The sequence below is a fragment of the Nerophis lumbriciformis genome, linkage group LG35 (assembly GCF_033978685.3).
Source record: "Nerophis lumbriciformis linkage group LG35, RoL_Nlum_v2.1, whole genome shotgun sequence".
Classification (NCBI taxonomy): Eukaryota; Metazoa; Chordata; class Actinopteri; order Syngnathiformes; family Syngnathidae; genus Nerophis; species Nerophis lumbriciformis.
In genome coordinates, this window is record NC_084582.2 from 18,458,422 (window position 1) to 18,519,369 (window position 60,948).

The window sequence follows — 60,948 nt, forward strand, 5'->3', positions numbered from 1 at the left end:
ATCATTAATGCATTTTCTGCTGCCTATCTTGTCCTGGAGCCTATCCCAGCTGACTTGGAGTGATACAGTACAGCCCAAACTGGTCGTCAGCCAATCACGGGGCAGATATCATAAACATAATCATTCACACATGGTTAGTATCCATGCATGTGTGGGAGGGAACCAAAGTACTTCCAAATAATACACACACCTATCATACTTTGCACTTTACTCCTCTCTGACATTTATACACTGTGTGCGTGTGTGTGTGCGTGCGTGCGTGCGTGTTCTTGTATTTCTACCCTTCTTGAGACATCAACAAGAAAAAGTACCTTCCATATGAGGGCCAGTGAACAAGTTAGGACCGAAATAATTGCATTTTATAGAGAGCCAAATACTAGAGTCTGTGAACATTGCTCCAAAGTTAGGATTTTTTTGTTGATTTAATGTGCATACAAAAGTAAACACTGACAGGTGCAAATGCAGCAATATATGATAAAACAAGACGGCAGCTAAAGAAGGACTTTCCTATTCATCCCCGAAAAAACCCGGCAGGTGAGAAGCTGATTTTACGACTTCCGGTGCTGACGTAAGACAACCCGCGTCTCATATGGGACCGTAGGATGAACAAATACACTACGGTACGAAGACTATAGTGGCCATTAACAGTTAGCTTCTACAGCTGGGTTGTCCAAAGTGCGGCACAGGGGTCATTTGTGGTCCGTGAGTCGTTTGTCATCGGCCTTAAGCACATTACAAAAAGAAAAAATAGAGATCTCATTAGCACCCCTGGTGGTGAAATTTATCAAAATTAGGGTGGTCCCAAAAAGGAGGGTGTGGAGGGAGGTGTGGCCAGCGCGCTTGCAGGAGCAAAGGTCACCGCCGCTGTCTATGGTGCTGAGGACGAGCCCCATAGGATAGGGGCGGGGCATGTGCTGACGGCGAGACACAGCTGGCAGGTGATTAGATTTCACAGGTGGTACGTGTTAATCTAATCATCTGTTGTCTTTAACAGTGAGCGGCCAAGTGCAGGAGGAGGAGGAGAATTTGGGAGAGACTGAAAAGTCGAGAACGAACGTTTGTCTGATGAGCTGTGGAAAAAAATTGTTAAACCTTTGTCAACTCTGCACATCTGGCGTATGTATCAGTGGGACCGCGAGCACGCGACTTCTACAGAGGGATTTTTCAGATTGGTCAACATATGAAATAACAAGTGTACAAAAAAAATGTGAAGTGCTCCCCCTCTGGCCAACATATGTAACAACAAGTGTGTGTAAGACATTGAAATGCGCCCCCCTTTGGCTAAAATTAATTTTTTTTAAATAAAATAAATATGTATTTAGAGACATACTCTCATAACTTGAAGTGGATAATGAAGATTAAAAACCAATTACAAACAAAAAATTAAAAATGAACTAAAAGCTTACCTTTTTTAGATGTACATAGTATGTACATATTATTAATGTTGTAAATACAAATCTTTATATATCTAGAAAGGGTGGTCCTAAAGATGTAGGCATTTTTCGGAGGTCTCAAGAAGGGAAGAAATACAAGAGTGTGTGTGTGTGTGTGTGTGTGTGTGTGTGTGTGTGTGTGTGTGTGTGTGTGTGTGTGTGTGTGTGTGTGTGTTGTAGTGAATGATTTCCCAGAATCAGCTGCTGAGTTGCCGTACAAGCCTAGAAGATTACAACCGGCGCCTTCATTAATGATTTATCAGCTGAATGCAACATTTTGTGCCTTTTTTTTTTCTTTTTTTATCTCCAATGTGAACTCCTGCAAGTTTGCAGCAGCTCCGAGACTCTGAGACTCGTCTTCCGCTCCGTGAAAGAAACATAATTTACTGCCGCATGAAGGACTACTTGAATACCATGTATTTCTCCTACGTATGATCGGGTTCTCAGTCCTCCTTGACCCCGACATGTTCCTAACGACGCCTGCGCTGATAGGCCAGTGGGGGTCAAAAGGTTATCACGGGTAAATAAAACGCAGATAAGACTTTATTCAACTGAACGCCACACTTCAAATATTCATCAACTAACAAAATGTTGGTTTGTGTGTAAAACGTACATTGCACTCTTTCCACCTGGATTGCTTGTTGTAATTCTCTCAAAATAAACATTTTTCTACTCTCAATCTGATGAATCACATATTGAAGGACAGAAAATGTGTATTGGCTCTTCTCATGCAATATGTCATGAATGCAATATGTTACCATGAATTGATTAACGGGGATTTGACTTAAACAAGTTGAAAAACTTATTCGGGTGTTACCATTGAGTGGTCAATTGTACGGAATATGTACTGTACCGTGCAATCTACTAATAAAAGTTTCAATCAATCAATGTCTTTTTTGTACACGTTTCATAAGCCCTAAAATAAGTAACAGGAATAAGTTTTTAACATAGAATTAGCAAATACATTACCTTTTTTTTGTTTGTTTTTGCTGCAGCTGTTACATATACTGTAATATTGTACATGGTAATTGGAATTTGTTATATATTGTATATATACATTTTTAAGACCCTTCTTAAAACCCATTTTTATTCACTGGCTTTTAACCCAGTATGAGACTTTGAACTGTTTTAGCTTTTAACTTTTTGAACTGTTTTTAACTTTTAAACAGTTTTTTGTCTAACAAACTGTTCTTAGGGTAATTTATATTTGCTTTTTAAATGTGTATTTTATTTTATTTTTTCTGTTTTAAATGTTATTTTTTCGTCTGTCCTTTGCCTCTATTTCTTTGTGGTGAACAGCCCTTTGTTTTTCAACTGTGCTTGTTTTTAAAGGGCTTTATAAATAAAGTTGGTATGGTATGGTATGGTATATTATATACAAATATAATATAATAATATATCAGTATATATGATATACTGTATATATAATATGTAAATATTACATATATGTTATATTTTATATTGCTACTATGGTACATTTTTAGTCTACTTTATACCTGCATTATCCTTTCCATCCTTTGTAACTGAGCTACTGTGTGGAACAATTTCCCTTGTGGATCAATAAAGTTTGTCTAAGTCTAAAATAAGCACAGGATATTTATGTTAATAGCATGTTGATATGAAGCACACTACGGTGAATCAACAAAAAATATTTCATAAATGCACGATTTTGGTATTTTAACCTTAGAAATACACATAAATATTGTGTAGTGCGGTGGTTCTTAACCTTGTTGGAGGTACCGAACCCCACCAGTTTCATATGCGCATTCACCGAACCCTTCTTTAGTGAAAAATAAAATGTGTTTTTTTTTCAAATTCAAGACAAAGTTATATGTTTTTGGTAACACTTTAGTATGGGGAACATATTCTAAGTAACAAAGACTTAATTTAGAGTTTTTTGGACACTAGGGGAACATATTCTAAGTAACAAAGACTTAATTTAGAGTTATTTGGGTAGGGTTAGGGTTAGAGGGTTCGGGTTATAATAAGGCCATGCCGAATAAGGCATTAATAAGTACTTAATAATGACTAGTTAAGAGCCAATATGTTACTAATTTGCATGTTAATAAGCAACTAATTGATGTTGAATATGTTCCCCATACTAAAGTGTTACCATGTTTTTTTACTGGTGCACAAATGAACCGTGCATGAACATCACCTTGTTCAAAGAACAAAACCAACACAGTGCATAAACTCACAACAAATTACACACCTGCAAATCAGTCTGACTTCTGCTGTTGCCGTATCCGTAATACGCCGATTGTCAAGACTAGGACTTTGGCATGGTTTGTTTTCCTATGGTGCAAAGGATTTGGACCAGACATGGCGTGAAGTTAAATACATGGTTTAATAATAGATTATAAAAAGTATAAACAAAAGGCGCGCACAAGGCGGGGAACACACTTGGCTAATAAAACAAAACTAGCACAAAGGCAGAACTATGGAAAAAAAGGAACAAACAAAAGGCGCTCACAGCGGAGGTACAAAACAGTGGCTTGAATAAACAAAAAACTTACGTGGCAAGAAAAGAGCAGCATGAACTATGACCTGGACAGAGTAAGCAGCGTGTCAAGAGTGCAGAGCATGAATGTGATGTTTGCAGGACGACCAACAGAAAATGACAGGCTTAAATAGTCATGTGGTGATTGAAAACAGGTGCGTGAATTCAAATGAATCAGGTGCGTGAGTCCAAGATGTGAAACAGGTGACACTAATGGTTGTCAAGGTAACAAACAAACAAGGAAGTGCAAGCAGGAACTAAAAAGAGTCCAAAAAACAAACAGCACATGGCCAAACAAAAACATGATCAACAGACATGACACCGATAGGGAGAAGTTTTTATTTACACGATGAGTCGGGTGTGTCTTGACCTCCGCCGAACCCCTGAGCCCGACTCACCGAACCCCTAAGGTTCGATCGAACCCAGGTTAAGAACCACTGGTGTAGTATAAGGACCTGAATGATGCCACTTCCTGTAGACCAGGGGTGTCAAACTCATTTTAGATCGGGGGACCACATGGAGAAAAATCTACTCCCAAGTGGGCCGGACTGGTAAAATCACGGCACGATAACTTTAAAAATAAAGACAACTTCAGATTGGTGTCTTTGTTTTAAAAATAGAACAAGCACATTCTGAAATTGTACAAATCATAATGTTGTTGGGGTTGTTTTTTTTACAATTACCTGCTGCAGTTGTATATACTTTAATTGTCGTTATTTATAATTTCTGAATAAATTATGTGATAATGTTGATCAGTCAAGTGATTGGTGTTCATTTCCAATCTATTAAGATAAAAAAATATATATCAAAATCAAATTACAGGATGTTATTTATGTAGTTTGATAGTTTTCCTCGACTGATGTACTAACATGTGGTTTATTTTGTACATATGGAGCATCATCTACAAAGATACAAAGAATTGCTATTGCGACATCTGGTGGACATATTTAGAACAGCTGTTTCTTTCACTCAAAAATTTCAGGTTAATTTTTATACTTGGCAAACTCGATAAAACCTGTTGGCGGGCCTGATCCGGCCCCTTGGGCCGCACGTTTGACACCCCTGCTGTAGACAATGTGACTTGGGGGGCATTCCTTACTATTGGTAACAGGACAAAAGGGAAGACAACTGGAGTGTGAAGTTTGACTAGTGGTGGGTTTATTTGAAAGCAAATGAACCTAAAGTATAGTTATGATGAGGACTAACTGATAATTGAAATGATTAGGTTTCATGTTTTGCAGTTAATATACGGTAGATGTCTTCAGAGGGGGTGTGTGGCCACTTTGTTGATTAAGTCTAATTGCAAGAACAAAACAAATACAATTTAAAATAATACATTTTTAAAATATATTTTTTTATATTCCCCCGCAATTTTTCCACCAATGTGTATATACATATTATATGTACCGGTATATATATTATGTGTATATCTTCTATCGAGGAGATCGCAAAAAGCCGCTGCCTGACCAGGGCTCAGAAAATCTGCAGAGACTCCTCCCACCCCCACCAAGGACTGTTTTCACTCCTGGACTCTAGAAAGAGGTTCCGCAGCCTCCGTAGCAGAACCTCCAGGTTCTGTAACAGCTTCTTCCCTCAGGCCGTAAGACTCTTGAACGCATTAAAATAATCCCCCCCAAAAATGTATTAACTCGCTAGAATATATCTGCACCTTATTACTCTTTTATCCTGCACTACCATGAGCTAATGCAACGAAATTTCGTTCTTATCTGTACAGTAAAGTTCAAATTTGAATGACAATAAAAGGAAGTCTAAGTCTCTACTATACACAATAATGATGCAACACACTGTGGTGTGGTTAAAAATGGCCGTGGTGTGGCCACCCTACTGACTGCTCCTTGCAGTTTTAAAATAAAAACATAAATAAATAATGATATTATTATTTTCAGGTTAGCATTTGAGATAGCAAGCAATTTGCCAACTACCGATTAGTGGCGTTAGGCTGTCAAATTTGAATATCTGTGCATATGAAGGTACTTTTTTCAAAACATGTATACAAGGTACTTAAATAGGAGGTCCACACGCCATCTCTCCACCAGATTTTGGGTCCTTGTTCTGGAAACTGTTAACAGCCCCTGTTTTCAGTGATATTTAATAAATATGCAATCAGGTCAGTGTGCAGGATGCTTGACTTATAAAGAACATAATTTTACAGTTAGTTTTATTACGCATTTAAAGATTTTATTGGCTGGGGATGTAAATAGCGCTGATGCCATCAAGCTGTCTTCTAGCCATCATAAAACTGCTTCGTCAGTTTCAAGTGCATGCAGGACTTGTTTGGCTGTGACCAAGAGGGCCTGACTATCACACTGAACGGATAAGATTGAAGAAGAAACCTAATAAGACGTGCCTCTGCACAAACGTGAGGGGAGATTGGAATAATTATGCACTGACAATACTGCAAATATGTCACACCCGTGGAATCTGCAGAATTACTCCTATTTATCTGTCTATCTATCTATACATAGTCGAGTTAACTGTGGTTTATCCGTTATATAGTGCTCAGTAGAGTGGAATATACAGTACGTGAGGTCAGGAAAAAACACAGAGGCTATTTCATCCCTACAAGTCAATTTCGCAGGTTTCCCTGTTCTTCAGGGGATTTTATTGAAGTGTCTGTGGTTGTTACATATATATATAGGGTACACTACAAAACAATGTTTATTAGATACCACCCCAACATGTCCACATTAAACAAATGCAACAAACTGGTCTCATAATGCCGGCACAAAAGCAAGGCACTACTGCGTAACAATGGCCACCCCCCCATGTAATGTATCCTATATATATGTAACAACCACAGACACTTCAATAAAGTTCCCTGAAGAGCAGGGAAACCTGCGACACAGGCTTGTAGGGATTAAATAGCCACTGTGTTTTTTCCTGACCTAACGTATATCTATCTATCTATATATATATATATGTATATATATATATATATATATATATATATATATATATGTATGCACACACACGTAATACATATTTTCACACACATACATAAATACATATATATACACACACATATATATATATATATATATATATATATATATATATATATATATATACGTGTATATATATATACATATGTATATATATGTATGTATGTGTATATATGTATATATGCATGTGTTTGTATATATATATATATATGTGCGTATATATATGTACATGTGTGGATATATATATATATATATATATATATATATATATATATATATATATATATATATATATATGTATACATATATATGTATACATATATATATATATGTATACATATATATGTATACATATATAAATATAGATATATACACACACATATATATATATATGTATATATATATATAAATATAGATATATACACACACAAATATATATATATATATATATACACATATACAAATATATACACACATACATTATATATATATATATATATATATATATATATATTATATATATATATACACATATGTATACAAATATGTATGTATGTGTATAGATGTATATGTGTATATATGTATGTGTGTATATATATGTATATATTTATATGTATGTGTATATATATATATATATATATATATATATATATATATATGTATATATATATATATATATATATATATATATATATATATATATATATATGTATACATATATATATATGTATATACATACATATATATGTATTTGTATTATTGTATAGCAAAAGCGTACACTATAATTATTTGTTTAAGAAATACAACACTGCTAAAAGTGAGCATTATTATTCAGTGTTTCCAACAATTCAGGCTAAAATCAAGCAGAGTCCTGCCATTGTAGTGACTCCCGTTTGGGCTACACTGCCCCCTTGTGTTTAGGAATTTAACTACAGTTCTGATAAGGCCTTTATAACAATAATAGATTTCATTTGTATTGCACATAACATTTTAATAACTATCCATCAATATAATGAATAAAAAATGATTAAAAATATATGAACAGTTTCCTGTCCGAGACGTTCTTTAAAGTTACGTTAAATTATAAATGATGTAGTTGCTTAATGGACAACACCAGGATCATTTAGAACAGGATTGTCCGAACTTTTTTCACTGAAGGTCACATTTTAAAAAAGACAACCAGAGGCAGCAAAGGTCACTTTTTTTTTTTCTTTTTGCCTTTTAACAAAATTTAAAAATAAGTTTATCAAATATTTGTCACCACACTGCACATCTTTTCTGGTTTCTCCTAAACACATGAGTCAAAGTTGCCACAGTGGGCACTAATGTGTCTTGCCATACACTTCCACCCACTGGGTAGCACAAAATGACAAGATGGCTGACACAGGTGCAACACCATCAGTCCATTCCTTCCATCTAGGAGTATAAAGTAAGGGGACATCAAGCAACAACTAATGAGTAATAGTTTTCTTCATATTTTTGGGTATTGGTTTTGTGGCGAATTACTTAGTTGGACATCAAGCTATATTTTGACTGCAATTATTGCTGTGACTTTGGTGTATTTTTCAAAATGACTTCATGCAAATCATTAAAATGCAGGTTTTTTTTTAAGAATGTAACAATAATTTGTGGCTATTTCATTGATTTACGTCACGCGGGCTTAATCTTTGTTAAAATGTGTGAACAAATGTGAATAAAAACCTTGTAGTGTTCCTAAAATCTTGTTTTAGTGATTTTTCCTATGAAGTATTTTTAATCAATACATAAATGTCCATCCTAGGACTCATTAAACCAATTCCTTAAAACATATTTGAAAAATGAAGTAGATTTTTTATGTTTAGAGTAACAAAAACACTGAATACAATCCTGAAGTTTATTATAATTATTGCATGAAAACGTTAAGACAACTATTAATTTTTAGGGTCAACATTTTTTCTCTGTCTTTTCGTTGTTAAATATTAGGTCAAATTAGCTGGGTTTTTTTAAAATGAAAATCATTTTAGAAATTTTTTTTTATAACAATTTCCAGGTTAAAGTAACCATTCAAGTCACAAATAAAACTGCATTTAGAATTTTTTTTTTTTTTTTTTATAAAGAACACCTTATGGCAGTGGTTCTCAACCTTTTTTCAGTTATGTACCCCCTGTGAATTTTTTTTAAATTCAAGTACCCCCTGATCAGAGCAAAGCATTTTTGGTTGAAAAAAAAGTGATAAAGAAGTAAAATACAGCACTATGTCATCAGTTTCTGATTTATTAAATTGTATAACAGTGCAAAATATTGCTCATTTGTAGTGGTCTTTCTTGAACTATTTGGAAAAAATATAGGTTTTTATTTATATTTGTAAAGGATTTTTGAATTGTTGCTATTTTTAGAATATTTTGAAAAAATCTCACGTACCCCTTGGCATACCTTCAAGTACCCCCAGGGGTACGCGTACCCCCATTTGAGAACCACTGCCTTATGGTGTACCAATTTCCAGCTTGAAGTAAACATTCAAGTCAAATAAAAACTGCATTTTTACTCCAAACTTGACCAGTATGAATATTCAATGATATTAAGTGTTGCTGCTACTAAATTATTGAGTAAATATTTCCCACAGTTGAAATGTGTTGATTTTTATTCAAAAGTTACTGTCTCCAGACAAGTACAAATCAAAAAACAGAGTGGGAGAAATAGACAACTCAGGGTGTAGGCAAGAGTGCAGAAACAAAAGCACAAAAAAAATGGAAATAAATGAAAATTTGAATATATATACACATGATCTGATAAGGATTGATACCATATGTAGTGGTATGTACGCAACAGACAATAAACAGTACTCTGTCCTTAAAAGAATTGAGTTTTACTTACATAAAAGAATTAGGTCAAGGACATATAGGCTGCTCATCTACATAATCACATGACATTTGACCACCTCATGTCAGGTGCGCTAAGAAGCCGACGATGCACCTTTAAACATGATCACCCTGCTGACATGGAAGATTTAGCGTGACAGGAGAAGAAGAAGCATGTTTAAGGCTCAAGCATGGAATGACTACAAAAGAAAAAGCTCAGTAGGCAAAACAGTTGATTAAAACGTGTGTGTGTGTGTGTGTGTGTGTGTGTGTGTGTGACAATTACATGTCAGATCTAAGCTTTGTCTAGCTGCCACAGCGCTGCTGAATAACTTGTTTATTAGTATGCTTCAGAGATTATATATATTTTTCGTGTACGACACCACTCAAAATCTTTAAAGCTGAATTTCATTCATTTTATCCAAACTAATTTACACATTAGGAAAGAAGGTAGAAACTCGAAGACATTATTTATCAAGACAAAAGAAAAGGGCGGGGAGAAAAAAAAACGCAAAAAGGGTAAAAATACAAATCTGAAAGTCTTCCTGGCCGCGTTCCTTTTCTTACATTTGTGGGACTGAAAATTGGAAAGAACATAAGCAAAGCACATATATAAAAATCAGCACCAATTCATATAGATTTTTTTTTTATTTAAAATGTAAGATTTTGACATGATGCTGCTAGATTGTATGACTTGAAAGTGAGATGGTGGCTAAGGAGTGGTCCAGATGTTGGGGTAAGCTCTAAGACGTACCCATCCTAGTCGGCATGGCAACCACCAGCGGTCATCAGAGGAGGGCACAAACAGAAAGACCTGCGTCCACTTGGCTAACACAGTACAGGCAAGGTACTACAGTCGCTTTATAAATTACTACATCACACTTGGTAACTTACTACCATTGGAGAACAAAAAAAAAGAATGTTTCTTAAGTTAAAAACACACCAATCCATCCCCCGCTGGGACAAAGGAAAAGAAAACTGGGGAAAATGCTATAGAAGTTGTGGTTTCTAAAAGGCTTGGAAGTTGGATGTGGCCTGTTACACCATTAAGAAGAGGAAGAGCTTACCCAAGATTAGAAAAGTATACATTTCAAGTCCTCTCTGAGCAAGCAACACTGAGTGTGGCTCATCATTGGTCCACGTAGAGTACAAGCCAAAACTTTGTAGTTTGTTTTTTTTTTGTTCATTTTTGTTTTTCTTACAGAAAACACACTTGTTTTCGCATCTAAAATTCTTTTTAAATACAAAGCTCCTCTTCTCGTATCCCAGCATGAAAATCGTCTGGATATTCCTTTAAAACATGGACACTCCAAGGACCTACGAGGAGAAAAAAAAAGTTGCTTTTCACAGAGACACGCACGGCTGATATCGTCACATATCAAAAGGAAGAAGAAGAAGGATGCCTTGTTGGGATTCAAATGAAAACGCAATACAATGTATTAATACTGTAGTAATACTACATTTCAAAAACACAAATTTAAACATTTCAAACATTGGAAATCTGGAAAAAAATACTTTGACTAACAACAGTTTTAGACCATTTAATTTTTATATGCACTAAATCAGAATCACAAATACTTTATAAAATCCCAGAGGACAAATTAAAATTTTAATTTAAAATAAAATTAAGTACATACAGTAATCCCTCAATTATCGCTGTAATAGGTTAGACATGACAGCGATAAAGACATTTCCACAAAGCAGAAATTATTCATTATAATTTCAATAGTTTAGTTCCATAAAAACCTAAATACTGTACGTTAAAAAAAAATTTAAAAAAAGATTTTCGAATTAATCGTGATTCTTATTTGTAACGATCCTAAATCGATTTGAAAAAATAAATGTTTTTATTTAATATCCATATATTTACATTACATATATACACACATATATATGTATATACACACACACACTGTTTTTTTCGGACTATAAGGCGCACTTAAAATCCACATTTTCTCAAAAATCGACAGTGCGCCTGCCTAATGTTCGCAATAATTCTGGTTGTGCTTACCGACTTCGAAGCTATATTATTTGGTACATGGTGCAATGATAAGTGTGAGATAAGATGGCAGTCACACATAAGAGATACTGTAGACTACAAGATGACGCTAGTAAACAACACCAAAACTTTAAATGTTTCAATGAGAATATAGAACATTACACACAGCACTCAAAAATCTGTCAAAATGTTTTAGTACGACTTTGGTAAGCTAAGAAGCCGCGTCGCTTGATGGATTGTCGGAGCATTACGGCTACTGTAGTCAGATGCCCTCTTCAACATACGAGTACTAGTATGGTGTGTGTGTGTGTGTGTGTGTGTGTGTGTGTGTGTGTGTGTGTGTGTGTGTGTGTGTGTGTGTGTGTGTGTGTGTGTGTGTGTGTGTGTGTGTGTGTGTGTGTGTGTGCATAAGGACCGCAAAATGGCAGACATAATATCTGGCGTTTTGTTCGCAATATTATGCAAAACCAACTTTTCTTACATTCTGGTACCTGCTGATGTGTATTTGGGATCTGCTTAAGTCCTGAAAATCTGCGTGCGTCCGCCACTGTAGTCCGTGTGGACTTCGTAGTCGATAAGCTTCTTCTTTTTCACTATCTTCTTGTTATGGGGCATTCATCCTCCGCTGTTGCCATTTCTGATATAAAGTAGCGTAAAGTTCTAACTTATATCTCGCTATGGAAGTGCTAAAAACTACCAGTGTACTGGGTTTACATAATTCACAGACGTAACTTTAGTTATTAGAGAGTTCAGGTTGGACGGTTTTTCACGGGACACATTTCCGGCGTTGTTGTTGCACTGTTTAGCCACGGATGAGGAGATGCTGCTCCGTTATTGATTTAAGTCAAGTCTGAATGTCATTAAAACAGTTAGCGCCATCTTTTGACACTTCTTCCACTCCCATCCTTGCACGCTACATCGGTACAACAAAGAAGATGGGAGAAGACGCTGTCGAAGTGGAGCCACGTAAATAAGACCACCTACAAAACGGCGCATCCTGAAGCGACTGGAAGATGGTCTGTAAAACAATCTAAGCAACATTTAGACCAAAGAACAAGAGAATGCCAAGAGTGTGCGAAAAAGAAATCTGAGCAAAGGGTGGCTATTTTAAAGAAACTAGAATATAAAACATGTTTTCAGTTATTTCACCTTTTTTTGTTAAGTACATAACTAGTACTATAATTATCTCCACATGTGTTCGTTCATAGTTTTGATGCCTTCAGTGACAATCTACAATGTAAATAGTCATGAAAATAAAGAAAATGCATAGAATGAGAAGGCCTGTACTGTATATACATATACATATATATTTAGGTACGGTACATTATATATATATATATATATATATATATATATATATATATATATATATATATATATATATATATATATATATATATATATATATATACACACACACACACACACTTTTTTTTTTACCTGTCCTGTCCTGTCCAGCAAGCCCCCCAGCCAAATAACATTGTTGAAGTAGATGCCCATATCTGCTGTACAGATTTACTTGAGAAAAAAGAAGTGTGGGATACTTCTCTTGTTGCCTTATTTGTATTAGACTTTATTAAATTAAAGTTAAAGTACCAATGATTGTCACACACACACTAGGTGTGGCGAGATTATTCTCTGCATTTGACCCATCACCCTTGATCACCCCCTGGGAGGTGAGGGGAGCAGTGGGCAGCAGCGGTGGCCGCGCCCGGGAATCATTTTGGTGATTTAACCCCCAATTCCAACCCTTGATGCTGAGTGCCAAGCAGGGAGGTAATGGGTCCCATTTTTATAGTCTTTGGTATGACTCGGCCGGGATTTGAACTCACAACCTACCGATCTCAGGGCGGACACTCTAACCACTAGGCCACTGAGTAGGTTATTGGATAGCATTTTATTCAACAAAACCAGTTTTCTTTTAAGTTATGAAAACAATTATCACAGTTTTCATTACAGCAATTATTTTCTTGTGTTTCAAGTACATGGGCCAGATGTGGCCGTTTAAGAGGCCGGTGGGTCCTGGTACGCAATGTTATTGAAAAGTATTGATTTTGAATCAAAAATCGTTTAGAATCGAAAATTGATTCTGAATCGAATCATTACCCCCAAAAATCGAATCGAATGGTGTGGTGCCTAAAGATTCACAGCCCTACTGATTACATTTTTCAACATTATGACGACTCTCTAGAGACGAAATAACACAATTTAGTCATCTTTACTCCCTTTGAATCCCATAAACGAATGCTGTCTGAGGTTGAGCTAATCAGTGGCTACGATACTGAACAGCACGCTCCAATTGGTTTGGTCTACTATCGTGGACAGTACTACTGTCGTATTGATAATTTTAGATCATTTAGGAATTTTTAGGTTTTAAAATGCTTACTTTCGGACCAAAAATAGTGTAGAATATGCAATAAAAATATATATATTTTATATATATGTGGTGAAGCTGTAATGTTTAGCACGCGATGTGGCGGGGGACGACTGTACATTCATTTATTTATTTATGGCGGCCCTCCATGAACACAGATACGAATGTATATACGACGGATATTGCCCTCCAAAATAGTCTCTCTTTTCGATGAAATAACATTAGAGGAACTCCTATGGCATGTAAATGGAATAAAACCAAGAACATGTTTACTTGACCCACTTCCTGGGAAACTTATCAAGGAACTGTTTGCAATATTAGGACCATAAATATGATAAACTTATCACTTTCCTCTGGCACTGTTCCCCTAGCATTCAAAAAAGCAGTTATTCATCCTCTGCTCAAAAGACCTAACCTCGATCCTGACCTCATGGTACGATTTATTTCGAAAATCCTCGCAAAAATTGTTGCACAGCAGCTAAATGAACACTTAGCGTCTAACAATCTCTGTGAACCCTTTCAATCCGGTTTCAGGGCAAATCACTCTACGGAGACAGCCCTTGCAAAAATTACTAATGATCTATTGTTTCCCATAACAATGTGACCTCGGAGTATGTTAAGGTAACGTGCGGAGTTCCCCAGGGTTTGGTTCTTGGCCCTGCACTCTTCAGCATCTAAATGCTGCCGCTAGGTGACATCATACGCAAATACAATGTTAGCTTTCACTGTTATGCTGATGACACCCAACTCTACATGCCCCTAAAGCTGACCAACACGCCGGATTGTGGTCAGCTGGAGGTGTCTTAATGAAATTAAACAATGGATGTCTGTTAACTTTTTGCAACTCAACGCTAAGAAAACAAAAATGCTGATTATCGGCCCTGCTAAACACCGACACCTATTTAATAATACCACCTTAACATTTGACAACCAAACAATTACACAAGGCGACTTGGTAAAGAATTTGGGTATTATCTTCGACCCAACTCTCTCGTTTGAGTCACACATTAAGAGTGTTACTAAAACGGCCTTCTTTCATCTCCGTAGTATCGCTAAAATGTGTTCCATTTTGTCGCTGAGATCATTATTCATGCGTTCGTTACGTCTCGTCTCGATTACTGTAACGTATTATTTTCGGGTCTCCCTATGTCTAGCATTAAAAGATTACAGTTGGTACAAAATGCGGCTGTTTTGACAACAACAAGAAAGTTTGATCATATTACGCCTATACTGGCTCACCTGCACTGGCTTCCTGTGCACTTAAGATGTGACTTTGAGGTTTTACTACTTACGTATAAAATACTACACGGTCTAGCTCCATCCTATCTTGCTGATTGTATTGTACCATATGTCCCGGCATAGTTTTCTATTCAGGCTCCAGTACTCTGGAATGCCCTCCCGGTAACAGTTAGAGATGCTACCTCAGTAGAAGCATTTAAGTGCCATCTTAAAACTCCTTTGTATACTCTAGCCTTTAAATAGCCCCCCTTTTAGACCAGTTGATCTGCAGTTTCTTTTCTGCTTTGCGGGGGGTGGCACAGATTCGGTGACCACAGATGAAGCGCACATTTGAAACACATGGACTTCTAAAAATTGATTCTCAGAGTTACCTGCATGCTCTTACTCACTAATACACACAACATATAACACCTGGCCTGCCAGAGGATTTAAAAAATGAGCGCCTCTCAAGATGCGACCGCTGTTATGTTTGCACATTAATCTTACATTAAAATGACGTTCACAAAAACGTAGGCATATGAGATGTGTTGTGGGTGTATGGATTGTTCTTGCTAGCTTTGGCTTCGTAGTTTAGTCGCCATTTCAAGTGACCGTCTCGACATTATATAGTTTAGGGCAGGGCGACCGAGTTTGTCGGGGATAAATGAGCGCTATGAGACGCATTATTTTACCAAACAACTGTTTCTTCTCACAATGACATTTCACTTACATTTATGTCAATTTCCCTAATATTCTGCATTTAACACTAGGTTCAGACTTATTGAATTTACGTAAATCATATGGCCTTACTTTTTTTGTAGAGTTTAGTGATTATTGATTATGCATACTAGCGCTGTGTCAAATAAAAGGGAGTAACCATGATGACATCTGAAGCTTCTAGTAGATGTGCTCTTTTTCCACTCATTGGGTCCTCATTTGTTTCACCGTCACAAGTTCAGGAATTTGCATGCACTTTGCACGGCCCAATAACCGTTTTTTTTTATTATTATATTTTCATAATCGTGGGAGGTCATAATCAAAATCGAAACCAAAATTTGATTAATTGTCCAGTCCAAGCGCGTATCCTGTTCATAGACACTTGCGAGCTGGAGCCTATCAAGCTGACTTTGTGCGAGAGGTGTTCACACACTCACACACACACACACACACACACACACACACACACACACACGCACACGCACACGCACACGCACACGCACACGCACACGCACACACGTACGTACACGTACGTACGTATGTATGTATGTATGTATGTATGTATGTATGTATAGACAAACAAGCATTCACACGCAAGTCTCCAATTAACACAAAACATTCATGTTTTTTGTAACATAAAGCACACATGCTAACCACATGCTCCACTGTGTTGCGCCATTCTTAGTTTGAATAAATAGCAAATGAAACAAGACACTCATCCATACGAAGAAGATAAATGTTTTTTGGTGTTATGTCCAGCAATGAATCATGTGAAACAAAACAATGTCCGACGTGTCGGACCTGAATTTCAAGGCCGAGTGTAAGAACAAACCCCACAAGGAATTTGGAGCGCTCAGATAGCTGAGCTCGTACAGAGACGTTTCATATGCTTGGTGTCAGCTCGTTAAATGAAGCGGAGTCGCCGCTGGGACAAGTGTTGGACGGGTGGCGTTACAGCCAGTGGGGCCGGTGTGCACACGTGTGACATTTGGCATGTAAGAAGTTGCTTACCGACTCATCCATGATCGAGGCGGGGTCGAAGTAGTCCGGCTTCAGCTCAGACCTCTCACGACGATTTTTAGACGGTGGCTGGAGGAGAAGATATTTGTTGAAGTGGCTTCAAAAATAATACATTTCATAGAATACATAGGTAGAAGAAATCATGTTGACATTTGGTATGCATGCTCCACATATGTTTGATATTACTGTACATTTAGTTCTGCTTTTACACATCATGCATGTTTTTGTGGACTGGGTGTAAATTGTCAAATAGATTGGTCATGACGTTGTAATGCACTGTCAACACAATGTTTCATTAAAGAAAACACAGACCCTTTTACACGCAGCCAAACAAAAGAAGCTTTTTGATGAAGAGGATAGTTTTTCTTTTCTCATTTTCAAATGACATTCAGCAATCAACACAAGATGCTCTTGATCATTGTTGCAATCCTAACAAATCTGTGTCATCAACCATCTCTGACAAACTCAATCCCTCAAAGCTCTTGTCTTTGTGGGTTTAAGTCAACCTCTAGTTTGGGTCATTAATAAAAAGATGAAAAGGATTCAAAAGAAAATGGGCAACTCCACGATTGAGATGCTTACTAAACCCCTCTATCCTCTCTTCTCGCTCTATTAACCCTCTCTGTCCCTCTACTCTCTCTCGCTCTCAGCCCACCTTGTCAGTACAGACTGACACCTAATGGAGCCCGGGTTCTCTTAAAGAGGTCTTCCAAAGATGTTTTTCCCTTGCCTTATTTGCCAGTAATTGCTCATGTGGGCTTCAGTTGATTCTCTTGAATGTTTTAGGAGTTTGCTCCTGGACCTTCCTTTGTGTGTGAAAGATAAAGAACATGTAATATATCACTTTATTGATGAACATAGGTATTACAATTCAGATGTGGTTCCTTTTTCAGCCTTATAATTGTATTTTTTTTTTCTACATTTTTTTTTAACTCGACACGTATGGATTTTTTTAGTAAAAAAAAAATGTATGTGGAAGTATGTGTTTGTGTAGACATGGCACAAAGAGTTCTGTAAATTACATTCAGTGAGGCCACAAATGCGTACAAGTTAAGTCCTAGCTGGTGATGGTATGACAAGGAGAAAGGCAAGGAAAGGTGGGGAGTTGATGTGTGCTTGTGTGCGGAAAGCGACGGGTGCCTGTTGAAAATAAGTTTGCAGATGTTATTCTGGCATAGTTGCAGCTGGCAGTAAGCGGTTTGTTTCAATAAAAGAGATCGTTGGTTGAGCACTTCCTCATCATTCTTTCAACGTCTGGACAAAAGCTACATTATTTTAGCTTTTTATCGTAAATCAGGATGTTGGTAGATAAGGGCTATTTCCGGACGTGTCTTGCAAAATGAGGATGTGTTAGGTCAGCCTGCAGACTAGACATAATATACACTATATTTCCAAAAGTATTTGGCCACCTGCTTTGACTCACATATGAACTTGAAGTGCCATCCCATTCCTAACCAATAGGGTTCAATATGATGTCGGTCCACCTTTTGCAGCTATTACAGCTTCAACACTTCTTGGAAGACTGTCCACAAGGTTGCAGAGTGTGTTTATAAGAATCTTCGATCATTCTTCCAAAAGCGCATTGGTGAGGTCACACACTGATGTTGGTCGAGAAGGCCTGGCTCTCAGTCTCCGTTCTATTTCATCCCAAAGGTGTTCTATCGGGTTCAGGTCAGGACTCTGTGCATCAACATCAGACTCTGTCATCCATGTCTTTATAGACCTTGCTTTGTGCACTGGTGCACAGTCATGTTGGAAGAGGAAGGGGCCCGCTTCAAACTGTTCCCACAAGGTTGGGAGCATGGAATTGTCCAAAATGTTTTGATATCCTGGAGCATTCAAAGTTCCTTTCGCTGGAACTAAGGGGCCCAGCCCAACTGCTGTAAAACAACCCCACACCATAATTCCTCCTCCACCAAATTTCGCACTCGGCACAATACTGTCTGAAATGTACCGTTCTCCTGGCAAACTCCAAACCCAGACTCGTTCATCAGATTGCCAGGAAAAGCGTGATTCATCACTCCAGAGAACGCGTCTTCACTGCTCTAAAGTACAGTGGCAACGTGCTTTACGCCACTGCATCCAACGCTTTGCATTGGACTTGGTGATGTATGGCTTAGATGCAGCTGTCGGCCATGGAAACCAATTCCATTAAGCTCTCTGCGTACTGTACGTGGGCTAATTGTAAGGTCACATGACGTTTGGAGCTCTGTAGCAACTGACTGTGCAGAAAGTCGGCGACCTCCTTGCAGTATGCGCTTCAGCATCTGCTGACCCCTCTCTGTCAGTTTACGTGGCCTACCACTTCGTGGCTGAGTTGCTGTTGTTCTCAAACTCTTCCATTTTCTTATAATAAAGCCGACAGTTAACTTTGGAATATTTAGGAGCGAGGAAATTTCACGACTGGATTTGTTGCACAGGTGGCATCCTATGATAGTTCACCGCTGGAAATCACTGAGCTCCTGAGAGCGGCCCATTCTTTCACAAATGTTTGTAGAAAGTCTCCATGCCTAAGTGCTTGATTTTATACACATGTGGCCGGGCCAAGTGATTTGGACACCTGATTCTGATCATTTGGATGGGTGGGCAAATACTTTTGGCAATATAGTGTATGTCCCACTGTTAATCGCTATAACTGTAAGTGTTTATTGGTTTGCCTCTAGAACCAGATTTAATCACGTCCTCCACCTTTCAAAATGAGCAGAAATTGGCAAACAAGATGTTGTCACTTTTCAAGTTGAATTTTTCATTCCAGAGTCGTGACTTTAAATCAGTTCTAAGCGAAGGCAACAGAACCTTCTGAGAGGCGATGGTTATGAAGGTCGCTTGCAAGTCATGCTGAGAACTTGAGGGGATATTGTGTAGCTCTGTACAGACACCATTACTGTAGCCTCACAGGAGACGAAACACTTTACAATAATAGAAAAAAAGTTTTGAACTTTATAGTTGACACTTTATTGTAGCAGTGTGTCTGTTGCCCTTCAGACAAAGGCAAGACATAAATTTTTTCGCACTTTGCTGCTCTTAATAAATGAATGAACAGTTGAGATCATTCTTACCAGGTCAATGTCCATGGTGTCGAAGTCCATGCCTTCATTGAGGTCATCCATACGACCCTCAGATGACATCATCACATCTTCCACAATTGGCTCTTCATCTTCCTCCATGAGGCCGGTGCCGCGACGTCTGCACGCACATGCACATACAAACACGATTATTGAAGCACAGGTGTAAGAGGGGTACAACAGCTGTGTATCTTACATAGCATGCTGCAGATTGGTCCTGAGCTTGGCGTAGTTCATGGCTCGTTCCTGCTGCTGACGAGCCTCTTCTTGCTGTCTCTGGGCCAGCATCCACGTCACTTGGGAACTAGACAAATGGCAACAATAAGACGTTTGTGTTCAACAATCAGCTACAAATACAGTTTGGATGCCTCACTCGCAGCATCAAGGTTTCAAAAAACACATCTGCCACTGTTTCTTCTGTAAGACCATTTGGCAGGCAGTGAAGTGAAGTGAATTATATTTATATAGCGCTTTTCTCTAGTGACTCAAAGCGCTTTTACATAGTGAAACCCAATATCTAAGTTACATTTAAACCAGTGTGGGTGGCACTGGGAGCAGGTGGGTAAAGTGTCTTGCCCAAGGACACACAACAGTGACTAAGATGGCGGAAGCGGGGATCGAACCTAGAACCCTCAAGTTACTGGCACGACCACTCTACCAACCGAGCTATACCACCCCACAATTTGTGTGTGTGTACATTAATTCGAAAATCTGGACTTTATTTGACAAGCAGAAATGATATAACAGCCATTCGACTGAATCGTGGCATTTCCCAGGTAATAAAATGTGTACATGTGTGCTTCAGATTAACCGCAAAATAAATTGAACAAAATAAATTGAACAAAACAAGCAAACTAACTTGCACACTAATGTGATTGCACATTTAATAAATACAATTTAAAAATAATAATTAAACTACCAATTGTTGATGACTGAAGTGCTGATATCAACCAAACCTAAACCCCCCCGTCTGATTTAGAGTTGGAAAAAGACAGAATCTTAAGTTTATTTTGCAAGACTTACAGACCAAAGGCTTCGCCCTCTCTTTCATCCGAGAGTTGAGACAAGGCCGGACCGACTCTAGTGCTCTCCTCATCGAAATGCAAAGTATTCAGGGTCTGTTCACTCGGCCGTTTCCAAGATGGCCGAGTGGCAATCCAGAGGATCAGAGCCCCGAAAACTACCAGAAGAAGTCTAGAATGTTCACAAATGTTGCCTCAGGAGGGGAGTCCTTATACTTTGGGTTGCTCAGGCCAAATATGAGTTTCTCAGTAATGCCCATGAGTGCCACTGCTATGACTGAAGCAAAGAGTAGAAGGCCACTGTAAACATGGATGGGCATGAAGGCTGCTCTCCAGGATACAGGTGTGAATGGTATCAAGTACATGGCGACCCCTAAAACAAGCTGCAGACAATACAATATCACGGCTGTCAGACCCAACCAGCTGTGCAGACTGTACATGTTGGGGATCTTGGCAACGTTGTGGAAGTCAAAAACCGCCACCAAAGACAACAGCAAAAATGAAGGCCACAAAGTTCAAGCCCGCGTGGATAAACTTCATTGTAAGTTTGCTGCACTGCCAGCTTTACGGGAGTCTGTACACGCTGATGGCCAGACCTTGCAGCACAATGAAGCCGCAGACGAGCAGCAGCGGGTGCTAGTTGAACTCGGCCAGACTTCCGTCCCAGGCCAGACCCTCCTTGAAGTGCAGAACCCACCTCAGCAGGAAAATGACGGCCATCGTTACCATCACTGCCGCACAAGTCAAAGTCACCAAAAAATGTTTGTACTTCTCCATGGCGGCCATTCTTCAAACTAGACAAATGGCAACAATAAGACGTTTGTGTTCAACAATCAAAAAACACATCTGTCACTGTTTCTTCTGTAAGACCATTTGGCAGGCAGCTGAGATTCACACTTGAATTCTAATCCCAGTCTTAGACCAGGCTCGATAAAGAATTGAAAATGGGTCTGGATCAGGGCCAACATGCTTTTAAGAAATGAGAATGGGGGCATTAGCATTCTAGGAAATTCACAGAAATTGATGAAACGAGACAATATAAATCAATGATGTCACTATGGTTTGAAATGCAAGACAGTTGAAGTTGAATAAATGAAGAAAAATAATAAGCGGTTAGCAAATGAAAGTTGTTTGTGGAGGTCTTGTTTTATTTACCGTATATTTCCGACTATAAAGTTGCACTTAAAATTCTTTCATTTTCTCAAAAATGGACAGTGCGCCTTATAAGCCAGTGCGCCTAATGTTCTGAATAAATCTGGTTGTGCTTAGCGACTTCGAAACACTTTTATATGGTATATGGTGTAATGATAAGTGTGGCTGGTAGATAGCAGGTTGACTGGCAAGCAAGCCCAAAACTTTTAAGTTTAATTGAGAATATAGAACATTACACATGACGTTTAAAAATCTGTCAAAAATGTTTCCGTACAAATTTGATGAGCTATGAAGCCGCACCGTTTGATGGATTGTCGGCGCATTGCGGCAAGCGTAGTCAGGCATACTGTGCTTCAACATACAGGTATTATTATGGTATGTGTATAAGGATCCAAAAATGGCACCTATTAGAAGACATTATTTGGCATTTGTTTCACAATGTTATGCAAAATCAACTTTTCTTACTTCTTGGTATCTGCTTATGTGTATTTGGGATTGGCATACCGGTAAATCCCCAAAATGTGCGCCCATCCGCCGCCATAGTTATATAATCTCCTTTTTCCTCTATCCTTTTGTTGTGGGGCATTCATCCTCCGCGGTTGCACTCTCTAATATAAAGTAGCGTACAGTTCTAACTTATATCTGTCAGGAAACTCGCTATGGAAGCGCTAAAAACTACCGGTACAACAAAGATGACGGGAAGAAGATGCTATCAAAGTGGAGCCACATAAATAAGATTGCCCACAAAACGGTGGTTCTGAAGAAATGGTCAGAAAGCATCTTGTAGATAGTCTGTAAATCATAATCTATTTAACATTTTGACCAAAGAACCACCATTACATGTTATGTAGACCAAAGGGAAGTATAAAAGTGTTAAAAAATAATCATAATATAACCCCTTCACCTATCACAATGTGGTTTTATATGAATATAGACCTGAATAGACCCGCTCATTGGCCATGTACCTTATAATGCGGCGCGCCCTATAGTCCGAAAAATATGGTAAATATTATATGAGTGGCTTTTACAGCTTATTATTTCCACTACAAAAGTGGTTAATAATCAATATATCCTTTGTGAGAACCAGCGGACATATGTGTTTTGTAACGAAACCAAAATTAAAAGTCCACTGTCGAGGACGCTGGGTCTCAGGAGGGTTTATTCTTGCCAAGCAGTTTGTTTTGAGAGACAAGCCCTGTGACATTTGGCTCTATGCAGAGAGCTACATATAGATACATACTTGTAATCCATGGGTGTCTGGTGGTGCTGAGGTGCCTGTTGATGGTGTTGTGGGTGTTGGTGGGGCTGCTGCTGGTCATGAGGGAGGGAGTAGACGCCCATGTAGCTGTCATCACGACCCCTTTTAGGCTCTCGCATGGCAGTGGAGGTAAGGTGGGGGGATGGCATCATGACGGGGGTCTGAATGCCTGGCGTCCACACCTCACTGCTACTGCTCTCCTCTGGAAATGAAGAGGCATATTGTTAGGAATAGAGTACATACCGGAAACATACACACCAGTTTTACACGACTGGTAGTTGCACAGATTCAACTTTGAACAGATGGCCCACAATTTGGTAAACGAAAAAAGTATGTGGCAATATCAATGTTCCAAATGTGACTAATGCCACAGCCTTAGGTGAACCAGCTCAGAATTAGCTTTTGCTCAGTTGCTAATGAAATGAAGTGGAAATTGTGATAATTAGAAGGCTCCCGCCATCTGCTGTTTTATGTGTTTGCCCATCAGCTCGACTGGTTGAGCCAAGATGCTTGGAACACATTGGAACAGTTGGAAGACACTTTTGTTTTTCTGGGCTTTAACTGGAACTGGGTTTTATATGTGCACCTCTCACATCAAGAGAACTGGTTTATTTGTGCATAGGCAAGTAACACAAAATGTTTCCTTCTGCTTTTTGAATCTACATTAAAATGTCACAGCTTTGTCTTGGTATTACGAGATGCACAGAAATCAGCTCTAAAAAGGTGAATGCTTTTATTTATTTCCAAATGTTTTATACCTTCTGGTAGCTTCCTCTTGGCTGCAGAAGTTCCTGCTGTCACAGCAGGAGCCTTGGTCTTCTTGGAACGAACGGAAGAGCCTCTGCTGGAGTAGCCACTCATCACTGACATAGTGTCGTCATCTCCACCAGCCTGTAGGGAATTCCTGTATGAAATGAGGGGGAGCCAGCAGTCCTCTCGTTGCAGTGCCATCTGGAACGTCATGAAACGCTCCAAGTACATGTGGCTGTGGAGGCATAGGAAGGTAAGGGTTAATATTAACACATCCTAAAACAGGCACACAGGGATTGAAAAAAGATGAGGTAGACCAGTGGCTTGAAACATCTGCTGCCCTGACCCTCACATTGGCGTGCACAGTAAAAAACAAACTTACACAGTCCTCTTGTCTTGTCTCATCAGCTTTGAGGAGAACTCACTGAGGATGTCTAAGAAAGCCAGGTTGAGAGGAGGGCCTCCTTCTCCTTGGGGACTTGGGTCCTTAAACGCAAACTCGATTCCATCCCTAGAAAACAAGCAGGCGAACAATCAGAAAAATAAAATGTGAGCTGGGAAGAAAGTTGGTTATGTTGAAAGAAATGGTAAATGGTAAATGGGCTATACTTGTATAGAGCTTTTCTACCTTCAAGGAACTCAAAGCGCTTTGACACTATTTTGAAGCAATAGATGCGTCCAACTACAATGTGGAATATATGAAAACTACAATTTGAAGTAAAAATCACTTTTTTTTTTGAAGGTGCTAACTAATACATATCGAGCTCAGAGAGATGACGTTTTGCATCCCGGCATGCACCAAGCGAAATCAAAACATCATATTGGCGTCTTTCTCAGTTGTTTAAACTTTGGTAGACAGATGTTGTGCTTCAGGGTGCCAGACAAACGAGGAGATGGGAAGGGGAAAGCGTTTTACCACAGTCCCAAAGATCCCAAAGTTTGACACAAGTGGATTACAGCAATAAAACATTCTAAAAGCGTGCAAAACACTCGGCCCTGAACAGTCAAGAACGTTGTTATGTACTGAACGCTTTATATCTGTGATTATTGTTTCTGGCATTTTTTTGGATTTTGTAAATGTGAGTTGGATCCATGTGTTATTACTCTGATTTAGTGGTGTTAACAAGCTCAACAGGAAAACTAAGTACTTGTTGCTCACTCAGCAACACGCAATCTACAGCAGAAAACAAAATAAAATAAAATTGTTGCTCTAATGCTAGACTGCAACAAGTTTGTGCTTTTATGTAGAGAACGTTTGAAACGTTGTCCTTCGTTATGGCTCACTCAATAGTGCGGCTGGACGATTATGGAAAAATAATAATCACAATTATCCATCCATCCATCCATTTTCTACCGCTTGTCTCTTTCGGGATCGCGGGGGGTGCTGGAGCCTATCTCAGCTGCATTCGGGTGGAAGGCGAGGTACACCCCGGACAAGTCGCCACCTCATCGCAGGGCCAACGCAGACAGACAACATTGATATTAAAATTACAATGATTTATTCATTTGAAAACATGAATATTTAAAAGAACAACCAGATATAAATTAGTAAGAAATAAAATCAAGTAAAATAATATAGTAGCAGCAATAAATAAATAAAAACTATAGAGGGGTTGCAATCACATGACCTAGAGGCACATCCAGGCACTTCAGGTTTCAGGTGACATCTGGAGCCCCATTAGGCTACTAATTATTAAAATTATTGAGTGCAGATTTGGGCATATTTAGAAAAATTTAGAGGCAAATATAAAAGCAATCATGAAAAAAATATTTAAAATGGGATGTAGTGGACTATTACACTCTTAAGAAAAATATTTTTTTAAAGATTTAAACTATCACCGAGACGTTACTGCTCGCTATACAAGCTCACTTCATGTGACACTTAAAGTATTTAGAGAAGAATAGATTGGAGGCACATCATGTTTTTACATCTGAGGGGTTTGAACATTAATCGGTGAAAGACATTGTTGGATTTAGTCCTGCATCGGTAAGTAACGCATTTGATTGACATAACGAGTGCCGTGCTGCTGTTATCGTGACGCTAATAAGAAAAAGGATACCGGTAAGTTTGTTTGCAGTTGATTTTCTTGCTACAAATATTTTTATTTACAATTCATGTCTGTAGTTATTTTTATGGTGTGAAGTTCATATTTTGTCTCATTATTTAGCCAAAGATGTCCCTATTGTTCAGCAATGTTTTCTAGCGATATTAAGATTCAGTACAAGCTGTTGAGCCTACGAGAGATTTATTAATCTAGTTTATTAATACTATTAAGGATTTTTTTCTTGATACTAACGCATAACACCAAAAAATGTGGTCCATCCATCCATCCATTTTCTACCGCTTGTCCCTTTTGGGGTCGCTGGTCATCCGTGTCAAATAAAGCACTTGGCTTTCCGGCACAACAACTAAGCTTTTAGTTTTTGTTATGAACATCAAGAAAAAAAATACAGTGGATTGGACCAACAATTAAAATATGTATTACTAGGGCTTTGACAGTTTAATTGCACAACCAGGTCTTTGTAGTTATATTTAGGCATAACAACCACAAAAGAACACAAACTAAGGCAATCTGTTGTCCTTTCTTTATGTTTACGTCTGCTATCAAACACTACTAATCTGCTATCAAACACTACTAATATACTAGAGAATAAACTTGATTGTATCACAGAAAGTTTCTCAAACAAATCAAATGTTCAAATATTTTACAAAATGATCACTGCAGACACAAGCATGGTCTGATTAAATTCCACAAGATGATTAATGTGATTATTTTTAAGAGTAATTTCCATCGACACACTTTCGTTTTTGCTTTTTGCCCCCGATTGTATTACCTTTATGAACCACTTCTTTTGGGACTCTATGAAAGCTCTGTCTTATCACTCTATTTGAACGACTGGAACACTTAGGAACAGAACAGCAATACGGCATTTTCTGCTCTAACTCTACACTCACTCGTTTGACCAAGCCGTTTGACTATTGTGTAAAATAAGCCGTGAACAAAAAAAACGGATATGACGTCATATGAAACAATATACCGTATTTTCCGCACCATTAGCCGCACCTAAAAACCACAAATTTACTCAAAAGCTGACAGTGCGGCTTTTAACCCGGTGCGCTTTATATATGGATAAATATTAAGATTCATTTTCATAAAGTTTCGATCTCGCAACTTCGGTAAACAGCCGCCATCTTTTTTCCCGGTTGAACAGGAAGCGCTTCTTCTTCTACGCAAGCAACCGCCAAGGTAAGCACCCGCCCCCATAGAACAGGAAGCGCTTCTTCTTCTACTGTAAGCAACCACCCGCCCGCGTAGAAGAAGAAAAAGCGCGCGGATATTACCGTACGTTTCATTTCCTGTTTACATCTGTAAAGACCACAAAATGGCTCCTACTAAGCGACAAGGATCCGGTTCATGAAAAGACGCAATCTCTCCATCCTCACACGGATTACTATTTCACAGCAACTGATATTCCTGTGAACCGCACTGTGGATACTGTGGATACAACGGGAGCACGTACGGTGAATATTCGCACCACAGGGAATGAGAAGTCGTCCTTCACTGTGGTTCTAGCTTGCCATGCTAATGGCCTGAAACTTCCACCCATGGTGATATTCAAAAGGAAGACCTTGCCAAAAGAGACCTTTCCAGCCGGCGTCATCATAAAAGCTAACTCGAAGGGATGGATGGATGAAGAAAAGATGAGCGAGTGGTTAAGGGAAGTTTACGCGAAGAGGCCGGGTGGCTTTTTTCACACAGCTCCGTCCATGTTGATATACGACTCTATGCGCGCCCACATCACAGATGGTGTCAAAAAACAAGTGAAGCACACAAATACAACACTCGCCGTCATTCCGGGTGGATTAACCAAAGAACTCCAACCGCTGGATATTGGTGTCAACAGGGCATTCAAATCACGACTGCGAACGGCGTGGGAACAATGGATGACCGAAGGCGAACACACTTTCACTAAGACAGGCAGACAGCGCCGGACGACATACGCCAACATCTGCCAGTGGATCGTAAATGCCTGGGCAGATATTTCGGTCACAACTGTGGTCCGAGCTTTCCGGAAGGCAGGATTCACAGAACTGCTGGACAACAGTGACACTGACTCCGATGACTTCGACGAGACGGAACCGGCCATTTTGGATCCCACATTTGCCCAACTTTTCAATTCGGACACCGAAGACGAAGAATTCGAAGGATTTACGAATGAAGAATAACTTCAGAAAGTGAGTGCTATGTTTATTTTGTGTGTTGTGACATTAACGTTCGAGCAACATTATGTTGCTATTGCTCTGCACTATTTTGAATTTTACTATGTTTGTGATTGCACATTTGCGTACATTTTGGGACAGAGTTGTTAGAACGCTGGTTTTTAATATATTATTAAAGTTTGACTGACCTATCTGACTGTTTTTTTGACATTCCCTTTAGCGCAGCGTAGGCGCGGCTTATAGTCCGGGGCGGCTTATAGGTGGACAAAGTTTTGAAATATGCCATTCATTGAAGGTGCGGCTAATAACCCGGGGCGGCTTATAGTGCGGAAAATACGGTAAATTAAATAAAAAATAAATTAAAAAAATGAAATTTTCTGTTTTAATTTTTAATCCTCGCATTTATTAGTGCAATACATTTTTGGACAAATTTGACCAGTATTTTAAGTGCAGGGATGTGAGCACCCTTTGAGAAAAAGAGAAAAATATAGAGAAAAAATACCTATTTTTGATGTACCACAGTGGGGTTGGGCTATATATATATATATATATATATATATATATATATATATATATATATATATATATATATATACACACTGTATGTATATATGTATATATATATATATATATATATATATATATATATATATAACGTTTAACATATACGCATAAGACCTATTCCTCTCATATATTGCTCACAAATCTGTCCAAACTGTGTTAGTGAGCATTTCTTCTTTGCCAAAATAATCCATCCCACCTCACAGGTGTGGCGTATCAAGATGCTGATTAAACAGCATGACTATGTTGCACATATGCCTTACTTTTTTTGTTGAGTTAAGCCAGTGGTCGGCAACCCAAAATGTTGAAAGAGCTATATTGGACCAAAAATACAAAAAACAAATTTGTCTGAAGCCGCAAAAAATGTAAAGCCTTTTTTCAGTGTTATAATGAAGGCTACACATGATGTAAGTGTCTATATTAGCTATTTTAGCCTATCATCAAAATGATTGTGTCGCAGGCTGTAGAGGTAAAATACAATCCATTGTTATCCCTGTGGCCTTTTCCTAATGTTTACCAACTGAAGATATGGAGGTGACAAAGTATGGATAAGTTTGTATATCAGACAAATGTTTAAACTCTTGACTATATTATTCCAATTAAAGAGTTTATGCGACTTGTCCAGGGTGTACCCCTCCTTCCACCCGAATGCAGCTGAGATAGGCTCAAGCACCCCCCGCGACCCCAAAAGGGACAAGCGGTAGAAAATGGATGGATGGGTGCTTTTGTAAAATGGTGCAATGGTGAAACCTTAAAGAGGAACTGCACTTGTTTTGGAATTCTGCCTATTGTTCACAATCATTATTAGAGACAAGAACACATCTTTTTATTTTAGGATTTTAAAGATGATAAAAAATGCTTGTAAGATGTGGCTAATGGGAGTCACCCATGTAGCCTTCAAAATCTTCTAAAACAACTTCAAAACCCCTCAACGTTTTATATACACGCTGCAAATCTATATATAATGTAGTAACAGACACAATCATAGCAATATGTAGTATGTACAAAATTTACCGTATTTTGATAATTTTATGTAAAGCCAGAACTAATTCTTGATGGCACATTTATTTCCGTTTCCATAACAGAGCACTTCCGACTTCCTGCAACAATTTCTCCCGGAATCAAGCGCGAGTGTGTTTTCTAAGACTTGGTAATAGACAACAAAGGCGACTATTTTTGGAAAAATTAGTGTTCACAACCATATCTTTTTGAAACTAAATATACGGAGGATGAACTGCTGCTTATAGAAGCCAGCACGAAAAAGAGGCTGAAACGTTGGAGCAGACGGAAGCCGAGAAAGTGCGACACGGTCACGCTGCAAATGTGGAACTTTGAGGTAAGCTATGCCGAATTAATGAATTGCTTACCCAAATCAACTGGAAACATTTCCAACCAGATGGACAAACTGTCCGTCGAGGAAGTCACTATACTATTGATCATGATACATACAGCACATCACTGTACACTACAGTGCATACGCTGTCGAGTTAGCTGTGTACTAACAAAACATGAAATGTGGGCTAATACTTTACAGATACTGTATTATGATTGTTCATGTTTTTCAGTCAGTACAAATTGGTGTTCTAACGCAGTGTTGTGCATTACAAACCCAAACGTGTTTTGTGCTGACGTAGAAACGAGCTTATTTATTTCTGTAGTTAGCTTTTACGGCTAATACCATAGCACGCCGATGTGTTAGTGCTCTAGAAAAATAGTTTTTTCGGTGTTCGCTCTTACAATAACAATGTATCTACAACTTGGTTATTATACAAGTTACAAAACGTAAATTAAGTTTAATGCATTTTTTAAATGATTTAGAGGTAGAATTGATTGCTGCCATTAGCTGTATTGCTCGCCACCAAGAATGAGCCGATTTGTTTACCGGTAATAGAATGCGAAAAAAAATGTTTGTCTTCTTGTCTCTCATAAGGATTGGGAACAATAGGCAAAATTCCAAAAAAAAGTGCAGTTCCCCTTTAACTGTTTCAGTCAATATTTAAATTGTTGCATATTAATTGGAAAGTGACTTACGTTTTAGTTTTCAGGACTATTGCATGGATGAACATTTTTGCTGCCTGCAGTGACAATTGTGATCTTATGAAACGGAAATGTAAAATATTAAATTTGATACGATTGTAGAACTTTATTTTTTTTATCTCTGATTTAAATAGTTTTGAGTCCATCACAACACCAAGATTGCATTGAAATTGAATTATTTCCCCATTCTCATAAATATCTAATCAAAATGTTACATTTAGAGAAGAGCCTTGCAACTGCTTTGTTTAAGTAGAGTTTTGAGCAAGATTTGTTGCCATTCCAAAACATGAGCTAAATAACGTGTAAGTTCATTCGCCACTTGAGTTGAGTTTTTAGCATGTGTATAATAACGGTATCATCTGGATACATTTACATTCGGGATGCAACTATAAACGATAATAATGATAACCGCGGTTACCGTTGAAGATTATCGAACAGCCGTGATAATAACTGCACTTGATAAACTCACAGACTGACTGGCGCTAGCTCAAAAGCTTAAATGCTATTATTAAAACAAGAGACAATTGTTTCCTCATTGAGAAACGACATACCCCAATCTAAACGTATATAAGCACATTGCTGTCTGAGCAACTAAAATATTAAATTGTGCACGTTGAACCAACAAGCAATGCTCTCTTAGTACAGAGTGATCCTTCTACACTTGGTGGAAGAGAGGTGTTTTATGATGCATTCAAGGACGACTGAAGAGAGAAGGATGTGACAACGCCCGCCAAAAATAATAAATACGTTTTTTTTGTTAAGCACTTTATATTTAAATTAATCTTAAAGTGCTGCAGTACAAATCCATATTTTAAACAGTAACAGCTTAACCAACAAAACAGATAAAATACTACGACTAAAACACTGTCAGTGAAGCATAAGAAACACACAACATGCAAAATAGTGGGGGGTTTTGTAACAGTGTGTCTGTTTATTTATAGTTATTTAAAAAAATAACTTGGTCATAAGATTTGTGTATATAAGTACTTTCTGAGCATATTCAACAATACCGCGATAATAATAATAACCGTGATAGTTTTTTTGGTTACAATAACCATGATCTCAAATGTTCATATCTTTACATCCCTAATTTGGATTAAAATAACTTGGACAAACCAAAGTGAGATTGTTTACCGTGAAAATAGTACAAGATGGAACCTTTTCAGAGTGAGGGGAGATGAACGGTAATTATTGCTTTTGACTGACAGTGACCAATTTGATAAATGATTCCTTTTATTTAATTCTATTATATTTAGTGTTGTATTGTTCACTATCCATATGACTAAAATGTGCAATAAATTTTAGGGCTTAAAGCTGACACTTGTACTATTTATTTTAGCTGCGGTTTCCCCTAAACAAAACTAGTCACGTGACGTCTGGAGATCTATTGTCCATCCAACATGTACAGGTACGTGTAACATGCTAAGCTTGATAAGCTTGTCAAATATGACACCCACAGGTTTGTTCTTTAAAACCTGACAACAAATAATATTTTCCCAGAAATCAAAAAATTAACTAGTACATTTACATGACATTCTATTCCTTATGTAAAAATTGTATTTTCATTCCAAAAAGTTTGAGAACAATGAGATGAGCAAATTCTTACTTGTGTAGCATGGCAATGGCATCTCTGGTTTTGACTTGGTCGAGGCCAAAAGTTAGAGAAAAGCGACGGGCTAACTCTTTGATTCCACAGAATGCGGATGATGAGCGATCAAAGCCATGGCCCAGCTCTGACAGCATTTCATTGAAAAGCTACCAGAAACAGAACAAAAGAAGGATCAATTATAATAATGTGATCAATAGGGCAAATGGAAAGCTACTGAATGATAATGTTGAGCACTGACCTGCTGAAGACTGAGGATGAGGGTTTTGGCACATTGAATCTTGTCGATTTGCCGGGTCTTACTCATTGTCTCCTTGATGATGTCACCATAATCATTATAATACTGAAAAATAAATGTTTTAAGCTCTTAGAAACCCCGAATTGTTCATTCTTTTCAGCAAATAGCAAAGCAGACTAGAGAAGAAAAGTAGAATAATCATGAACAAAAACAAACTAACCCTCATGTACTGTTTGAAAATGTCAGCTCCGGTTTTCATTTCTACCACACAGTAGATGATCAGTTTACAATAGGCAGCAAGGAGGTTTCTCCTCTTGTGTAAAGCTTCAATCTTCACAGCCTCATCATCCTGTTGGCCATCTAAGAATAAAAATCAACAAAAAAATTGTTTTTCATTACCAACTTTTTCCAAACATCCGTTGTTAATGCAAACTTTCCGTTAAGTCTTCTTTTTCTCGAATGTGCAACCATTAATGGTCAAAGGGTGACTTTAAACAAACGTTTACTTGTATGTAATCAATTAACATATTTTTGGGGAATTAATGTACAGATGTATTAGTTGATTTGTTCTTCATTTCTGTCCAAGTTGTTTCTATTTTGTCCTTGATTTGATGCATGTTCCAGATTTCAGGGAATGTCCTTCAGACGTTTCAGAAATTAATGGGTATAGATTACACTGACCCTGATCTTACCAAAATCTAATCAGGTCTTCCCCCAACTATTTGGAGAAATTGCTTTAAGGCAGTAGGACATATCACTTTCACAAGTGTATGCAGAACCTAAAAACTAAATGCCAAAGGACCAGCATGACTTGGTCACGGTGTAAATGTGGAACTTGGAGCCAAACCATGACAACAGAAATGAAGAACTTTGGCTGCACTAAGTGGTACACAATGTTATCGATGGAATATATTTTCATATCTGGCGAGGAGGACACTGCTAAAAAAAACTGCATTACAATGAAAGAAGTTTGCGCTAACAACCCTTGCAGTGGTACAAATTTTCCACTTACCCAAATCTACTGGAAACCTACTCGGCCAACTTGACCAAACGTACAACTCTCAATCGAGTATGTCACTATAATATTCATTATGATACATGCAGCAAGTCCTGCTTGTTGTGACAACTACAGACAATGAAATGTGTGCAAATAGTTTACATATGCTGTAATATGATTGTTCATGTTTTTTAATCAGTACAGATTGATTTCCTATTGCATTGTGTTGTGCATTACAAACTCAAAGGCCATTTAGCTGCTGAAGCAGGAGCTAGCTCACGGCTAATGTCGTAGCATGGCCTCACAAGGCGACGTGTTACTGCACTACATAAACAGTTCCTTGGTGTTTGCACTTGCAATAACAATGTCGTTACAGCTTAGTTATTATACAGGTTACGGAACATAAATGAAGTACTGTTGGAGGTTTTTGGATGCACTTATAGAGTGATTTAGAAGCAGAATGGATTGCTCCCATTAGCACCATTGCTGGCCACTTAGAACAAGACAATTACCGGTACAAATTAGAAAGGAAAAAAAAACATGTGTTTTTGTCTATAATAAGGATTGTGAACAATAGGCAAAATTCCAAAAACAGTGCAGTTCCCTTTTAAGTTTCAAGAATAAACTGTCCATTTATCTTCTCTGTAGACTGATTAATTCTGAAGACTGTTAAGCATTGACAAAGCTATGGACATAATTCATTAATTTCTATAAATAGATGATATGCCTTTACCTGTGCTATTGGTATCATCATCCTGATCTATGAAGACATGATTCAGAATAAAGGAGAGCAGCTCAGACTGAAGCGAATCTTCTGAGGAATAGACTAAGGGCTCCAGGTGTTCCCTGCCTCCAGACACCATCTGGTGGCTGAAGATGAGCAGGAGGTCACAAAGGATGGTGAATGCCTGCAGTGGATAGAAAACAATACATTTGCATGCATAACTATGCAAAAGTAGCCGTTGAAAATACAACAATGAGAGACAAACATCAGGCAATGATTTTTTATTTTTTTTGATTACGATTGATATTTGACATTGGAATATCACCTGTTCTTTAACAGCGGTGTTGACGTTAGTGAGATACCGCTGACACATCATACAGAAGGCCCTCATCTGTTTCCTCAAAGTCACCATATCCTCCTGAAAAGGTCAAACGAGCGTTTAGCATTACAACCATGCTTTAAAGAAGTGCAGTAAAGTTGGCAGAGCGACACTCACCTTTCGAGAGCTGCCTTCAGATAACTTGGCCAGGTGCCACAGGATGACATAGTGTGTGCACTGCAGTGAATGGATGACTATCTGCTCAAAAAAAAAAAAAAAAAAAGCACTACAATTGTAAATATAAACACCCACTGAGAATATTCCATTCTTCAATTACCGGTAGCTTCATTTACATAGAGTAAAATGATTTATGTTGAAGTGTTTTTAAATAACCTGTTCTGGCATGTCTCCATTCTCGATGCCTGTGTTGAGCAACTTAAAGTTGCTTGTAAAGAGATCCCATCCAGATAGATCATGTGCACTGCAAGACACAAACAAAGAAACTAAACCGAGGATACTTGCATACATCCTAATGTAAATAAACATTACCGGTAGTAGGAAGAAGACAAGAAAACAAAGAGAAGCAATCAAGACATTTGGATAAAACAACATTTCGTACTTGTGAAAAGCAGTGATCCTCTTTAGAGTTGACAAAACCTGATAAGCATCATCTTCATCAGATTCTTCCCCCTGTATAGGTAGATAAGATATTATTTGGTTCAATCAATCACACAGAAGAATGCTAGCATGCAACATTTGTTAAATATTGGGGTTATTTTACACTTTTAATTAGAATAATTACTGTACTTTAGTTGACTAGTTTAGTTTACTTCTTCCAGGCATGTCTGGTGCAATTTGGCATTCGCAGTGTAAAATATGGTTATGATTAGAATAAACCTTTACCTCAAGATAAATGCGCTCAATCATGAAATTAAGACTTATTAAAAAAAGGGGGAGACATTGTTTTTGGGTTAAAGAAAATGATCATGATCACTATTCAATTGTTATGATCTAAAACAGGGGTTTTTCCCTAGGAAAGGCCGCAATTAAGGAAAATCTAAGGATGCAAGGACAACTGATACATTTTGTATCTGAACAAAACCTCCACAATTTAGCTTTGTGTTATAGGGAACAGAGCAAATTAGTATAATATCTAATCTAATCGCTTGAGGTATTTGATTTCTTCAACTAAAACTTTTTTGAGGGCTTGAGCAAACTGGAAAACGTACTATATTTTGCAAAAAATGTATATATGTTTATCAACACAGAATGTACAAAAATCAACAACTCAGTTCCTGAGCTATCCATCTTTTGGGAGATTTGGGCGGATTAAATATTTTCTAAGGTTTTTAGTGTAATATTTAAATACAGGACATGTGAGTTAGTCTTTAGAATTTGTAGTGGCCCAATAGAAACAGAGCTACAGGCCGCCATGCTGCACTTTGGACACCCATTATATAAAATAATTGTCACCTTGATACAAGAAAGGCCTCTCCCGTTACTCCTACCTCTTGTAGGAAATCCTCCAGCAATCGGTTGAACTTATCCACCAGTTCATCCAGCAACTGCGAGCGAGCAATGTCCACCCTGTTAAAGATTGGGAACTCCTCACTGCAGAGGGCATGGTAGGTCTTGGAGCATGTCTCTAAGACTTCAGTGTCTGTGTGCTTCTCCACGATTTCTCGTATTTGGCGGAGAAGGGCTTCAAGGTGCTGTAATCGACAAGAAACGGCAAACATAAAAGATTACCGGTAGGTGTTATTCAATAATATGCATCAGGGGGCAGGGTTTCCCCCCAGATTGCCATATACCGTATTTTCCGCACTATAAGGCGCACCTAAAAACCACAAATTTTCTCAAAAGCTAACAGTGCGCCTTATAACCCGGTGCGCTTTATTACGATTCATTTTCATAAAGTTTAGGTCTCGCAACTACGGTAAACAGCCGCCATCTTTTTTCCCCGTAGAAGAAGCGCGCGGTGCATGCTAGGATATGTGACGTTTCATTTCCATTTGTGTGTTTATGTAAAGACCCCAAATGGCTCCTATTAAGTGTGTTGTCTGTCTAATTATAAATAATGCAGACGAGGCGTGTTAACTGAGTTCTCAACGTTTTCTCACAGCGTGCTCATAACCACATTCGAACTCCCAGCATACAACATCGCTTCTCAGGGCTACTGCGCATGCTCGTAACTATCGTTGCATGCTGGGTAGTGTAGTTGTTATATTTGCTAGCTCATAACAGCACATTGAGAGACACGCTTACGCGCTTAATTCAATACTCGCCGTCATTCCGGGTGGATTGACAAAAGACCTCCAGCCGCTAGATATTGGTGTCAACAGGGCATTCGAAGCTAGACTGCTAACTGCGTGGGAACTTCTCAGGGCTACCGCGCATGCTTGTAACTATCGTTGCATGCTGGGTAGTGTAGTTGTTATATTTGCTAGCTCATAACAGCACATTGAGAGACACGCTGACACGCTTAATTCAATACTCGCCGTCATTCCGGGTGGATGACAAAAGACCTCCAGCCGCTAGATATTGGTGTCAACAGGGCATTCGAAGCTAGACTGCTAACTGCGTGGGAACTTCTCAGGGCTACCGCGCATGCTCGTAACTATCGTTGCATGCTGGGTAGTGTAGTTGTTATATTTGCTAGCTCATAACAGCACATTGAGAGACACGCTGACACGCTTAATTCAATACTCGCCGTCATTCCGGGTGGATTGACAAAAGACCTCCAGCCGCTAGATATTGGTGTCAACAGGGCATTCGAAGCTAGACTGCTAACTGCGTGGGAACAATGGAAGACAGAAGGCGAACACACCTTCACTAAGACGAGGAGGCAGCGCCAGACGACGCCAACATCTGCCAGTGGATCGTAAATTTGCCCAACTTTTCACTTCGGACACCGAAGACGAAGGATTTACGAATGAAGAATAACTTCAGAAAGTAAGCGCTATGTTTATTTTGTGTGTTGTGACATTAACGTTCGAGCAACATTATGTTGCTATTGCGCTGCACTATTTTGAATTTTACTATGTTTGTGATTGCACATTTGCGTACATTTTGGGAGTGAACAGAGTTGTTAGAACGCTGGTTTTTAATATATTATTAAAGTTTGACTGACCTATCTGACTGTTTTTTTGACATTCCCTTTAGCGCAGCGTAGGCGCGGCTTATAGTCCGGGGCGGCTTATTGGTGGACAAAATTATGAAATATGTAAATCATAGAAGGTGCGGCTAATAATCCGGTGCGCCTTATAGTGCGGAAAATACGGTACTTGTGGCAATATGGGCATGGCTCACTGGGATAATATGACATCATAATTTGCATAATCAGCGCTGATGCATATATCCAACCATTTCCTACTGCTTGTCCCTCTCAAAAAGCTAAAAAAAATATAATACATACACTTAAAAACAAATCTGTTATTACTAATTAGTATTCAGATGTATTTTTCTAATATCGTTCTGCTCTATATTACAGTTGTTGCTGCTTATTGTACAATGTACTTTGTTGAGAATTTCTCAAGTTTCTAGAGACTTCGCCAAATCTTTTAGTGACTTTCTTTATTAAAAACGACTTACAACAAGTCTAGAATCTTTTTCTGGTGTTACCCGTTACTCGTGTTTAGATATTCTTTACTTCTGACCCTCGATGTCCACAACGAACAGCGAAAGGTGCAGTTAGTCTGACGTCACACTTGCTTCGCGCTGCTGCGCCAACTGTACTTTCTCTCCTTTAAAGCCGCCACTGTCCTCTTAATATTAGGCACATTGCACATTTTACAGATCACTGTCCACGGGTATATCTCAGCTATATTAAAGTATGTCCACATCGCAGACATGCTGCCTCCGCTCCAGACAATTGCGTGTCTTGCTTACGTACGGTAATCGCAACATCCTGTTTCGGCTCGGAGTGTAACATTTTGTCGACATCAGGGCTGTACGGAGCGTTTCAGTCGCATTTGCGACTAAAAACAGCACACGTCCGAATACGGATTTTACCCTTTAATTTGCGTTTTACTTCCAAAATTAATCCATCCAAATATGATCAAACTAGAGTAACATTTTCACCCAACTGTATAGCATGTTTGAAATAAACTTAAACCATAACCAAATGGAAAAGTGATTGAAGCAGAAGTGTCCCGGATCACTCTGTGCGCGCTTACAGCCCTTTGTGTGTGTGCATCCCTACCTCCTGTGCTATCCACAGAGGGGAGCGGGGTTGTAGCTGTAGCAGAGCTGTGTGAGCACTTTCAATAAAATTTTAAAGTACCTTGTACAAAAAAGCAGCGACAATTAAAAATATGGCAAAACAATAAAAACATATGTTGATACTAATTAATAAAATCAGATTGGTTTTAAAATGTATGTATAGATTTTTTGAACCTTTTTAAAGAAAATCATATCATCAATAGAACAATTATGCAAATTACTTGAGGATATCATTTTAGGTAAAACTGAGTTAAAAGATTTCAGGATAAGTACTTTTTGAAAATTTTGGTCACAAAAACCGTAATAAGACATTTTCATACCATTACATCCATATATGCATATACATAAATACTGTATATACATACATACATACTGTACATATACATTAGGGATGTCACGGTATGAACATTTCTTATCACGGTTTTTGTGACCAAAATGATCACGGTAATTTTAAAATGTGCAAAAAATTTTCAAAAACTACTTCTACTGAACTTTAACCACATTTTATTAAAAAGAAAACACAAACAACACATTCAATATGCTCAAGTAGAAAGTTGAATGTGCATATGAAAGCAACACAAGCCTTATAAACAAAGTAATATGGCAGAAACAAAATAATACTATAAATAAACAAAAATAAATGTGAAAATTTCGCAAGATGGCACCCTTTTGACATAAAACGTAACTGCACTTTTTGTCCATATAGATAAAAATAGTGTTCATACATGAGGTCTAGTCTTACACATAGGACTGCATGATTATGGGCAAAATAATAATTACAATTATTTTTATCAATATTGAAATCACGATTATTAATCATGATTCTTCATTATGTTAGGTAACACAGTGTTGGAGTGAACACGACGCCATCATGCAATTTGTAATATCTAATACAAATGCTCTAGATAAACGTTATCTATATATTTAAAGACAAATATTTGTGTTTTTGTTCATTGTTAGTATCAGTAGTATTGTTTACATCTTAACGTTGAAAATGGTGTTAGTGCTTTAACAGTTCCCAAACTGTTAGCATATTTTTCGGACCAGTGGGCGCACCAGATTATAATGCGTACGGCCGATTCAAGTTCATACAAAAGGCACATCGGATTGTAAGGTGCACTAAGTGGGTAATTTTTAAAATATTTTTTTCTACATTCAAAACACTTCCTTGTGGTCTACATAACATGTAATGGCGGTTCTTTGGTCAAAATGTTGCATAGATTATGTTTTACGGCCCATTTTCAAGCAGCTTTCTGGCGGTCTCTTCAGGGTGCACTGTTTTGTGGGCAGTCTTTTTTACGAAGCTCCACTTCGACAGTGTCTTCTCCCCGTTATCTTTGTTATACTGGTAGTTGTTAGCACTTCCATAGCGAGTCGACTGACAGATATAGGTCAGAACTGTATGTTACTCTATATTAGAAATGGCAAAAGGGGATGATGAATAGCCCACAACAAGAGAATTGGGAAAAAGAAGAAGCTTATGGACTACGACGCGGACTACAATGGCGAACGGTGCAAATTTTCGGGATTTATGGAGATCACAAATACACAACAGCAAGGAAAAAAATATTTCTCTAATAGGTGCCATAATATTACCCGTATGTTGAAGCACAGCACCTCTGATTACAGTAGCAGTAATACGCCAACAATGCTTCAAGCGGTGCAAAATTCGTAGTCTACCAAAGTCGAAATAGACATTTGACAGATTTTTGAGCTTTAAGTGTAATGTTCTATATTCTCAAAAAGGCACAACCAAAATTAATGTGTACATCAGGAGCACTGTGTTATGAGGCACACTGTCGATTTTTGAGGAAATTAAAGGATTTTAAGAGCATTTTATAGTCCAAAAAATATGGTACTTAAAATATGTAAAACATAAAACATTTGTTTCAAAACAATGCCTTTATATTTTAACGAAATGTTATGGCAAGCAAGATGATTAAAATATTAATTTAAATGTTTGAATAATATAAATACAATAACTAAACAGGGATAGGTGATACGGCCTAAAATCTATATTGCGATATATTTTGCAGCCTCCTGTCATAACAACATAAATTACAATATATTATTTGGTACATAAATTATAATAAGAACAATTTAAACACGAGTTAAAAGGGCACCTAATTTAGCTGCTGATATATGCACTTCTGTTCAATTTTATAAGCACATATTCTTCTATTGTTTGACAACCTCATATTAATTTTGGCCTACATTGCAAATTTGTGTATTGATGCAATACAAAGTATTTACAGGGACAGTATCGGTCATTCCAATACTTATACTTCAAATTTTCAGAATCCTTAAATGATTACATTTTTGATTGCAAATATAAATCAGACAAAAACAGAGGATGGCGGTGTAACAGTATCATTACAATTTTAAATAATTTCCCACTTTTGGCTCATATTTAAAGTCTTTGATTTTTGCCCTTCAAGTCCTCTTGTGTCCAGGGAGCTATTTGCTGAGTTTGTAAACATTAACAAAAAGGATAAAATATTTTTTAATAGTAAAAAATATCAATAAAACTACTGTGGTATCGACCTGATACTGTACTACTTGATATTGTTACTGTCGATATTTGCACCAATCCACCTACCTTTATTTTAAGAGCTCTAGCTTGCGGTTAGCATATCTTTTTATGGTGTGCAGTGAAGCATGTTTAGCTATTCCACTTCCGACTGGCATGATACTTGTAAGAAACTTAGTTTATTTGCCGCCATGGAAGAAGAGTCTTTGCACTGTGGAGAAGACATTAGCCCCTAGCGAGAATTCAAAAAGTGCATTGAGGAAGTGTTTGTTTGCTTGTCGCTTTCAAATTTGTGGTAAAACAGCTAAAATGTGTCATCGACATGCATTATCACAATCTAACAATAGAATTAAAGGCTCTATCCTCTGCAAAATGTATATCATTTATATTGCATATCATCTCAACCGTGCAACCATATAAGTAATTAATTTACCATAAAAATCCACAACGAATTGTCATAAATAATGTAGCAAAACCAGCAGCATTACAGATTACAGAATGTGCCGAAAAAAACGACTCATATCGTAATGGCGATGTTCCGAATTTCAGTGTTAATGAAAGCACCTTGCTGGATTGCCTATGATTGGTGGGTAATGAGGCAGTGTTGTATGTTGGTGTGGAGAGCGACAGCCATATGTGGGTGCTGTCACTGTAGTGTTGAAACTGGGCGCTGCTGTTGGTGTGTTAAGGTTGGCTATACAGTTTGAAAAGAGTGGATTCCACTTTTCGTGTTTGACCTTATTAACTGAAACGTATGCTTGGTCTCACAAACTCAACTCATAAGGTCATGTCATTGAGACAGTAAATATTGAGCCGGGAAACCCAATAAAAGCAGGATTCATATGTATGTCAAAATCTTATATTTAATTTGAAACATGCTATTAAATTAACTATATAATTATTAGAAAAAAACCAAAACATTTGGTTGTATAGCATTCCACAGATTCTAATGAGCACTGAACAGCTTTACAATCAAATCAAAGTTTTGCTCACCTTCTCCAGACGTCCTGTGGTATAAATTTCCAGGTCAAAGAACTGAGGAAGCTGTAACAAGTTGGTCACCTTCTCTGAATCCACAGCATACTGCATAATAAACATTTAACATCATGACTTTTTGAGAAAAAAGATTTCAAGTACGGTATTCAAGTCAAAGAAAAGGAATGATGACATACCTTGGCCAGCAGAGGGGGCAAAGCCACAGCAAATAGCTCTGTCATTCTGGTTCTGTCATCAAGTTGAGTCTTCCTTTCTTTTGCTGTCATCACCTAAACATGCACATGCAAATTGCGAAGCAACTAAATTATAATTACCCCACATAAGACAACAAAGAAACAATAACATTTTCTATCTTGATGCACTTTTTTTACCATCAATATAAATATCAAATTCATTAAAACTGATTCGATGAACCCTGCAAGAGTGCTCTATACACTATTTCTTTATAGATTGTAAAAGGGGCGTTTTTTAGAAATCTAATGAGGGGAAAGCTTTTAAATGTACACATTTTACTAAACAATATAGTTTTGCACTATTTCTTACCAATAAAAATGTGCTTAGTTAATATATTATACATTAAAATAGGTGTAGAGTGCAACTAGTTTCAGACTTAAAAAAAGGCCTATAATGGAGAAATGTGGAGAAACTGTAAGAATCAAAATGAAGATGTTTATCCAGAACATAAACATGAAAGCAAACATCAGATAAGATGCCTCCTCATAACAGAACTTTAATATACCATAACAACAAGGATCTTGTTTATAATTTATTTAAGTAGACGACGCACCTGGAACATAAGATGCAGAATATACAGGACTGTCTCAGAAAATTAGAATATTGTGATAAAGTCCTTTATTTTCTGTAATGCAATTTAAAAAAAAAAGGTCATACATCCTGGATTTATTACACAACTGAAATATTGCAAGCCTTTTATAATTTTAATATTGCTGATTATGGCATACAGCTTAAGAAAACTCAAAAATCGTATCTCAAAAAATTAGAATATTTTCTCAGACCAAGTAAAAAAAAAAAAGATTTATAACAGCAAAACAAAATCAAACATTTGAAAATGTCAATTAATGCACTCAGTACTTGGTTGGGAATCCTTTTGCACGGATTACTGCATCAATGCAGCGTGGCATGGAGGCAATCAGCCTGTGTCATTGCTGAGGTGTTATGGATGCCCAGGATGTTTCAATAGCGGCCTTTAACTCATTTGCATTATTGGGTCTGGTGTCTTTCAGCTTCTTCTCCACAATACCCCACAAATTTTCTATGGGGTTCAGGTCAGGGGAGTTGGCAGGCCAATGGAGGACAGTAATGCCATGGTCAGTACACCAGTTACTGGTGGTTTTGGCACTGTGGGCAGGTGCCAGATCATGCTGGAAAATTAAATTAACATCTCCATAGAGCTTTTCAACACATGGGAGCATGTAGTGCTCTAAAATCTCTTGGTACACAGCTGCATTGACTCTGGACTTGATGAAACACAGTGGACCAACACCAGCAGCTGACATGGCTCCCCAAACCATTGCTGACTGTGGGAACTTCACACAGGATTTCAAGCAACTTGGATTTTGTTTCTCTCCAGCCTTCCTCCAGACTCTAGCGCCTTGACTTCCAAATGAAATACAAAACTTGCTTCTGTCTGAAAACAAGACTCTGGACCACTCTGCAACTGTCCAGTGCTTCTTTTCCATAGCTCAAGTCAGACGCTTCTAGAGATTTTAGAGCACTACATGCTTCCATCTGTTGAAAAGCTCTATGGAGATGATGATTTCATTTTCCAGCATGATCTTGCACCTGCCCACAGTGCCAAAACCACCAGCAACTGGTGTACTAACCATGGCATTACGGTCCTCGGTTGGCCTGCCAACTCCCCTGACCTGAACCCCATAGAGAATGTGTGGGTATTGTGAAGAAGAAGCTGAAAGACACCAGACCCAATAATGCAAATGAGCTAAAGGCCGCTATTGAAGCATCCTGGGCATCCATAACACCTCAGCAATGCCACAGGCTGATTGCCTACACGCCACGCCGCATTGATGCAGTAATCCGTGCAAAAGGATTCCCAACCAAGTACTGAGTGCATTAATTGACATTTTCAAATGTTTGATTTTGTTTTGCTGTTATAAATCTTTTTTTTACTTGGTCTGAGGAAATCTATTCTAATTTTTTGAGATACGATATGTGAGTTTTCTTAAGCTGTATGCCATAATCAGCAATATTAAAATAATAAAAGGCTTGCAATATTTCAGTTGATGTGTAATGAATCCAGAATGTATGATGTTTGTTTTTTTTAATTGCATCACAGAAAATAAAGAACTTTATCACACTATTCTAATTTTCTGAGACAGTCTTGTATTACAGTAGGAGCTACTGTTTTGGGAAATATGAAACTTTCTAGACTTATTGGGTCATTCAGGTATTGACATTGTAAGTTTTAAGATATTAGTAATCAAAAATACAAACACAAATATGTAATCAACAACACCATATCAAAACCTTGAATACTATTATTTTCCACTTAACCCATGCAAATCTTACCCTCTTCCCTGTGCCTCTTCCAACGGGTGGGTGGCATTCAGCAGCCTGGCGTACAGTGCACAGCATGATTTCAATCAAAGCTGTTTCTTGCCGGTCAGTCAGAGCTACAAAAGTCACAACATTGTGGTTAATAATGAATGCATTTGCTGCATGCCACTGGCTGGCAACACGTGATTGCAAGAGGTTTGTGTCATACCTTCTTCTCCTGGCAGTGGATCGTCTAACAGTAAGCTGCTCATACAGTCCCAGTCCTTCAGTAGCTCAGCACCACACTCCCAAAGAGAGTCCACTAAGTAGGCTGCATGTTCATGGAGCTAAAGACATGTTTATAACATTACACATTGAATGGCTTGATAGCTTGGAAACAATCAGTGAAGAGATATGAGAAAAACCTGAACTATACCTCGCTCTCCAGGAAGAAGAAGACAGTGGTCTTGATGAGGTTGGCATTGGGACTTTGTCGGCCTCTTCTCTTGGGGGCACCTTCCTCCTCTGGTTCCCGCTGGCTGAACAATCTTCAAGTGATACAAAATTGAAGTCTTAGGAACACTAAAAGCCTATCCCTACAAACCCATCAATCAATTGGTTATCCAGAAAACATTTTTCCCACAACTATTGGATAACACACAATTAAAAATTATCTGCTAATTCTAGTGGGGATGATTTAATTAAATGTATTTACTGTAATCCAAGCACAATGAGCATATGGTTTGTAACAACATATCTTTTACAACTTTTGTAAAACATGACTAAACGCTTACAGGATGTTTCTGTACAACTATTGGAAAATGTGTGTGAATGCTCAACATGGTGGGCCCAAATAATATCATTTCTGTGTCGAAACAATAAGACTCAAAGCTCGGCTATGGACAGACTCCCAATGTAGAACATAATCCTGACAGTGAAAAGCTCAATTGAAGTCTGACATACTTTTTGTAGAGGAATTCTCCTGCTGCAATGGCAACAGGTCTGTGGGCCGAGTAGACCAGATGATAGACGCTCTCACAGTCCTCAGGAGTCAATACCTCATCTGTACTACTGCAGAAATAAACAGAACGCCGGTAAAGTACAATGTTGCAGCGAGTGACTCCTCTGTGCTGTATGTGATACTTTGTGTGAGTACAAAGGGTTGTCCTTGAGAAGCAGATTATTTTCAGCTGATAAACAGTGTTAAACATTGTAAACAGGGGGTAAGAGTTTAGAACTTACTTCAAAACTAAAGTGAGCAACTTAATGGCTTGCACTGCAACGTCATACTCCTTGTCAAGGGTCATAGAGACAATCCGGTCCTGGGGGAAAAATCATACGACAAATTTAACAAGTCTTTCGGTAAAAAAAAGTTCATTTGTATCAGTTTTACCAGACATGTTATCAAAATTTAGCCTCCAAGAAGTATGTTTAGGTGTAGTGGTTAAGATGTCCGAAAGGTGGAGCTGACCTTAAAGCGACTGGTGAAGAGTTCAAGCCTTGCATTGAGCTCTCTGTTGTAGTACAGACCCTGCAGAGCTGTCAGACATTTCAGACGTACCTCACCTTGCTGGAAAAAAAAATCAAGACAGTAAACCAGAAAATCCAATAATTAATCATGCAGGTATTCTGTAACAGGCATGGTTAGCAATATATGTCAAATACTAACGTAAAGTTTATTTTCAAGATAAACAAAACGTAAAAATTGCACTTCCCTTATGTAACAAACACCAAGAGCAAGCGTTTTCGTGTTTATACTTTGGCATTGTAACTTGGATTTGATTGCATCCGGAAAAAACAACAATTTCTTGTCAATTTGATTACTTCTAGTGGCACAAATGGAGATAGACATACACATATCATTCAGGCATTATAGCAAATGTATACAAAACAAACAAAAACAAAAATTCTAGAGGTCAATGTTTATTCATCCAAAATGTATCAATCCCAAAAAAAGAGGACTAAATTGAAAAAGTTAAGTTGGGTACCAAACCCACCTTATCGTGCATTGTCCATCCCACATACTTTAGATAACTGTCGTTAAGGAAGGCGTCACTGTAGAGTTTCATCCAAACTCCAATCTCTTCTATACAAATGGCTCTGATTTCTGCTATTGAATCACTGTTGAAACATTGTAATTATTGGTTACGATAAAAAAAAATTGTTATGATTAAATATAATTATGTGGTACCATACCGATAGCGATGTACAAAGACTCCTTTAAATATTGCATTCATCATGTTTTCAATCTCATCCTGGTTTTCTTGGAGCTGAAATGTAAAGAGAATACGTAAATTACCTGAAATAGTCTGGGGTGGATGAGGTATTAATAGGTATAAGTTCTGCAGCACAAGTTTAATAAAAATTACACATATGTGGCAGCCAAACATGCCACCAATCTGTGGTAAGGCTGCAGAGTGAAAAAGCAGATGGATGCCAGGTGGAACCTGCTGGGATATAACCCAGTTAAAAAACAGGAGACGCTAGTTGAATAACACTAGTCACTCACATGATGCATGTTGGTGCAGCTCTATAAGTTTCTGTTACAACTTAAAATTATTCACAGATTCACTTTCATGTGTGACAGCCTAGGCAGACAGACCTAAAAGGAAAATATTCTTTCCACCTAAATTTGATTCATTAAAAAGGAAAAAACACATGGTGAACTAAACTAGATACTGGCTACTGGATAGTGTTACTTTAAGGGATGATGTTCGTTAAGAAATTATCGATGACGATGCCATTATCGAATCCTCTTATCGCACCAATTCCTTATCGAATATCTTATCGAATCCAGATAGTTTGTTGTGTGTGCACTGAGTTCCAAAAGCCGTAGATGTTATGTGACTGGGCTGGCACGCTGTTTATATGGAGGAAAGGCGGACGTGACTGAGGAAAGCATGCGGACGTTAAAGGGTGAAGGTTTCAGGTGAGAGAGGACACTAAAGGCACGCCCCTAGTGAGCATATAGTGCTGCTATGTGCGTTGTAAATAAAAAAAAAATTGCAGACAAACACATCACCAACATGGACGAGGTGCCGCTCACTTTCGACATCCCGGTGAAGCACACTGTGGAGAAGAAGGGCACCAGCACGGTAGAGAATAGATACGCACAACGGGGCAAGAGAAGTCGGCTTTTACTGTTGTGCTAGCTTGCTATGCTAATGGCCAGAAACTGCCACCTGTGGTGATTTTCAAGGGGAAGACGCTGCCGAAAGAAAAGTTTCCACTTGGAGTCATCATTAAGGTATGACGAACGAACTCCAAACGGTGGACATGGGTGTAAACAGGACGTTCAAAGTGAAGTCATGGGGGCGATGGATGACAGACGAACACAGCTTCACGAAAACTGGGAGGCAGCGTCTGGCGAGTTACGCCACAATTTGTGAATGGATCGTGGATGCTTGAGCTAACGTGTCTGCTTGCACTGTTGCTCGAGCTTTCGCAAAAGCCGGCATCTTTTCCGAGGAACCCCACGGCAACGAGACTGACTTTGAAAATGACGAGAGGGAATCTGCCGTGTTTGATGGAGAACTTGCCCAGCTGTTCATTTCGGACACAGAAGATCAGGATTTTGATGGATTTGTGGATGAGGATTGAGCAAAAAATAATGTGAGTACATAGATAAATACTTCAATAAAGTACAACCAAATTCAGCTTTGCTCCTGCTGCCTTTTTAAAACAGCGTCCAGCTAGCGTATGTTTTAAGCTAGCGTATGTTTAACCATGCCTGCGCCCAAAAATACGCTGCGCCTTATTTATGCGTTAAATACAGAAATAGCACCTGTAACTGACACAGCGCCTTTTTAATACGGTGCGCCCTATGGTCGCGAAAATACGGTATAGTGGCTTTGATAACGGGAACCGGTTCTCAAAAAGGGATTCGAATCCATGGAATCGGTTCTTTTCTATCGAAGCATCGGGAGAACCGGTTTTCGAACATCATCCCTAGTTACTTTTATGAAAACCTAAAGACAAAAAGCAGCAGCAGACTTTTTTCCTAAGCCTAAACCCAGAAGATATAATGCTCTGGATTTACCATAAACAAACACATGGGGGCACTGCTGAGAAATAGTTGCACAGTCTTTGGCAAACCTATATTAAAAAAGTATGAAAAAAACACTCCTTACATGTGGATAATCCTTATGACCTATTTTTACAATCATTTCCATGTAGCCATATCCATTGCATGTATGTAGAGCGTTTTCCCTTCAATGAGCTACATCATGTATAAATAAATAAAACTGGCCATATCTTTTTTTACCTGAATATGCTGATTACTGAACATCAGTTCCATCTTGAATCACCCTATATTATACTTGTCTGCATAAACTCACCTCTTTTCGCTTCTGCAAGAGGAGCTCCAGCCTGTCATTGGCCCTTTTGGCCACTATCTTATTCCTCTCTGCCTCGTATTGACGCTGGGTGTTGTCCATGTTGATGCTCAAGTTGAGAGCTACATTCACCAAGGCTGTCATCAGCTTCATGGCTGTTCAAAACACAAACAATATCAAACAACATGACTTGATATACAAACGTAGGTTGGTCCACTATGTCAAAGGGAGACATGGAGAAACTATACAACACAACTGAGATAACGATTCAACCATTAAAAAAACATTCCAGTAGTTATAATTGAGAGGATGTACAGTATGACTTGCGGGAGAAATGAAGTACAATTTTAAATAAGGAAGATTTGCAGTGCAAGTCATACCCTTCACAAGCAGACTATGTGCAAATGAAAATGAGTCTTCTGCTCTGCTTTGGCAAGCAAGGGGTCTTATGGCAATGATATATCCAGCACTTCTAGTCTAACACTGGTAATCTTACCTGCCAGTGTAGAGGTGTGTCTGAAGGCTCTGACTTGAGAGTCTGATAATCCGGTGAGAAGCGAGATGACTGTGTCCATCATATATTCATCATAGATGATACTGTATTGACACTGCCGCACCAGGACCGATATGAATTCACAAAAACTTGATTTGAACTTCTTCCATAGTGGCCCTGCTATAGTGAGGGGGTAGTCGCCACTGTCCTAGAGAAACCACAAAGGAAAAGACACCATCATACCATCAGTTTTTCTCAAACAAAACATCTGACATTTCTGACAAAAGTCTCAACTTTATTTTCATTTATTTCTGTGATATGAATTATTGCTATTCATATTAATTCAATCTACAAGATACAACATAAAAGTGGTATTACCTCATCAAATTCCTCTGTCATTCGTCTGATTATTTCTGAGTTCTGCATGTTGCGGAACATCTCTCCACTGACAACACCTGATGAATGCAGGAATTAGTCACCTTATCTTTACTGATTGATTTGGGACAGTGCATATTAATACACCATCTTATACTTCTGTACAAACTGTTAAAGAATCAGATCATAGCATGGTTGCTCATTTTGATGTGTAGTGTTGACTCCAGGTCACATTAAAGTTTACATGGTCACATAAAGCCGCAATGTATCACATCACACATCTGACAAAGATGTTCTCATGAGTGCCAATGTGTGTACTGATAAAAACAAGAGTTTTGCTCTATCTGCTCTTCTTGTTTCAAGGCTGACAAAACTCCAGTCAAATATCTCAAAATTAATGGAGATACCATTTTTGGTCTTTGTTGAAATTACAAGGATTGCTGCAAGCAAACAAGACAAGAAGTTCAGTGTTTCCGATACGTTCTATCAACTAATTATACAAGAACATTTTGAGCCGCCACAAGTAAAATGAATTGTGGGTGGGGTATTACTTCCTGTATATCATCTCTTGGCAATCATGTTCCACAAAACATTGACTACATGTTTTTGTTTTAAGATTAGCATTGGCGGTTTGAGCAACAGGTTTTCGTAGCGAGTCAGCACACAGTTCTAAGCAGCAGACTGGACTGGTAGTACAAAGTTACCAACCAATATTTGTTTCCACAGAGTTTGGTAACTATATGTATGCGTAGAGGTGGGAATCTTTGGGCACCTCACGATTCGATTATGATTCAGGAACTAGGATTCGATTATAAAATTGATTATTGATGAATCATTAATTTATGTCTATTGATGCAGTTTTACATTTCTTTTCGTTTCACTAAACAAGCGTTTATCACTTGCAACCTTTAAAAACAGCACATTTGTATTAAGAAATAGTTAAATTAATTCCCATCACATTTATTATGTTATATTACATGTATGCAGAACTGGAAAGTAAGTGCCCTATAATAAAGGAGCTGGTTGGATCGCTCAGTGACGTGGCTCGCTGCAGTCAGCCAAATTTTAGAAACGGTCTCCATTTCCTATTTACAATAAAGAAATCGATTGACGTTTACCGTATTTTTCGGATTATAAATCACAGTTTTTTTTCATACTTTGGCCGGGGGTGCGACATATACTCCGGAGCGACTTATGTGTGAAATTATTAACACATTACCGTAAAATATCAAATAATATTATTTATCTAATTCGCGTAAAAGACAAAGCAAATGTCGGCAATCGTCACACACACATCAACCAATAAGAATTTGGCGGGGCCGGGTCATGGCAGAAGTGCATTGTGGGTCATGGGATGCTACATGCTGCTATGTCCGTAGCTATTAAAATTGATTATTTCAACATTGGCGGTAACATATAAAAACTGAGAAGAGCTGAACAAAAATGGCACCGAAAAGGAAATCATATACTGCAGATTACAAGCTGGACGTAGTGAAATATGCAGCAGAAAACGGCGATCGAGCAGCAGAAAGAAAGGAAGCGCCGCATACCAGGAGCGACAACGAGGAAGAAGATTTCATGGGATTTAGCGATCAGGAGTGACAGATTGTTTGGTAAACGTATAGCATGTTCTATATGTTATAGTTAATTGAATGGCTCTTACCATAATATGTTACGTTAACATACCAGGCACGTTCTCAGTTGGTCATTTATTAGTCATATAACGTACACTTATTCAGCCTGTTGTTCACTATTCTTTATTTATTTTAAATTGCCTTTCAAATGTCTATTCTTGGTGTTGGATTTTATCAAATAAATTTCCCCCAAAAATGCGACTTATACTCGAGTGCGACGTATGTATGTTTTTTCCTTCTTTATTATGCATTTTCGGCCGGTGCAACGTATACTCCGGAGCGATTTATAATCCGAAAAATACGGTACTAATCGATTTTACAATCGTCGATGTCCGGATTGCCATTAACCTAAAAATCAATGATTTCCCCCACCTCTACTATATGCCTGTATGTAAAAATGCATTTGCTGAATTATGTCAATTTTGTTAAAATCTCATTTGTTGAACGTTTGTACAAGTTTAAAACGATAGCAATGCTAATTTGAATTAGTCTGTCAATGTGGTTGTTCGTTGTATGTTAGCATTAGGGCAAAAGAGCCAACCTTCATCTTAAATGGCTGCAAGGCCTTGGTGATATGGCCTAAAAAAACAATTGTTTTTCCTACTTTTTAAAAAAAAACAATGAATACTAATGACAGATGATTCAAGTTTTTATTTTATTTTATCAAAAACTAGTGGTTTGAAATCACACTGCATCGTCTTTACAAAATTTTAATTTGTATAATGTTGTTATTTTTAGATATAAATTATACTTTATGTAAAAAAAACTAAATAAGAGCTTCCACTGGGAGGCAATACTTGTGTCTTGAACAAATGACTTCTGTTAAATGTAGCATTTCTTTGTATGCAAATATGTAAATAATAATCTACAACATTGAGATTATAAAGTGCCTACTCAAAATGTCTGTCTTAAGTGAAAACACTTCTGTAAATACATATGTAGTATTGCATATGGTATTCAAGTAAATAATCAAGTAAAACATTGAGAAAACTGCTGTTTTAGTAAGTGGATAAATACAGGATTTTTGCATTGTAGCCACATCCTGCCAGTGTCCACAGCGATTGCTTTAGTGATCGTTCTCCACTATACTTCTTTCTCATCCTACATAGTACCTTGTGTAAATGATTCCACTACAGTAAGCTGCTTTTTAGCGGGAGTTTGTTTGTTGTTTTGGTCTTGCTCGCCTCATTAAGAGTTGCATTTTCTGCACTCGGTTGGAGGTTTCTGTTTCAGATGCAGTACCGGTAGTAAGTTTGTTGTGCTGCTGCTTTTTTCAAACAAACGTTGCAGTGTGCAGTCACGTGTTCCACGTTTGTTAAGTTAAAGTTAAAGTACCAATGATTGTCACCCACACACTAGGTGTGGTGAAATGTATCCTCTGCATTTGACCCATTCCCTTGTTCACACCCTGGGAGGTGAGGGGAGCAGAGAGCAGCAGCGGTGGCCGCGCTCGAGAATCTAAACTATTGACAACGCTTTTCTTTTCTTCAGGACAAAAGTCTCACTCTCGTTAGCCATGCTTTGCTAGGTGTGTGAATCTATGCTAAGGAAACAAGGGGGAGGGCGGAAGTTACAGAAGCTCCTGGGGGGGGGAAAGTATGCCAGAGCAAGAGGAGAAAAAACAGAGTTTAGATTTTTTTTTTTTTTTAAATCGTCTGCAACAAAAAAACTGGAATTTATCGATAAAATACAACTATTGCCCAGGACTAATGGCTGAATTGCTTTTTTCGGTGTATACCAAACTGTAATGTTGATTTAACATGATTCTTAAATGTATGTGAACTACATGTGTGTATTAATCGACTTTACTTTGTGTGCTTAGTTTTACTGGAATTTAATTGTGGAGACTATCAATACACAACCTCAAGTTGGAAGTTTTCCATCTCTAATTTAAAAAGGACTGTTTACCCATCTGCCAAACTACATTACAATATTCAGGAGCACTGAATATATGTATGTAAATAAACCAAGGCTGTATAAAGTGCAGCCTGTGTTACATTGTAGGAATAAAATAAACAGCAATAATTGAAAAACAAAGCAAAACAATGTAATGCAACAAAAAAAAGATATGTTGATAATAACACAGATCTGTCTTCAGACATGCATCTTAGCTAATTATGCAAAATATATGATGACATCATATTGAGATAGCCTGGGCCACACCCCCACTGCACTGCTGGCCATGGCCTTATCGCCACAAATTGTTTGCTGTTCTGTGGGAAACACTGAAGTTCCAAAAATAACTGTGACCTGTATTCTGCACTAAAATATTGCAGAGTGGCAGACAAACAACCACACTATGTCATTTTCATATCATTCAGTATGCTCTAGTGACATATAAGAAGTAGATTAAACAGACAAATTTGAGGTCATCTGCATCAGACATCCATTTTCTACCACTTGTCTTGTTCAAGACTGCAGGGAGCTGAAGCCTGTCCTAGCCAACTATACCTTGGACTGTTCACCAGTCAATCAAATCACATCACTATCGCAGAACAGGAGCTGAACCCACTCTGGCTCCATGGAAGTCCGCAGAGTGTACCGCTATATTATGACTACGTTTACACTGCAAGCCAGGTGGCCTAAATCTGATTTTTTTTTTAGATCTGATTTTTTACAGTTGACTGTTTACACTGCACATAAAATGTGATTTTTATCAGACTCCAGTGTAATGTAAATGAAAACAAAGGAAGTTGACTGGGAGCAAGTCACTACTACTACAAAATAAAAGTCGCCACACCTTGAAAATGACAGATTTTTTACGTGAAAGTAATATAATGTATGAATGGATGTATATAGTGAACTATTTCGGAGGGTTGTAATCTTTACATGGCTGTTAAGTAGAGGAGACACGGACATCTGCGTGGATCTACAGGACCTTTATTTTTTAACTCACATGTAAGCAAATACGCCACAGCGTCAATTCCGGTCTTTCAACAATGGCTATTTCTTCTGAATCAAAATATATATTCATGTATTAAATATAGCCTATTATTTGCGCACTATTGACAAGTGATGCACTGAAAATGCACTCATCTTAAATAGAAACCGAAACCGGGTGTTGTGATGAAATATCCATTTCGGCTGGCGACTGTATCTTTCCGGCGCACACAAGTGATGTAGCGCGCTCAAAGCTGATGAAAAAATCAGATTCAGGGCACATGCAGATCGCATTGCGTTTAGTCACATTTGAAAAGATCAGATTCCAATCGGATTCAGGACTACCTCCTGATGTGGCCTAAACTTGATGTCAAAAGATCTCATTGGAAGCATTTTGGAGCGTTTAGACTGGCAAACAAAATAAGATCTGTGTCACTTGAGGGCAAAAAAATCTGATTTAGTGTGCAGTGTAAATGGGGCTTATTAGTGACCATTTGCTTCACAAATAGTTGTACATTTAACAAACTTACCTTTACACCCTGAGCACTGGATGAAGAAGTTGATGAGATCAAGTAGGGCAACATCTTTGTCATGTTTGTAAGACTCGATCCAGTCGTCAACGACAGACTACAAGAGAATGACATAATTAAAAAATGTAGGACGTGTATATATATGTTTTAATAAGACAACAAAAGTAATCAAGGCAAGATCTTACCTGCATTGCACTCCTGCCCAGCTTGACCACCTCAAACAGCATCATGTTTTCCATGCCATTCTCTTGGTGGTGGCCATTTATACGGCCTGCGCCTTTCGCGCCCTTGCCTTTGTCTCCCGCTGCCTTCTTCCCCTTCTTTCCACCCTAGAAAAAAAAAACAATAGTTAAAAAAAATAATAATAGAAGGCACTAACTACACTTCCTTGTTTTAAACTTTGATATATTTTTTTCACGTACCGTATTTTCCGCACTATTAGCCGCACCTAAAAACCACAAATTTACTCAAAAGCTGACAGTGCGGCTTTTAACCCGGTGCGCTTTATATATGGATTAATATTAAGATTCATTTTCATAAAGTTTCGGTCTCGCAACTACGGTAAACAGCCGCCATCTTTTTTCCCCGTAGAAGAGGAAGTGCTTCTTCTTCTACGCAAGCAACCGCCAAGGTAAGCACCCGCCCCCATAGAACAGGAAGCGCTTCTTCTTCTACTGTAAGCAACCACCCGCCCGCGTAGAAGAAGAAAAAGCGCGCGGATATTACGTTTCATTTCCTTTGTGTGTTTACATCTGTAAAGACCACAAAATGGCTCCTACTAAGCGACAGGGATCCGGTTCATGAAAAGACGCAATCTCTCCATCCGCACACGGACTACTATTTCACAGCAACTGCCTAAAGACTTTCAAGATAAGCTGGCTACTTTCTGTGCATATTGTAAAAACAAGATAGCTGAAAAAAAGATCCGGCCAGAGAACATTATCAACATGGACGAGGTTCCACTGACTTTTGATATTCCTGTGAACCGCACTGTGGATACAACGGGAGCACGTACGGTGAATATTCGCACCACAGGGAATGAGAAGTCATCCTTCACTGTGGTTCTAGCTTGCCATGCTAATGGCCAGAAACTTCCACCCATGGTGATATTCAAAAGGAAGACCTTGCCAAAAGAGACCTTTCCAGCCGGCGTCATCATAAAAGCTAACTCGAAGGGATGGATGAAGAAAAGATGAGCGAGTGGTTAAGGTAAGTTTAAGTTTACGCGAAGAGGCCGGGTGGCTTTTTTCACGCAGCTCCGTCCATGTTGATATACGATTCCATGCGTGCCCACATCACGCTGGTTTTAATATATTATTAAAGTTTGACTGACCTATTTGACTGTTTTTTTGACATTCCTTTAGCGCAGTTAGATGCGGCTTACAACACGGGGCGGCTTATAGGTGGACAAAGTTTTGAAATATGCCGTTCATTGAAGGCGCGGCTTATAACCCAGGGCGCCTTATGGTGCGGAAAATACGGTATGTCCAATTTGAATAACTTTTGCTCAACACTGGCAATAATTTATAATTTCATTATTTAAATTGTACATGCATTGTGTTACTACAGTCACTACACAATCATTAATGTAGGATAAACAAATGTGTTGGAAAGAGGTAGTGGCCGTATAAGGTTGTTGCAAACTAAATATCACTGCAATATAATACAACTTGTGCCCTATGATTTGCTAAAACACATTCGGAGCTCGCTAGGCTCACAACCTAAGGGATTACATCATTACGGCCTTTTACGATTTCAAAAGTTGGAAGCCAGCCAGGTAAAAGCACAATTGGTTCACTTAAGTTTGTGAGTGTCTCCTTTGTTGTTTAGTTGCTATGTGTTACTATGCTATGCATTGGAGCAGTAGAGCAAGTGTAATAAATGGCAAAAGCTTCTGAGAGCCACAAGCAGTCTGACAATGCATTGATAATGTTTAAGCAGCAATATGTTGAAGCCTGATGGGCTCGTCTGATGCAACCTTATACAGACCACTGTTAAAAACAAGTAATAAATTAAAAACTTAGTATGTTGATGTATTGGTTATTACCTTTCCTTTCGATGAAATTGAACTCCTTCCATCTAGATCTTCAGAAAAGTCTGTGTCTGAAGAAAACTGTGTGTCTGTATCACTGGTGTAGAAGGGAGGGGATCAGAAATTAAAATGAACAATTTACACCTGCTAAAGCACAATAACAGACAAGGTTGCACTTACTGAGCATAGGGGAAGTCTGCTGGTATTTCTGGTGCTGCTATCATTTCTGTAACATCTTCTGGATCACTTCCAATTTATGACTGACTGGCTTGTAATCCTCAGGACTGGCCGGGTCGCATAAAACCTAAACATGTGAAATGTTTAGTAAATAAGGCGAATATTACACAGATGAAAACATTTTCTGTAGTAAACAAATCTTGCTTGATGCTCCGAGAAAAAAAGTTGCTTCACATGGTAACAGTGGGCGGTACAGATGCTCCTGTGGCACAGAGCTCTCTAACCATTGGCTCGCTGTTTCTCAGCCCCTTAGCTATACACTTATGGCTCATGGCAGATTTTACTGTCTTCCTCTCTGTCCAAATAAGGAACTGCTCTGTCCGCCCAGTTCATCCCTTTGACCAATCAAAACACGTTACCAGCATCAACAAGATCCTGCAGGCCACAGCTATTGCATGTACCGACCGGGTAGCTACTGTATAAAAAAGTGGCACATACATGCAAAGATGCAGGCAAACTTTTGAATTTCAATAATTTACGTGACAGTTTAATCTTTAACGGAATTATGCCAATACATCCCTAATGTACCACTTTTGAGTACCTTTTACAACATCCAATATTGACAGATACAATAAGAGCGGATTGAAATAGATGAATTCATTAATGCAGAAGCCCTACCACTGCTTATATTAAGCATAATTTGCCACACAATGCAGAGGACAATGTACGATTAAAGAGGTACAATAGCTAACACAAACGTGGCAATGTGGTGACTGTAAAAAGTGCTGTAGTGACAAAATACAGACGTGGGTATTGTGCCCGTTCCCCTCGTTGCTGCGTGTATATTACATGACAAGATGACGGGATTCAATGGGTGTTGACTGAAAAAGTGGCGCCAAATCGCTCAGCGGATCTCATAAAACTTGCTACTATGGACGAGGGTCTTGGCTCTACGGCACTATAGAGATCCATACTGGGGAGTTAGACAGTCAACGGTTCAGCAAACTACCGCCCGCTTTCCCGACAACAATGCCGACACGACTGCGCTCTTCGTCGGCTCCTGTCAAAATTGACACCGGTGCGCGCCTGGTGCTAGCACTGCTAGCAACCGTGGGGTTTTTCGCCGTCGCTGTGGGAGACTTTAGGGAGTAGAATGTTCTTCCGAGAGCAACGTAACCGAAATAAAGGCGCACCGAATACCCCAGTAGACTGTTTCGGGAACGGGTGAGCGTTTGCTGCCGCTATGGCAGAGATATCATAATAACAAAACAACGCAAGCTCGACGGTGCATTCGCGTGCTAATATTAGCGACACTCGACTAGCGTTGAAAACAAACGTATCAAATGTGTGTGTTTTCTGCGTTCGAGTCGCATAAGAGCCCACTGTTAATGCGATGAAGGACAATAATAATACATTTCGCGAAGTACAACTACCATTAGTTAGCCATGCTAACAGTACGTGCTAGCGTTACCTAAAAAAACATCACGTCCTTGCGTCCTCCATCTTGCCTCGGGAGTTCCAGCACCGTATTGCATAAGCAACAAACACTGTTTACAATCATTATGAAGTGCAACCAAGTCATTCGAAACAACGCAACATTGCCGTGTTCCGACCTTTACATTTCGCGTGATTGTGGTAAGAATGTGGAAACGCCAGCTTGCAAAACTAGCAGAGCGACGCTAGCCTTCTCACCGCGAGCTAACGAGGCGGCTCGACTCAGGCAGACATCCGCGCTCTAGGCTCAACGAGCGCTAGCCTGGCTAGCACACGGCTAGCAAAATACAAATCAACTAAGTTCAAGATAGCTTTCCGCCATTTTACAGCTAACTTACCTTTCTGAGAAATAATAGTCCCGGCAGATTCCTAACTTTAACTAAATCGACCAGCCTCCACCTAAAACTCGGTATAATTGTGTAAAAACAGTTTAAAAGTCGCGGTCAGAGGCGGTTTCGGACGTTCTCTCACCCGCTTGCTCCGTAGTTCAATTTGTTGTTTCGACGACCTGGAAGGAGGAAATCCTGGTACAGAGCTGCCACCTAGCGGCCACCAGGTACCGGCAAGGATGGGACATCTAGTGGCCACTGACCGGCATTGCACCAAAGGGTTGCTGCCACCTCTGAACAGTGCAAAAAATGCTAGATAAGGCAAAACACAATTATACAGGTAAAAGCCAGTAAATTAGAATATTTTGAAAAACTTGATTTATTTCAGTAATTGCATTCAAAAGGTGTAACTTGTACATTATATTTATTCATTGCACACAGACTGATGCATTCAAATGTTTATTTCATTTAATTTTGATGATTTGAAGTGGCAACAAATGAAAATCCAAAATTCCGTGTGTCACAAAATTAGAATATTACTTAAGGCTAATACAAAAAAGGGATTTTTAGAAATGTTAGCCAACTGAAAAGTATGAAAATGAAAAATATGAGCATGTACAATACTCAAGACTTGGTTGGAGCTCCTTTTGCCTCAATTACTGCGTTAATGCGGCGTGGCATGGAGTCGATGAGTTTCTGGCACTGCTCAGGTGTTATGAGAGCCCAGGTTGCTCTGATAGTGGCCTTCAACTCTTCTGCGTTTTTGGGTCTGGCATTCTGCATCTTCCTTTTCACAATACCCCACAGATTTTCTATGGGGCTAAGGTCAGGGGAGTTGGCGGGCCAATTTAGAAGAGAAATACCATGGTCCGTAAACCAGGCACGGGTAGATTTTGCGCTGTGTGCAGGCGCCAAGTCCTGTTGGAACTTGAAATCTCCATCTCCATAGAGCAGGTCAGCAGCAGGAAGCATGAAGTGCTCTAAAACTTGCTGGTAGACGGCTGCGTTGACCCTGGATCTCAGGAAACAGAGTGGACCGACACCAGCAGATGACATGGCACCCCAAACCATCACTGATGGTGGAAACTTTACACTAAACTTCAGGCAACGTGGATCCTGTGCCTCTCCTGTCTTCCTCCAGACTCTGGGACCTCGATTTCCAAAGGAAATGCAAAATTTGCATGGTTGGGTGATGGTTTGGGGTGCCATGTCATCTGCTGGTGTCGGTCCACTCTGTTTCCTGAGATCCAGGGTCAACGCAGCCGTCTACCAGCAAGTTTTAGAGCACTTCATGCTTCCTGCTGCTGACCTGCTCTATGGAGATGGAGATTTCAAGTTCCAACAGGACTTGGCGCCTGCACACAGCGCAAAATCTACCCGTGCCTGGTTTACGGACC

General features: G+C 38.6%; 1 protein-coding gene and 1 pseudogene across 3 annotated transcripts; both read right to left on the minus strand.

The window, feature by feature from the left end:
• Positions 1–9,498: 9,498 nt before the first annotated feature.
• Positions 9,499–59,803, minus strand: stag2b (STAG2 cohesin complex component b). Of its 3 annotated transcripts, none has more exons than XM_061927923.1 (34): positions 59,694–59,803; positions 57,732–57,855; positions 57,567–57,648; positions 55,705–55,848; positions 55,520–55,616; positions 50,479–50,555; positions 50,104–50,308; positions 49,611–49,762; positions 47,470–47,543; positions 47,271–47,394; positions 46,745–46,843; positions 46,516–46,595; positions 46,237–46,344; positions 45,710–45,821; positions 45,503–45,620; positions 45,307–45,410; positions 42,936–43,028; positions 42,757–42,846; positions 36,521–36,724; positions 35,632–35,702; positions 35,406–35,493; positions 35,190–35,270; positions 35,019–35,111; positions 34,703–34,877; positions 33,193–33,332; positions 32,976–33,077; positions 32,735–32,883; positions 24,691–24,819; positions 24,317–24,543; positions 23,541–23,760; positions 20,323–20,430; positions 20,121–20,247; positions 17,053–17,130; positions 9,499–11,050 (listed from the first exon to the last, which is right to left on the minus strand). In XM_061927923.1, the coding sequence occupies exons 2-34, from the start codon at positions 57,773–57,775 to the stop codon at positions 11,027–11,029; spliced, it is 3,819 nt and encodes a 1,272-aa protein (XP_061783907.1). In that variant the 5' UTR covers positions 57,776–57,855; positions 59,694–59,803; the 3' UTR covers positions 9,499–11,026. The 3 variants fall into 3 exon arrangements, with proteins under 3 accessions (XP_061783907.1, XP_061783906.1, XP_061783908.1); XM_061927922.1 differs by having other exon boundaries at positions 59,561–59,708; XM_061927924.2 differs by lacking the exon at positions 59,694–59,803 and adding an exon at positions 59,200–59,339.
• Positions 21,146–21,932, minus strand: LOC133575350 (plasma membrane ascorbate-dependent reductase CYBRD1 pseudogene; annotated as a pseudogene).
• Positions 59,804–60,948: the final 1,145 nt, after the last annotated feature.

Bases quoted from the DNA above. Each gene is read 5' to 3' on its own strand.
- stag2b (XM_061927923.1), bottom strand. From the start codon at position 57,775: ATGATAGCAGCACCAGAAATACCAGCAGACTTCCCCTATGCTCA. The intron at 33,078-33,192 runs GTTAGTTTGTTT...TTTATTTTTCAG, and splicing joins TTTTCAAACAGTACATGAGG to TATTATAATGATTATGGTGA. The intron at 17,131-20,120 runs GTAAGAATGATC...CTTCTCCTCCAG, and splicing joins ACACCATGGACATTGACCTG to CCACCGTCTAAAAATCGTCG.